This window comes from Notolepis coatsorum, assembly GCF_963971535.1.
Source record: "Notolepis coatsorum genome assembly, chromosome: 17".
Taxonomy (NCBI): domain Eukaryota; kingdom Metazoa; phylum Chordata; class Actinopteri; order Aulopiformes; family Paralepididae; genus Notolepis; species Notolepis coatsorum.
This window is the reverse complement of record NC_140181.1, coordinates 85,608,573-85,680,661: the sequence shown is the minus strand read 5'-3', so window position 1 is coordinate 85,680,661 and position 72,089 is coordinate 85,608,573. Positions and strand designations below refer to the sequence as shown.

At 46.1% G+C, this 72,089-nt stretch overlaps 1 protein-coding gene across 3 annotated transcripts; it reads left to right on the top strand.

Annotated features, from left to right (window-relative positions):
* The first annotated feature begins 21,316 nt into the window (after positions 1-21,316).
* LOC311243828 (protein TASOR-like) lies at positions 21,317-59,889 on the top strand. 3 transcript variants are annotated; one of them, XM_084333195.1, is made up of 24 exons: positions 21,317-21,728; positions 23,521-23,666; positions 23,862-23,954; positions 24,066-24,138; positions 25,471-25,562; positions 25,688-25,822; positions 26,282-26,406; positions 27,258-27,289; positions 29,679-29,784; positions 30,073-30,176; positions 30,540-30,649; positions 35,892-35,964; positions 36,085-36,159; positions 36,634-37,458; positions 40,065-40,372; positions 40,861-40,966; positions 44,549-45,405; positions 45,966-46,072; positions 46,599-46,614; positions 48,748-48,907; positions 51,725-51,833; positions 51,958-52,136; positions 56,333-56,467; positions 57,751-59,889. In XM_084333195.1, the coding sequence occupies exons 1-24, from the start codon at positions 21,404-21,406 to the stop codon at positions 59,322-59,324; spliced, it is 5,865 nt and encodes a 1,954-aa protein (XP_084189321.1). In that variant the 5' UTR covers positions 21,317-21,403; the 3' UTR covers positions 59,325-59,889. The 3 variants fall into 3 exon arrangements, with proteins under 3 accessions (XP_084189321.1, XP_084189322.1, XP_084189320.1); XM_084333196.1 differs by lacking the exon at positions 46,599-46,614 and adding an exon at positions 46,128-46,143 and having other exon boundaries at positions 57,754-59,889; XM_084333194.1 differs by lacking the exon at positions 46,599-46,614 and adding an exon at positions 46,128-46,143.
* Positions 59,890-72,089: the final 12,200 nt, after the last annotated feature.

Genomic DNA, 72,089 nt, shown 5'->3' with positions numbered 1-72,089 from the left:
AGCATGTGTCTGGATGGCAGAATTCAGTACTGTATCTACAAATCCTTCTGTTTAATCATCTTCCCTTTATTCATTTTTTGTACACGTGATCTCAAGAAGGTGCTGAATGAGCTCAGTGGCAATTGTTCATGTCTGGTCAATTTTAGCATGGTGTTATTCACCGTCAAAGATGAAAAGAGAAAATAAAAAATAAATTTGATATTCTCCTTTGGTTCATTACAATTTACTCAAGCCTAGACACAATATTTCGGACACTGGATTACCGGGCCGATCGGGTTTAACAGGTTAAGAGCTCCTATCAGTATGGAATTAAGACGCCACATTCCTTTTTATATTATGTTGATGATCTGTGTTTTCCATGAGTTATAATTCCAATTTTAAAGGGGCACCGATGCTGATTTATATTGCACATAATCTCACACACATTCAAAAACTCTAAACGGTTTTGCACACATTCATTTAGTTTGACAATTATTGAGAGTAATTGAGTTTCAATATGGCCACCACCCACCAGTGATGTCATTGGGGACATTGGATACCAATATTGGTGTTTTTTCATCTACACTTCATTGAGCTGTAATTAACACAACACAAGGATTCAATCACTGGTGGACATATTCAAACTGATTTACTCTCAATAACTGTAAAACAAAATTAATGTGTGCAAAACTGTTTAGAGTGTTTGGATGTGTGCACTGTGATATTATGTGCAGAATAAATCTGCATTGTTTTTTGGTGAAGTGTCCCTTTAAATTCATGGTGATCAATGAGGCAGTCTAATTTAAATATAATAATAATATAATAAAAAAAATGTACTTAGTTTATATCACAATGTTAGAAATAGGCCTAGCAATTATTAAAATAACTCAAATAAATGTTTATCTTAACTAAACAAGATGTGGCGACCATGGTAGAGCAGTCGTCTGCTAATCCCGAGGTTCCCGGTTCGATTCCCACTCCTCCCGGGCAGCTTGTCGAAGTGTCCTTGAGCAAGACACTTAACGCCTAACTGCTCCTGATGAGCAGGTTGGCACCTTGCATGGTTGCCTCTGCCGTCAGTGTGTGAATGTGTGAGTGAATGGGTCAAATGTGAGGAACAAATTGTAAAGCGCTTTGGATAAAAGCTGCTATATAAATGCACCATTTACAATTTAATTTAAAAGACTATCTACCGGTACCTTGTTTTATGCAATGTGTTAGTATCACTGGTACATTAATAAGTACTATGCCTGGTCAAGACGTTAGTATGATTCTCCTCCCTGCAGGTCCTCCCTGTTGAAGACTCGGACACAGCACCTGAAGATGGTGTTTACATCAATGGGCTGTTTCTAGATGGAGCTCGCTGGGACAAGAAAAGGTAGATGTTTATTTTGGTTTTGTTTAGGGATGGACTCTTGGCGTTGGTATTCGACAACAGCTGACAGTTGTGTTTGTGTCAAACTGCGCTGATTGCTTGAAGCCTTTTTACAACGCATCCGCGTTTCCGGGTTCCTGTTTTGCGCTCTGATTGGCCAGGTCATGTGACATGAGCGCCAATCGTGGGACTGCAAGTTTCTACACTGGTTAAGCTTAGGCGCTCTTCGAAGTTGGTTAAGGTTAGAGTTTGTCTTAGAGCGTGACGGCAAGTTCTTTCGCTGGTTAAGCTTAGGCACTCTTTCGAAGTTGGTTATGGTTAGAGTTTGTCTTAGACGAGCATGGCGATAGAACGCCAGGTAGTTTGCAGGCTGTTCGACGCGGAAATGGGCAAACACGCTATTGGGCGCACATGTCACATGACCTGGCCAATCAGAGCGCCCGGAAACACGGATGCGTTGTAAAAAGGCTACACGCGCACTGATTCCGCCTCCTGAATGATGATTATTTTTTTAGTGAAGGATCACAGAATTACATTTTGGATGCGCTGCACACTTTATCTTATTCAAAACTTTTTTTTGGGAGGGGTAGTTTGGTTAACTGATTAACCAATTCCTTTTAATAGAATATTAAAATATTGATTTGATAATATGCCTTCAAATGCCCATCCCTAATCTTGTTGTAGGATTGTTTTTATGGGAGTTGAGCGAGCTGTGATTTGCCTCTTGTTCCCAGTGGCGTCCTGGCTGAGCAGTTCCCCAAAGTCCTGTTTGACACTGTACCCATCATCTGGATCAAACCCAGTAGGCATTAACATCTACCATTTCTCTGTAGATACACACCAGTAGCTAAACAGCAGGGGGATGGATCAGACTTTTAATTCACCAGTAGCTAAACAGCAGGGGGATGGATCAGACTTTTAATTCACCAGTAGCTAAACAGCAGGGGGATGGATCAGACTTTTAATTCACCAGTAGCTAAACAGCAGGGGGATGAATCAGACTTTTAATTCACCAGTAGCTAAACAGCAGGGGGATGGATCAAGTTTCAAGTTCAAGTTTCTTTAATAGTTGTCATACAGAAGTACAGAATACTTCTTACTGTTACGCTCCAGAGACTGTGCTAGACAAGATAGTATCAAATAACATAGTATAGCATGTAATTTAGAAGAAGAAAATGAGGTCACAGTGTTCGGTATAGACATATGTACAATGTTCGATGCAGAATAGACGTAACTGAGTTACCATATAATATACAATACTATGCAGTGTACTAATGTACAGTACTATATAGTGCAAAGCAGAAATGGGATGAGGTACAATTTAGGTACAATTTACAGTAAGGTGTACGAGTTGTAGTGCAATCCTTCATCAATAAATATAAAGTGTGGGGAGTGGGTGCTACAGTGTGTTTGTTTAAAGTGGGTGTGTGCTATAAAGTGTGTGGAGTGGGTGCTACAGTGTGTTTGTTTAAAGTGAGTGTGTGCGTGTGGATGTGTGTGCTATGTGCGTTTGGTGGTTGTTGTTGTGTAGTGTTCATTGTTCGTTTAGCAGCCTGATGGCCTGGGGATAGAAGCTTCTTCTGAGTCTTTCTGTGCTCGCCTTGAGACTCCGGTATCGCTTGCCTGACCGCAGCAGTTCAAAGAGGCAGTTGTTCGGGTGACTGGAGTCTTTAATGATTCTCTTAGCCTTGCCCTTGCAACGCTTGTTGTAAATGTTCTGGAGGGTGGGGACTTTTAATTCACCAGTAGCTAAACAGCAGGGAGATGGATCAGACTTTTAATTCACCAGTAGCTAAACAGCAGGGGAATGGATTAGACCGTTAATTCACCAGTAGCTAAACAGCAGGGGGATGGATTGGGCCGTTAATTCACCAGTAGCTAAACAGCAGGGGGATGGATTGGGCCGTTAATTCACCAGTAGCTAAACAGCAGGGGGGTGGATTGGGCCGTTAATTCACCAGTAGTTAAACAGCAGGGGAATGAATCAGACATTTCATTCACCAGTAGATAAACATCAGGGGGATAGATCAGATATTTAATTCACCGGTAGATAAACATCAGGGGGATAGATCAGACATTTATTTCACCAGTAGCTAAACAGCAGGGGAATGGATCAGACATTTAATTAAGTTTTTTAATTGAATTTTTCTTCTGTATTCTCCTTATCTGCTTCTTCCTTCTCTCCCCTCCGTCCAGCTGAGAAGAAGGAGGCAGATCAGCCTAAGTCTCTGTATCTCTGCCCGGTCTACAAGACCAGTGAGAGGAAGGGCACCCTGTCCACCACAGGCCACTCCACCAATTTCCTCATCTCCATGATGTTGCCCACCAGCAAGAGCCCACAGCACTGGATCAAGTGTGGTGTGGCCCTGCTGTGTCAACTGGACGACTAACAGACAAGACATTATTTAACACTCAAACTTCAAAAGAAGAAAAATCTATTTGATAAATTATTTTTATTTTATCATTTTTGTCACTTTGTTTAGTGAGTGAAATGCAATGTGCAGTTTGGCATGAAATACCTCTAACCAAATATTTATAAGAATTTAAATTACTTATAATTATTACATTTGATTAAATCAACACAAATACAATAAAGACAGATCTATAAACAATAACCCATGTGCGTCCCATGTTGCAACTTCCTTTCATAAATCAATTAATCTGGAGCATGTGAACTAATGGATGAACGAGTTAATGGGTTAGTGAGTGACTGGATACATGGATGAGTTAATGGTTGTGTAATTGGTTAGTGAGTGACTGGATACATGGATGAGTGAATATATGAATGAAGCCATTGGTTATTGAACAAAGTGTGCGTGTGAGTGAGTGAATGAATGAGTTCTTTGTCTGCATCTCTTTTTGATATCTATTTTACAAATGTCCATGTACTGTATGTGTGTATAGAAGCTATGCTATATATGCAGGGCCGCCTCAGGGGGTGTGCGAGCAGTGCGGTCGCACAGGGCCTCGCGGGAAGGGGGGCCTCGCAAAAAAAATATATATATATATATTTTTTTTTTATTTATTATTTTTTTTATTTTTTTTTTATTTCTTTTTTTATTTTTATTTTATTTTTTTGCGAGGCCCCCCTTCCCGCGAGGCCCTTTTTCATCACAGACCTCAAATTTAGTTTTGCTTATATGCTTATATATTTCACATTAGACACGTTCCTGGCTCTGAGGCTCTGCAGGCAGCAGAATTGGTTTCAATGAGGGGAGGAGTTACAGGTAAGGTAGCGTCTGTTGAGTTCATTGTGTGTGTCTGTGTGCGTGCCGGGGGGGGGGGGGGGGGGGGGGGCGTGAACCGACTCATTGCCAGACGTGAGCGATTCGACTCACGCTCACGGCAATGAATCGGCTCTTATGAACGAGTCGCTCATGACCGACCCATCACTAGCGTCTGACTATTTCGCGCATGCAGCATTGGAGGTTATGCCAGCCAAGATGAAGAGGACATCGTTCGGCAGATGGACTGAAGATGAAAGTTGTTGCATGTTAGACAGTTCAGTCAGGCTAGCCATCCCGGCTAAAGACGGGGACAGCTAGTTAGCTTTAGCTACGTTATAATATTAAGTGTGGTTCAGTCGGGAATCAGCCATGATGATGTCGGCTAGTAGCTAGCTTAGCTAAAGGCTAACTAGTGTTAGCTAACCTAGAGACAGCGCATGCAGCATTGTTATGCCAAGATGAAGAGGATGGTCGTTCGGCAGATGAACTTCGTCAATCCACGCGGTTGTCTCCATCCTCTTGGACGTTTGGTGAGTTTTTAATGCACTCTATTCTATTCCCGCCGTGGATATCTCTCTCTCTCTCTCTCTCTCTCTGGAGCCAAACTGGCCGACTAGCTGTTGTAGTACTAGTAGCTAACGGTGTGTGGCCTGGTGTCAGCACCTGTATTGCTTTTCTCACGTTGTACAGTTTTTCAGTGGTAGCCGCATAGCTTGCTTCTGCGTTAGCTAATGGTTAGCGATAGCCGGGTTGAGCTAACTGTTAGCCAGTTAGCTGTTTAGCTACGACGTTAGCTGCCGGCTGCGCTCGGCTGGGAACGTTAGTTTGATGCTATCAGTTAGCCTAGAGTTAGCTGTTAGCTTGTGCTACGACCATTGACATTAGCCGTGAGAATAGCAGGGGGTTCTGGCACTCTGACTACGACATCATCTTTGACAGAAGATGTAGTCGGGCCTGCACCATGACAAGGCTCCGGCCATAGCGCTTAAATCTCGCACAGGGCCTCGCATTTCTCCCAGGCGGCCCTGTATATATGCATATATATCCCCAGTCCCCTGCTGTCCTAGTAATCACGCAGGGACTGCATAAATCTTAGGACATTCCAGCATGATGCACACACAGGATATAAATACAATGGACAATTCAGTGTCACAGATGCGTAGAGGAGTGGTTGTGTGTGTATTGTTTTGTATCGTATCGCAGACCATCTATCAGCATTGAATCGTCTGAGAGGGAATGAAACACATTCCATATCAACATAAGCCAAACCATTAATGGCAAAGTGGGGAAACTGTTGACAGAAGTCTACACTCTACTGAATCTTTAGATGCAATGTAAACACGAATTAATGCTCCTACAGAGCTAATTGATTGCATGACTCTTGTGTTCATTTTTGCTGCAAATCTCAAAGTAACGGCCTGATTGCCATGAAATTGCAATGACCTTTACTCTAGTCTAGTGGCAATTGGCCAAACAATTTGTTGTGCACATTCATGTCCGAAGAGGGAGAATTCTCCTCTAGCGCCCCCATCAGGCCAAACCTTCCATTTGACCCGTTAGTCACAAAGTCATACAAGTTGCTTTATCATGACTAATCTCACAGATAATATTGTAAAAACGTATAAATCAAGTTGAGAGTTATTGAGAATTTGTTTAAATGTGTCCCCCAGGTCACACTTATCCCATGTAATGTTAAATACAGATTAGTGGAGTTAATGATGAAAGTGGACATAAATCACATGGCTTAAAGCCTCACAGAGTGTGGGCAGAGGGCCTACATTGTGGAATGGGGCAGAATGGAGGTCAGATGTATTATGGATGAAATGCCTACGTTAATGGACACAAACGTGGACCATGCTGTTGATCTGTCGATGTCCATCTGTTTATACCTGTTTACTAAATAGTATGAGTGTGTGGTGCCCATCTGTGTCCATAGGGTGGCCTGCCTGCGTCATGAGTGAATTTGTACGTGAGTTGTAACTGTGGGGGGGGGGGGGGGGGGGGCGTTCCGGTGGGTCAAAGCCAGGTGCCGGCTGGGATGGCCCCGTGACCAGATATTTATAGTAGGCCAGATATAAATAGATCTGTTTGGGAGCCGGGACGCGTGAATACTTTACCCAAGGCAGTTGCCCTTCCGCGTTCGGTTTGCGCACCCTGATTGGCCGCTCAGCGCCCAATCGCGTGCCCATTCAACCTACTGTTGTGAGGACCAATGACGGCACACAGCCCTTTGACTAAAGGTAAACACAAGAATTAATTCTCCTACTGGTTGAGCGATGCGGGGCATGACTGTTAATTTCTGCTGCAATTCAGGTGACTGTACTTTTGCATTTTGATTATGATGTGTTGCTGTCAGTTCCCATGTCCAAAACATAACTTTATTTTGCTGCCTTTTGGATTGGTGTTAGAGAGAGATTTATCTTTATTAATCCCCTCAGGGGAATTTAGGGGTCATAGCAGCACAGGAGTATTGACAGCATTCCATGATAATATGTCTACATGATTACATTGTTACTGTATATGATAATCAGTAATGCCCTAGTAGTTATGTGTTTACAGAGGCATCCATGCCTTTGATTCAGCCATGCTGGTGGTAGAGAGCCTATATAAAGGCCCTGCAATTGGCCGTCTCTAACCGAAGAGGAACTGGAGCAGATATTTCAAGCTAACAGTAATTGTACAGCTATAAAGAATAGTTATGACTGCCGAGCGAATGGGTATAATCCTCACTCAGTTTACTATCATTTGCATGGATTTTATACATCAAATTCAATCATAAACGTTTACTGTGGAAGGTAGCCACTGCTTACCACAGCGGATTCTGGTTTTACTGTTGGCATTTAGAGCTGCAAGTGTGTCATGCGTGCACCGGGATGAAGATGAGGCCACACAGTATATAATAGTCTGATTGAATACAGAAAACTCAAGGGCTTGAATCCCAGGTTGGTTTTCTTTTTCTTCTTCCCTTGTGGTGAAATATCTTGCTTTCATTGTAGAGCGCAGGCTCATCACTTTATCAATACAATGATCTACATAATGTGTTTCTACAGTGATCTGAAACCCAGTGAGCGATAAGGGAAGGTATGAGTTCATATCTTTCCCAGAAAGCTCATGTTGAGACTTTTTGTTTTTATTTAATTTTTTTTTTTATACATGCACAGTCTAAGAGGGCAGGGGGGGGCATTGCACTTCCATTGTACATAATGTATACAAATTTATAACGTGTATGTGACAAATAAATTGCTCTCGATGAGCAGTTTGGCACCTTGCATGGTTGCCGCTGAATGTGTGAGTGAATGGGTGAATGTGAGGAACAAAATTGTAAAGCGCTTTGCATAAAAGCTGCTATATAAATGCACCATTTACTTCCAGGAGCCCATGTGGGGGTGAGAATCAGAGGAATCTGCCGCCATCTTGTTTGATGCTGTATAGCCTCAGGGAATCCTGACATCATCTCTCTGCTGCTAGACTACGGACGTACCAGGCACATGGACTGTGAGGAATCAGCCAGTTACTGTCTCCTTTACACTCACTGTAGATATCCCCGACTGTATGGTATATTATCTAGAGCATGTGATCACACTGTAGATCTCTCCTCTCGTCTGTGACAGGGCACTGGAGTATCTGATCCCAGTGACCCAGATGGTGGTGGCCCGGGGGACATGCCCAGTGTCTAAAAGCACTATCAAAGATCACTCGAAGATTTCTGATGGAGGAGCGGATATTTGAGCCCAGAGGACCTAGGGCATCGACAGTAGGGTCAACAGAAGCGTTTCCAAATAAAATAATTTCAGTTTTGCTCTCATTTAGGTTGAGAAAATTGCCACTCATCCATGTTTTAATATCGGCCAAGCAGCGTGGGCGGCTACGTGGTGTAGTGGGCAAGGCGCTCGCCACGAAATCTGGAGACGCTGGGCTTGCCTGTTCGAGCCCAGCGCTCCACATTTGCTTTCAGTTTAGCTGGTCGTCCGTACTAATACACATTGGCCGTATTAGGGGGTGGGAAACTGATGGGTGGGGATCGGGCTTTGTGGACAGCGACTCCTACAGGTCGGTTGGTGCGCCTGCGCAGTAGAATCAGGAAGTGTCGGGGGCAGGTATAATTAGGAAGGTGTGTTCATTGATAAATAGAAGTTGTTTTTTAATCCTGTATTATAGTCTTATTTTTCCTTACATATCTTATTGTAACATAATTTGAGCTAGCACTCATTCATCTCATCTTCAAAAAATAATTTTACTTCAAAAAAGATTTGTTAGACTGGCAACCCTCTCAGATCAATTTGAACCATCTGCTCCTCTTTTCAAGAAACTAAACATTCTGACTGTGTCTGAGGTTAATTCTTTACAGATATGTATATTTGTGTACAAATGCATTCATGATCACAATCTACCAAATGGTTTTAATAGTTTTTTTTCTTTTAATTCAGATGTTCATTCATATGCTACACGTCAGTCCAGGGACCTGCATATACCTTATTGTGGTACTTCACTTAGGCAGTTCTCAGTGAGGTATAGAGGGTCCAATCTTTGGAATGCAGCTGATCCTATGCTGAGGAAATCTCCATCTCTGTTTATTTTTAAAGCAAACTACAAAAAAATTCTCATCCAAAAGTAGTAGATAGATAACAGGTCATACATGTAGGTATGCATTTGGTTATGTGGGTGGGTAGGTTTATAGGCAGGTGGGTGGGTTGTTATATATTATTATGTACACAGTATATCCATGTATGTACTGTGTGTATGTATGTTTGTATTAACACAAATCTTTTAATGTATTCTGGTATTTTAGAATATGCATATTTTTGTATTTTTGTATGTTTGATTTTATAAAACAGGGGACGTTCTTGATAAGCCTCTAGGCTTCTAACTTCTCCTTCACAATCGTTATAACTTATTATGTATTGTTTTTACTTCTGTTTAACTGTGTTAATAAACAAACAAACAAAACAAACAAACTGGTATAGCTTCTCTCTCCATAGAAATCGGGTTGTTGTTTACATGTGTAAAAATGATCTGGTTAGTTGTGATGAGAACATGTGTGTTCATGTAATGTGAACTCACAACTAAGAGGGTTAATTAACCTATGAAGCTATGCTTAGTGACATGTGATTGAGGAATGAATTCTTTTCTCAGCCTGTAATGACAATGAACAGTGTGTTCACATATTAACAGGGTTACCTGTTCAACTTGGTCGTATCAAGGGTAAGGAAGGAGGGGTGATCCCCCCGGTTTCCCTGGGGCTTCCCCCCCTCCTTTCAGACATGTTGTTTACAATATATTGTGTCACTGTGTTTGTGGGGATACGATGTAACCCTCAGCTTAATTGCTGGGGTTGTGCTTTCCGCTTGAGAAACGATTTTTTCCTAAAGAAAAGATTGTTTGGTCACTTATCATGTGTGCTTAGCAAGGCCTGTGGCCAATACGTAATCGAGGATTCTGTATTCTCTCGTTATGAAAAATGGCGTTCCTCTGTAGCAAGAGTGTACTTTGCCATTTTTTGTTGTGATGAAGGGTTGTTTACTAGGTTGTCTCGATGAATTCTCGTTCATATCTGGGGGATGTTAACGGAATAGATCAGAACATAGGTAGAGGGGTCTCACGCCCTTGGGGTGGGCCACTGAGCGCGGTCCAAATGGGACCGTCTGGGTGGCGCCCTCTTTTCATGTTTTAGATCGACACGCATACCTACCCCCTCTTCTGGAGTGGGCATGTCGGCGTGGTTAGGGCACAGGACTGGTCTGGTCGCGCTGGTCCAGGTCAGTTAACCTGTTGTCCGCCGGGGATGCAGATCTGCTGTTCTGGTACCCTGAGGGACTTGTGCTTTTTTCGGGTGGTTAAATGCTGGGTCGGCCCGGGTGTCACAGGGTTAGGCGTTATGGAGACCCTTTGTTGGGTACATGTTGTACGCTGCACTATCGTAATGGCTTACGGCCATACCAACCTGTACACGCCCGATCTCGTCCGATCTCGGAAGCTAAGCAGGTTCGGTCCTGGTTAGTACTTGGTTGGGAGACCGCCTGGGAATACCAAGTACGGTGAGCTTAGGGCTGGTTCTCCATTCCTTTCGCTCCTCTCTCACACGTGGCGAAGAGGGGGCTGTTGGGGTGGTCTTTTGGACCTCCTCTGGTAAGCCTGTGTGCTTCCCGAGCCGCCGGGCCCGGTCCGAAGTAATGTTTCGTCGACCCGTAGGCCTGGAATAACCCTTTTTTGAAAACTGAAACACTTGTACTGCGGTATAGCCAGTGTATACCCGCAGGTGTGCTTTGGAGTTTTTTTCTTGAGGGGTTATAGGAACAACCACCGCATGTGGTACCAAGAGGGTGGTTGATTCCCTGGTGTGTTGGAGCAGAGTCAACTCCCGGGTTACCCGGTTGAGTGTGCCCCTGCACGTTCATGACGCCTGCCAATCATGTCAGCCTTCTCTGCCTCGACCCCTCTGGGTGGTTTTTTTTTAATGGAGGCTTTGTCATGGTGATCAACAACGCCAGCATACGCCCCTTCCGCCAAGGGGGCTGTTTTCAGCTGACTCCTTTGGTGCCTGTCTCGTCCGCAGTGCTCCAGGCTCAGGTTACAGCCTGCTGCCTGGTTTCCCCGGTGCGCTGCCTGCTTCCGTTGGTTAACCTTTTTTGAGTGCTTACGGCCATGCTGATTGCCTGTTCTGCAGGGTCAGTGTGCCAGGCGGTGTGCTATTGGGGGGAAAGGGCCCGCTCTTGGTGGGGCCTTATCCGAATACGCTGGCGATGTGGGGGGCGGTGTCACTAAGTGACCACCTGGTGGGGTCTTGATGCCTGGCGTCATTGACCTCTCCGGGCCCCCTTTTTCCAGGGGATCCAGTCCCTTCAGTGGGTCTGGGTCTTCCTTCGCGCTCCGCTGCTACAGCCTTGCCACAGGGTTGGGTTTGCTCTTGACCCCGTGATTTTGGGGGCAGTAACGAGGTTTGTTCCTTCCGTTCGTTCCCTGGTGGCATGCGGGTTGTGCGTGTGTGTAGTCATGGGGTCAAGCCACGGTCTGCTCACCCTGTGCGTTGAGTTGCTTGAGTTCTTCTTCGCACGGTCGGATCCGTCTCCCTCCCGTAAGCCTCCAATAGGGGGGGTATCCTCCATTAGGGAGGGTCGGGGGGCTCGGTCCTCCCCAGTCTGATGGTTGTGGGGGGCCTCAGCGGGGTACATTTGTCGAGCTATGGCTCCCGCTCAGCTCCTGTTATGCAACTGATGCTGAGCGAAAGCCATAATGAAATAGAACGTAAGGTTATGTATATAACCAAGTTCTATGAATTATGGCGACGCTCAGCATCAGGACGCCGCTGCGGCCCTTGATCTTTCATTGTGGTGAAATTTGTTGGGAAGGAGATGAGTGTGTGGCCCCACCCCTGCTTATGTAGGCAGCAGATGGGGGTGTGGTCAGATGGATGATGGTATGTAAAGGTACATTTTGAAATTTATTCAGTGCATATCCACTGAAGCGAGATATTATGCAACTGATGCTGAGCGTCGCCATAATTCATAGAACTTGGTTATACATAACCTTACGTTAGCGATAAGCCACGCCTAAATTTTCAAACTGAAAACTAACTGTTTGTGGATTGGAGGAAAACCTGTTATGATGTCACTAGCTGTGATGTCATCAGCTGGACCCCTGCCTGCTATAAATACAGGGCCATCAAGACACTAGAGGAGAGTTGAAAGAGAAGATGATGAAGAAGAAGAAGATTACGTCGGACGGACTCCCCCATCGGTGAAGAATAAGCTATATCCACGTTGCCAATGACGGGATACGATCAGCGGACATTTTTGTTAGATTAGTTTGGAGAACGCCGATTCAAACCTTGAATTATTGTATACATCCAGTGTTTTTGAGCGACAGCAAGTGTTTTTAAGAAGCAGTCATTGTGTGCTTTTGTTAATAAACTTGCAAGAAAGTCAGGAGCGCCTGTCTGGACATCCCATTCTTAACAAGAGTATATTGCTGGTCTGACAACAACGCGGGTACCTAATATCATTATCAGATGCAACATTACACACAGTCATCATATCCCTCCTAGTTATACATACACACAGTCATCATATCTCTCCTAGTTATACATACATACAGTCCTCATATCCCTAGTTACACGTACACACAGCCCTCATATAGTTACACATACACACAGTCCGCATATCCCTCCTAGTTACACATACACACAGCCCTCATATCCCTCCTAGCTACACATACATACAGTCCTCATATACCTCCTAGCTACACATACATACAGTCCTCATATCCCTCCTAGTTACACATACAGGTTCCATCCTAGAGGCAAATCTTTCCTGTGACAAAATGGCATCCAATGTAATAAAAAAAAAAGTCCTCCCACCTCACCCCTGCCCACTTTGACAACCTAGGATGGCTTAGAGTGTTACGTTCTGGTTCGCTGACTGCTGTCTGAGAACCACCCACCATTCTGACACCTGTCACTTGGCTCCTGTCACTTGTCTCCCCTGTCACTTAGTGTATGGGTCTCCTGATTGGCTGTCACGGGGGTGTGTGTGGTATGTCGGAATGTGGTCTCTATTTAACCCTTCTCTCTTTGTTTGCTCTTCGTCAGGTCTTCATAATAACGTTCGGAGATAACGTGGGCGCTTTTCTGGACCCCATTAAGCTTCATATAAATTCCCTCTATCTATCTTGCCACTCGGCGAATGTATCCTAGTATTACTCTTTGTGTTCTTTACTATTAAACTGAACCTACTTAAGAGTACACCTTCTCCGTCTCCTTGATTGCATACCACAACTGGAACTCACCTACCTCCATTCCATAGTGATAATAGGCACATTCTATCCAATGATATTGTGGTAGTTATCAAGTCAAGTGTTCCATTATTAATTAATCCTCTTGAGGACATTCACTATGCCAAGCATCATCCATCTTTACATTACTGTACCTACTGTGAACGGCTAAACACTTGAAGAGCTGTGATTTGATGCCCTTTTGATGGATTTGCATGACATTTGATGTCATGCTGCTGCAGCCAGCAGCAGCTAAGTTTCATAGTGATCCTGCAAAACCACTCTTCCCACAAGCACCAATCACAACCAACGCATTTCACAATGTGTTGTAAATCACAACCAACAGCATTTCACAATGTGTTGTCAATCAGGGTCAAATCTATTTATTTTGTACTGTGTACTGTGGTGCCCCTCCCCCCTAACCTCGCATGGCAGCTGGCTTCCCGAGATCACTCAAGAATCCATCTAGTCAGACTTCAAGTTACAGTATGCACTGCACTTGTGCCTGAACCACAGTGGTTCAGACCAACCAGCGTCATTTGAGGAACTACTGGTGGCTACGGGCAAAGATACCATCCCAATATATATATATTTTTGTATATATATGTGCCAACCCTATTCCGCCCCACCCGTTCCCTCCGGTCCTCCTCCACTGCCTCCCTCACTGTCCCGACATCCAAGCTTAAAAACTTCGGAGATCGGGCCTTCTCTCGTACTGCACCCCGACTCTGGAACTCCCTCCCCCAGTCCATCAGAGACTCCCCTACACTCTCCACCTTCAAAGCTCGCCTCAAAACCCACCTGTTCTCCCTTGCCTCTAACCCCCCCACCCTTAACCCCCCCCCCCCTCCCCTCCAACCTGATTGATGTCTGTCTCCAGTCTTTTTTGTGCTATCATGTTGTCTCCCCTGTTCCCCCCATGGTCTCATGTTCCTTTTGTTTTTGTTTCTTTGCTTTCGTTTCTTTGTTTGTACTCTTGCTCCCGACTACTGTCAGCGACTTCGGCTTATTGAGAAGCGCTATATAAATTAAATTAATTATTATTATTATTCCTAACTGTTTCAAAGGACGACTTCCCAGATGGTTCTGTGTAACAAGACTATCTGGTGGGTCAGGTCACCTCCCCCCCTGCCTTTACACACATAGTTATTGAGCCCCTTGAACATGATGTAGCAACAGACAAAATGTCCTGTTGACATACTTGAAAAAGACCGGAAGGATCGAAACGTCATATATCTGCTTTTTGTCACAAATAAACACCTTTGGAGCATTGAAAAGTGAGTTGCAAGCCCAGTTTTGTTCATCGACTACTTAAAGGGGCACTTCAGATTATTTTGTACATAATAATGTTAATTACAGCTCAATGAAAGGATGTAGATGAAAAAATAGCAGTCCCGAATGCAATCTTTATCTCTATTTTTCATCTACGTGAATGAGCTGGAATTAACACAACACAAGGATTCAGTGTCCTCTGATGACATCACATTATGCATTAAGGAAACATGGCCTCCACTTCCACTCCTACGCAGATGACACACAGCTTTACCTCCACACCAAACCCTCTGCTCCCCTCCCTCACTGCCTGCCTCCAGGACATAAAAACATGGATGACCACCAACTTCCTTCAACTCAACAGCAAGAAGACCGAATTAATAGTTGTAGCTTCCCCAGCCCTCCTCCAAAAGATTGACCACCTTGTTCTCTCCGTGGATGGCTACTCCATCTGCCCCTCCACGGAGGTAAGGAACCTGGGCGTAATACTGGACTCAACCCTCTCATTTCACCCTCACGTCAAGTCTGTCACCAGGTTCGCCTTTTTCCACCTCAGAACCATTTCCCGCCTCCGCCCCTCACTCTCTGACACCTCAGCGGAAACACTCATTCATGCCATCATCACTTCCCGCCTCGACTACTGTAACGGAAACCTTCTTGGTGCTCCCACGAAGGTTCTGGATCGCTTACAGTACGTCCAAAACTCAGCTGTGAGGGTCCTCACGCGCACCAAACCCTGGCAGCACATCACCCCCACCCTGCAAAAACTCCACTGGCTCCCCATCAACTACCGAATCTCCTACAAGATCCTCCTCCTCACCTACAAATCCCTGCATGGGTTGGCCCCTTCCTACCTGACCAACCTACTCCACCCCTACACTCCAGCACGAGGCCTCCGCTCCTCCAACTCCGACCTCCTCACCATCCCCCGCACGAGGCGTTCCACACTGGGAGACTGAGCTTTCTCTGTAGCTGCTCCCAGGCTGTGGAACTCCCTCTCCCCCTCCATCCGAGGCTCTGACACCATCAACCTCTTCAAAACCCACCTAAAAACCCACCTGTTTACACTTGCCTTCACGCAACACGGCCCTGCTCCCAAGTAGCCCACCCCCTGACTCTTTTCTTTTAAGCCGCCGATCCCATTGTTTTGGTTAATTTTCTTGTTACTGTTTCGTCCAATTGGACAGCACCTTGCTTCCTTTTTTATGTTATTTGTTTAAATTTTTTTCCTGTTGTTACTATACATATATATTCATATTTCTTTCCCTTTCTTTTATATAGCTTCTCTCTCTTTGTACAGTGTCCTTGCGTCTGAGAAAGGCGCTTCTCTCTTTAAATCCAATTTATTATTATTATTAACTCTCAATAACTGTTAAACTAAATGAATGTGTGCAAAACAGTTTAGAGCCTTGGGTTATGTGTGAGATGTGCAAAATAAATTAACTGTGGCCATGCTGTTTATCCAACTGGACCAATTATACACTATGTTCTATCTCTGTTAACCAATCATACTGTTTTGCACTGATTGGTCAAAGTGGATATGGAGCATAAATAAGATTGACATCCCTTTGATGGTCCAAGAGGTACATTTGTAGAGTAATAATGGCTGGATATATGTGGTAAACAAACTTTTAGAGTAGGCCTGATCTTGGGAGAACTCATGTTACGACATTCCACATGGCTCGCTGTAAACAGCCATTGAAAGCAAATCTGAGGATAAACAACTCCGGTAATAACCTCAACAAATGTTCATATTGTAAAATGTGTGAGGTTCGCCTCTTCCCTGGGCCTTTAATTCCTGTTCCCTGGATCTGTCTGTATGCTGTTCCATCTCCGGCGTGAGACGAGGTGGAAGCCTTCGCCACCTGTCGCCGTTTGCCTGGAGTGGGACACAGTACTGCGCTCTCTAATTCTCTACGGGAGGTATTCCAGTGTTCCACTCCAGACCCCGCGCCAGATGCGCTCTCCGAACCGGCGCGTTCTCCAAGCAGACGCGCACCACTCCAGACCCCGCGCCAGATGCGCTCTCCGAACCGGCGTGTTCTCCAAGCAGACGCGCACCACTCCAGACCCTGCGCCAGATGCGCTCTCCGAACCGGCGCGTTCTCCAAGCAGACGCGCACCACTCCAGACCCCGCGCCAGATGCGCTCTCCGAACCGGCGCGTTCTCCAAGCAGACGCGCACCACTCCAGACCCCGCAACAGATGCGCTCTCCGAACCGGCGCGTTCTCCAAGCAGACGCGCACCACTCCAGACCCCGCGCCAGATGCGCTCTCCGAACCGGCGCGTTCTCCAAGCAGACGCGCACCACTCCAGACCCCGCGCCAGATGCGCTCTCCGAACCGGCGCGTTCTCCAAGCAGACGCGCACCACTCCAGACCCCGCGCCAGATGCGCTCTCCGAACCGGCGCGTTCTCCAAGCAGACGCGCACCACTCCAGACCCCGCGCCAGAGGCGCTCTCCGAACCGGCGCGTTCTCCAAGCAGACGCGCACCTCTCCAGACCCCGCGCCAGATGCGCTCTCCGAACCGGCGCGTTCTCCAAGCCGACGCGCCCCACTCCAGACGTCTAGCCTGCGCCCTCCTACTCCATCCCTGTAAGCAGCTCTGGCCCTAGTCTCCCCTGTTGGCTTCTTTGTTAGCTCCCCTGTTAGCTTCCCTGTTAGCTCCCCTGTTAGCCTGCTAGTCTCCCCTGTTAGCTCCCTTGTTAGCCTTGTTAGTTCCCCTGTTGACTCCCCTGTTAGCTTCCCTGTTAGCTCCCCTGTTAGCCTGTTGACTCCCCTGTAGCTTCCTTGTTAGCCTCGTTAGCTCCCCTGCAGCTTGCTAGGCCTCTACTACCAGCATGGCCCAGTCTGCTAGCTTAGCCCCGGCTGCTAGCACAGCCTCTATGTTAATGTAGCAGTACAGCTAGCATAGGCCCTGTAGCTATCAGTGCCCTGGCAGCTACCCTTTCCCTCTGCTAGCCCCTTCCCTGTTTCCCCTCTCCAGTGCCCCTGTCCCTCGCCCTGTCCAAGGCCTTAACCCTGTTTTCTCTGTCCCTGTCTCCAGCCCGCCCCCGCGGGCCTCTGTTCCTGTTCCCCTCTCCAGTGCCCCTGTTCCTGCCCTGTCCCTTGCCCTGGCCCTGTTCCTTTAGCCTTAGCCCCTTAGCTTGCTCGCCTCTTAAAGGCACTTTGCCCTTTTCCCTGTTCCAGTATATTTTGTGTTCTCCCTTAAAGGGACAGTGCCGCTTTTTCTGTTGTATTCAATAAATGCCCAGTTCTTGGCTTACTCTCATACCTGTCTTGTGTTGTGCGATTGGGGTCGGTTACAAACCATAACAAAATGTGTCAAAACAAATGACAAAAAGTTGAATGGCCATTAATGTAGGGACATTACACAGGGCTGTATGTTAACTTTTCTTGCACATAGCACTGGTGCTACAGAGGTTGATAGTTTTGTAGCACAGACCAAAATCTTGTAGCACGAGTATAAAATCTCTCTAAAATCTCTAAAAACAACCACAAGTAGTGCAGTTCATCACTTAAATAGGTGTGACTGGCAAGGGACATGAATCTTGCATACAGGGCACACACAATTCAAACCTTAACAAGAAATGTTTTCAGACAAACAGTTTTTCTTTAATTCTAATGATTACAGCTTAAACTGTGTGGGGATATAAACACTTACCTTGATCAAGTAAAGTCTTATATGTCCCTTTTGTTTTTCATCAGTTCTAAGCGTCATCAGCTTTGATCAACATACGACTTAGATAAAAAATGTAGACAACAACAAACTTGGCGGGTTTCATGATGCATTTTCATCAAACAGTTGTATCAAAGATAGCAGATCATCCATCATTTTCAACAGTTTTGAGGCTATTTCTGCCACTTTACTGGCTCCTGGTGGTAATCGTTTGTATTACAATGGTCATGGTCATCTTGAATAGCATTTTCTAAGTGAGATAATCAGTTTTATGTGCATGAGTTGGTGACAAAATCTTAACTGATTGGGAAATGGAGGCAAGGTGTCCATTGCTTGTGGGATGAAACTTGTCAGTTTATAGACGGGGTGACTTGAGGGTGTATAGTATATGATTATGATGGCACATCTGAATGTTTAACCTTTTTAATCCCTCGTCCTCATACAGTCACTGTATATGTATGTTCCCTTAATCTTTAAAGGAGAGCTTGTTGTTAGTATGCTTTCCTATGTAAATAATGTTTTAATTGAATAAAGGTCCTGATGCCAAATCAGTTCAGAGACAGTTTCATGTTGCATGTTGAGCAAGTCTTGTTGTTGTTGTTGTTCTTTCTCACGCCTATATTTGTCCTTTAAATATTTGTTTCAAGTGACATTGATTTAAAATGGGGTGATGAGATATTTGTTTATAAATAATGTTTGGGTGGGGGGGGGACACTGTACAACTGTACAAGCAAAACTGTACATTGGAATATTGACAACCATACTTGGTCATTTACTGTACATTGGAGGGGGTTGGGTTAGGACATTTACAGGGGCCAGTTTCGAATTGCAGCCTCCCGTAGGTGTTCTTTGAGAGTGGTTTTGAAAGTGGGTAGTGATTCACATTCCTTTACAGCTGTGGGTAGGGCGTTCCACATTGATGTGGCATAATTGCGAAACGTGTTTAGTCCCTTGTTTGAGCCGAATCTGGGTTTAACATGATTTGTGGAGCTCCCTCTGGTGTTGTGATCGTGGTATTCACTGACCTTTGGGAAGTATTTTGACATGTACATGGGTACCTTGGTCGTGTAGTGTATCTTGTAGACCAGTTTCTGTACTCTGTCGTTTACTCTAAGCCATCCTAGGTTGTCAAAGTGGGCAGGGGTGAGGTGGGTTCTAGGAGTAAGGTCAAGCAGTAGTCTGACCAGTTTGTTTTGAGATGTTTGTAATTTTGTTTTTAGCGCCTTTGAGGTGCTTTGGTACCATGAGGTGCAAGCATAGTCGTAGTACCCTTGAATGAGTGCTCCTGCCAGAGTCTTCAGGGTATTCTTGTTTACCAGAGAGGAGATCCGGTACAAGAATCGAGTTCGTTGGTTGACTTTTTTTATTACATTGGATGCCATTTTGTCACAGGAAAGATTTGCCTCTAGGATGGAACCCAGGTAGGTAATTTCATCTTTCCTTGTGACAATATTGTCACCCACTGTAACTGAGAAGCCGTCGGTCTTGCTGAGTTTGTTATTTGAACCGAAGAGAATGGACTCTGTTTTGCCCATGTGTAATGATAGTTTGTTATCAGCGAGCCATATGCAGATTTTGCCTAGTTCCGAGCTGAGGGTTTTTTCAACCTGTAACTTGTTCTTGTCAGAGACCAGCAGGGCTGAGTCATCCGCAAACAGGAACAAGTTGCAGTCACAAGCTGACGATATGTCATTTGCATAAATTAGGAACAGTAGCGGTCCTAGTATGCTTCCTTGTGGAACACCACAGCTCACTGTGAGGGAGGGGGGGGGGGGGGGGGGTAGAGTACCGTTTACCTCCACCATCTGTTCTCTCCCCTCCCTAATAGGGGAATTGTATCCAGCTCACTGATAGTTCATTAAAGCCACTTCCAACAATGATTGCTTCATATCACCACAATATCACCATATCACATACTTACTGTAACCTGGCCTACAAGATACACTACACAACCAAGGTACCCATGTACATGTCAAAATACTTCCCAAAGGTCAGTGAATACCACGATCACAACACCAGAGGGAGCTCCACAAATCATGTTAAACCCAGATTCGGCTCAAACAAGGTACTAAACACGTTTCGCAATTTTTCCACATCAATGTGGAACGCCCTACCCAAAGCTGTAAAGGAATGTGAATCACTACCCACTTTCAAAACCACTCTCAAAGAACACCTACGGAAGACTGCAATTCGAAACTGGCCCCTGTAAATGTCCCAACCCAACCCCCTCCAATGTACAGTAAATGACGAAGTATGGTTTTGTCAATAGTCCAATGTAAAGTTTTGCTTGTACAGTAGTACAGTGTCCCCCACCCACCCACCGAACCCCCCCCCCCCCACCTCCAATGTACAGTTTCTACGTCAAATGTATATACTCTCTTTTCTGGACTCTTTTTGTATCACAAACACTACTGTATTTGCAAATCTGGTATGTCATAAATGTATAGATGTAGCAGTACTGTCTATCTGTGTCGTGTACGTCATGTTATGATGAATTGAAAATGGGGGACCCTGATGTAAACAAGACGAAAGTCTTTCTCTGGTCTGCATCCCCTTAACAATTGTATGTATTGAGCTGTACTGTACTGTACCCATTCTGCAATCTGTTAATAACGTTTTCAATCAATCAATCAATCAATCAACCTACGTTGTTCTATGGTTCCTAGTGTGTGGTTGTTAACGTCGGACAATATGTGTAACACTAACACACGATTCCAAATGGATTCCGTAAGGGCACTGCGTTCTATGATTCCAATCCCAACCATTAGAAATAAATAATTGATAAAAAGCAGACGTTTACTGAAAAAAGATCCGTGCTGCAGCACAATTTCAATTTAAGATTGTCTTTCGAGGAAATAGTTTGCGGATACAAACACGACACTTGTTCTGCTCCGGCTCCAGCTGCACTGCTGCTAGTAGGCTGCCGCTGGGGGCTGTAGTCTTTCTGCCTCCGCGGGGCTGTAGTTCTGCAGCGCTAGAGAAGAACGCGTACGTCATATTCACAATGGCGGAGCTCGGGTGAGGAGGAGAGTGTGTCAGTGAAGCTGCGCTGTATCCAACGAGCTACATTGCCCGCCGTGGTAGGTGCACGGTGCACGGAAAAATGGCCCTGAACCCCAACGTGGAGGGGAAAAGGGACACGGGGTGTACCGAGACGGGCGATCTCCGCTCGGAGGAGGGGGGCGAATGCATGAAGACTTCGTCGTCAATCGCCACCTCCTCGGCCACAAGCAACCAAAATGGCGATCAGACTGGATGTGGAGACCGTGTAATGCCCGAACAAGAAGCCCCCGATCGGCGGAGGAGCGGGCAGGCGGACGCCCGGATGATCTCCAGCAGCGGCTCGTCCTTGCCAGGAGGCCCGAAACCTGGCGAAGAGTTGCCACGAAGAAATTTTCAAATCCCGAGGAAGATTAAGGAACGGAAAGGTTGTTGTGTCCTTTCGCTACTATTTTGAACAGAGGGCTGCCCTGTCTTTCATAATTCTGCCGCTGCGTGTAGTTAGCTGTAGCTAGGAGAGTTAGCCGGCCCGGGTAGGCAGGTTGCTATAGCTAATGTTAGCAGAATACCACACTATCATCACTAACACGGTTTAGTCCCAGATTGTCCCGCTGGGTCTGATGAGATGGATGGTGGATGTGAGCGGCCGGTCCCCCGGCGGTGTGGCCGGGGCAGGGTGACGTTCCGCGGCGTGCTAACACGCAGCCACCCCGGTGGCTCTGCAGGCGCGTGAACACTGTCCCACAGACGGCCTTGTTGTTGATGCTGAAGATTATATTGTGTTATGGTTGAGTTGTAATGATGGTGTAATAAGTGAGTTGAAAAAACACTCAACCAAAGGGATCTGTGTGACTGACTGACTGGCCATGTTGAAGTTCACAACAGTGTCCACCACCACCACACCCATCTTGCAGTAGGCCTACAAAACACTTTTTTAAAGAATGACCTTTTGTAGAAATCTAAAGCCCCCCCCCCCCCATTTATCACGCAGCATCCCCTACAACCATGGCACAGATTATAGACCTGGTGTCCTGGCCAATAATGTCGCTTAATTTTAATAGGCAGAGAGGGTTGAACCACATCTCTTTATCCCTGTGCAGTCCATTGCGATGCCAGTGAAATAGGTCCATTTATTAAGCTCCAGGGATAGGAGTACCCAGACCAAAGCAGCAGTACGTGGTTTGCAAGGCCCTGGCAGGAACATCTCTTGTTTGTTTGTATGCAAAGTTGAGCAGAGCCCAGCTAGGCCTACTGTTGGGCATCTTGCCAGCCAATTACCCATTATGCTTTCATTGTTTGGTAATCTTTCAACTGGCTGCATGCCATGAGTTATGTGGGCCAAGTTGAGAAGATGCACACAAATATTTGTCAAAGCTGTTATGACGACATCAACAACAGGATAAAGCACTTGACCTCGGTGACTCGGAGGGTCTGACTGGATGGTGGAGACAAGATCCCATGCAGATGGCATCGCTTTCTAGTGGTAGTCTAGCTTTTTAATTTCCTTGTGGATTGAAATGACCTAACCTATTTAGACGATCGCAAGACGGGTAGCCTGCAGGTGGTGGTTTAACTAGTTCTCTCTAATTGATACAGGTGATATTGGTGTTTTTTTTTATTTTTATTTTTTTTATTATTATTTTGAGAAGTCTAATATGAATACGGACACCTTCCTGAAGCGCACGTTTCGGTAGATTCTGCCACATATTTGTTGAGTTTACAACAAGAACTCCACAGCAAGAGCTACCTTACATAAACAATGTATGTCCTCAAGCACTCACTCACACAGTTCCCCACAATCACAAGACTTTGTAGTTGCTGGCTAAATACAATGCATAGAGTATAATAACACATGTCCCCCCTTTTCCATGTCAAAAGGAACCCCATGTTATACATTTTATAATGTTGCACATATCCCCAAATAAGTGTCTTGTGTGTGTAATACAGGCCTGCCAGCATATTCAGAGAGGCTGCTTATCTGACATAGAAAGTGTGAAACAAAAGGGGCCAACTTGTCTGCCCTACTTCTGCATTTAGGGAATCCTAATGTAAAACATTTAGGGAATCCTAATGTAAAACCTATGATTCCAGACCAGTGACGAACTCCTCTAAATTAACATGAGCTTGTCACGTGATAAACGCATTGAAACATAACCCTCCGCGTACACATTTCAATGTTCTGTTCTAATCTATCGCTTCCCCCTCTGTGTGTGTGTGCAGGCCTGTACCAGTTCTTGCCTCAGGATAGCAGGGAGTTTGAGGATCTTGCAAAGATCCTCTCCTCCTTCTACCTTGACTCTTCTTCACGAGCGACCTTCTCCTACTGCAAGGCCAGGCTCATTCACAACGAGCTGCTGGAGAAGGAGGTAAAGTACCGTTGTCCGACTCTCCACACTGTGACCGATAGGAAGTCGGTCCCTATTCGAGTAACACCGCGTTGGACGCTTGGTGGCGTTGACATCGCGACAGCCTTTAATATTTGTTAGGACCGAGCCGTTTGTAATGTACAGATTGCAGGCGGACGATGATCCCATCTTCTGTTCTACCTGTGTGTGTGTCAGTTCATTGAGAAGCGGAGGGAGATGAAGCAGGAGGGTCGCACGGAGCAGGAGTTGGCCGAGTCTTACTGCTTCCTGTTCCCAGACAAATCCAAGGTTAGCCTCCGAGTCTCTCGCTCCTCACGATAAAAAAGAGCCCACAGATAAGTTGTACTCTACGATAGGCCTCGCAGGCGATTCTGAGATTCTCCTTGTGTGTGTTTTCAGCTCCAGTGGATCTGCGAGAAGGGCTTGTCCTTTGGTCACTCCCGGATCGCTTCACTAGGGAATCCAGCAATGGGTGAGTCGGGCGTCGCTCCGTGCTCTCAGCTGTTGCTTTTTATTTTAAATATAAAGTACAGACCATGATAAAAGTTGAAGAGGAAATCAACTGTTGATGCACTACTACTACTACATACGTTGCAGGCAGAACAGGTCCTAATTGAAGGGTGGGTACCTGAAATAAAAAATTACTGGCTTTGGGTGCCTGATGCGCATCCGGCAGCTAAAGCCGTTTTGACCAGTGTTGACCAGTTTATAAAAATTATTTAAAATGTTTATTAGCAACCCAGAGCTTTCAAACCCTAGCGTCTGTCTGTACGAAACCCTTGTGCAACTGTGAGTACTTTTGAAATTTCTCTGCCATACTTCCATACTTGTACAACGAGTGTTTTGATAGAGAAAAGCAAGACAGAGTTAATTATGGCATTTTTCTATGAAGGTATAAGGGACGGTGTATTCACTCTGTGCATCAGGAAGGGGCTACGTTCCCTCACGAGGAGACTCTGAAGCTTAACGAGATGGTTCTGGAATCCTATCCCTATTTCTTACTAGCCAATGACCTTGGAACGGTGGAGCCCTTTCTCGACACAATCCACGCTGTTCCTCGTCCTCGCTGGCCGAAGCTCAATGAGATGTACTCTGAAGTCGCAGAGCCCCAAAGTAGATTTGAGTGAGCTTCAGTCAGCCCTGTGCAGCCGAGAGATTATCTCCTATTGACTCTGTGTTGGTTTGTGGCTAACTAGCTGGAGCTACGTAGTATGAGAAATGGCACGGATTGTGCTGAGAAAGGGACTCTACCGATCAACATCACCCTTGGTAAATAAGAAATGGGGCTAGGGTTTAAAAAAAACACAGCTATCCCTTCTAGTGTCTTAACTAAGTGCAGAGTGTTTGACTATTTGAGTCTTAGGTTTTTCGGGTCGGAGATGTCCTTCCCACGGCTCTGCTTGTGAGGATGTTTGATTGAGTCACAGTATAGTTTAGGATTTACTCTGAGCTGCCACTCCTTATCCCTTGGCAAGTTTGTTGGCATTTTGACCTTACACATCGGAGGATATCTAATACACGGCTTAGCAACAGCTGAGCATGGCCCCTGTATTTATGACAATACACACACACTTAAGTGTTGGCACACAACTTAGAGGTGGGGGAGGATCAAACATAAACGGCTATCAACTTTGGCTGTGTTTTTATTTTTTTCATGCTGTCTGGAAGCATCAACAAGTGCTTAATTAACAGTGACCTTCTGAGTGCAATTAGGGTTCGTCTCTCAGTGTGGTCTTGATGGTAGTATGAATATATGGTGCTGTTAATTTCAAACATGCATTTTCTTTTGTTGTTGTCGTTTCAGGTGTTTATCTCTCCAAATTCTCTGACTTGCTACAAATAAACCCGTTTGAAGTGGGCACCTCCGGAGACATGATTGTTTTTAAAGTCATGAGGGTACGCTGACTGTTTCCTCTGCTTCCAGATAAGAGCACTCTGTAATTATGACTCAGGAGTGGCCGCTGATGGCGCTGGGTCTTGTGGTGGAACAACCCGCGATCTAAGTCTGTTTTGTCTCTCAGGGCCGACTGAAGCAAATCTTCGAGAACATGCCTAAGAATGCGATGGAACCCACGCCTAAGTTTGACTGTCACGTGTCAAAGAACGCCAACCGGGTCACATCTCTGCTGTCGTACCGGGGTTTTGAGCTCACACAGGTGAATACAGACCATGTCTTGTCATATGCACAGTTAAACAGACGGCATACAATGAAAATCTTTCTTGGCTAGTCCACCCTAAAATCACAAAATATAGACTAAAACTCAAATTAAAAGAGTGTTTAATGCTAAAATAAAGAATCTTAAAAAGTTGAATAAAGTAGAAAAATAAGGCACGAGTGACAGTAACAGTATTGTACATTCAGTGTAGTGGTAGAAGGATATAACGTGCACTAGGCATTGTTGCAAATATTAGTGGAGGTGACAGTGAAGTCACAGCAGCAATCAGAGTGTCTGTAGCGTTCACAGTTCAGTCAGTGATGTGAAGCTACAGCAGCAGTCAGAGTCTGTAAGAAACCAGCAATCGTGTGTTTTTATTTTATTTTAAATGTGATTTATCAAAGGAAGGTTTTGCCCTGTCTTTCTGGCAGTCATTTTATTTTGTATTTTGTCTTTCAGCAATATTTTTTTGAGTTTGCGTTTGATGAAATCAAAGCACGACCCAGACACGCGCTTCCGTACGCTGTGGTGTCCTTCCAGTACAAAGGCAAGGACGCCGCGTTGGCTCCTATGACCGCTCACAGGTACGTCTACCTGCCCCTTGTAACATTTTTGAATATTTATAAAATTGGTAAACCTGAGTCTTTGTGGTCAGAACTACAACCCACCAATACTAGACATGGCTATGTCACCAGATACGCCATGGGTCTTCATTTTACTCTACCTCTACCAAGAACAAATGCACTTAAGAGAACCGTAATGTATAGAGCTGCTGCATACTGGAATTGTATACCTGTTTGTTTGTTTAACCTTTATTTACCCAGGGTAGGTTCGCTGAGCACAGATGCTCTTTTGCAGCTACGCCCTGCTTCACATTCACACAGTTCCATTCATACCTGGGAGCTGCCCAGTACAACCACAGTCTGACACCATTGGCCACTGAGCAACTCCACTGGAGCAGTTGGGGGTTAAGTGCCTTGCTCAAGGGCACTTCAGCGGCAGATTTTTCCTGCCGGTCCCGGGGATCGAACCGGCGACCTTCCGGTCACAAACCCGCTTCTCTAGCCATTAGGCCACCGCTGCCCCCTAATAATGATGATCAGCAACACATTTACTTTTAAGAAAAAGTTGAAAAACGCTGTTGTGAATAATGAAATACAGTTGAGGTATTGATTTATTTAGTTAGTATTGTATTTGTGGTTGGAGCCTTTTTGTGTTGCGATTTTGAAGATATTGAGAATGTACTAAAGTGTTTCTTATGTTTTTATTGTTTTTTTATTACTCCAATGTTGTAAGTTATGTGTTCGGACCCCAGGAACAATAGTCTTTCACCCATGGGTGTAGACTAATGGGGATCCATATAATAAACACTGACCCCTGTCCACTGTTTTCACAAGAGGATTGTAATAGTCTCGTCTCTTCCTTCCATTGACAGGTTCAACTCTATTACCCCTGAAGGAAGTAGAGGTACGTCCTTACTAGGGGTGGGGGAAAAATCGATACAGGGACGCCAAGTATCGATATTTAATTATTCATTAAAATTTTTTACAGTACAGTAGTCCACACACACACACACACACATGTGCATTCAGTTAAGTTGGAATATGACTGTAATACAAACAGTTCAGTTTGTCAGGTACATGCAACACAGATTACAGTGTTTACATCTGTCTGCTTGAGAAAATACCATGTTCTGCAATAAAAATTATTGAAGTGAGATGAACAGACTGAACTTTATTTTATTAGATAAAACATGTTGACAAAGTTTTACTTTGCAGTTGAAAAAAGGTAATTTAATTTGATTTAAAAAAATCGCAATACTCAGCGTATCGCGATATATTTAGTATCGCGATCGTATCGTGACGCAAGTATCGCATCGTGAGGTCTCTGGCGATTCCCACCCCTAGTCCTTACTTGTATAGTTATATCCCTCTCACTGCAACTGATGGTTAATTGTTACGCAATTAATAATGAAAGCATATCCCCGTCGACGGTACTAGCTCAACCCTAGTCAGGAGTTTCAGAAAATGTCATTTGGATACGGCAAGTCTTAAATATTGTATGGGCGGCAGGGCGGCACGCTGGCTCCCTGGGTCGAGGCAAAGTGCCATCCTCATTCATACATATGCATTTGAGGGACGAGCATGTAAGAAGCAGGGGGAGATAATAGTGCGGTTGGTTATATTTCCCACTGAATTCACCAAAGCTCACTCAGTTTGCAGTAGTGGCCAGTTGTGCCCCAGACTCCTCTGCCTCTGAACAACAGGTGCAGATTTCCCCGCGGCTTTTAGGGGAGGGGGTGGGGTCGCTCCGACAGGTTTCTCCATTTCTTCCATCCCCCTGACGGCTAATGCTGGATGTTTACAGCCAGATTACCGTGCGGCATATCATCGGTGTATCCTTTTCGTCAACGGTGATCTATTGGTGTAATGACCAGCCATTACGGGAAATGACTAGTAGAGTAGGCTATATGCCCGGCCAGTTAACTTAACTACTTCAAGAGATTTCAGCTGAATGAAGATATAAGTATAATACTATAATATTAGTGTAGCCTAATCTTTATCTGCAACTGTGAAGAAAAACCCCATTGGATTAAACAATGAATAGACGCAGAAGAAATATATGAAAAAAAAATATTTTTTTTTTAAATAAAAAATGTGAATGTTGATTTAGAATTTGAATGCCAACGAACGAAGGTCCGAACGTTTGGGCTCAGCCCCTGTATACTCTGTTTGGGGTACACACAAATCTCTATTAATCACAAAGTTGATTGGTAGCTCAAAAGTGTAGCATAGCAAAGCTAATGCTAACCGTTTCATGCAAGTCGATGGGAAATGCTAAAACAGAGCTTTCTAAACTGAGGTATAGTAAAATAAAAAGTAGTGCTGTCGGGCGATTAAAGGATTTGTAATTAATTAATCGCATAACCATTTTAGGCCTGATATTCTATATTCTATAATCATATTTCAAATTGCATGTGTCCGGATGGCAGAATTCAGTACTGTATCTACAAAACCTTCTGTTTAATCATCCATTTATTCATTTGCTTAGATTTTTCAGGTCTGGTAAATTTGAGCATGGTGTTATACACAGTCAAAGATAAAAAAAAATTTATTGATATTCTCATTTGGTTCATTACAATTTACTCAAGCCTAGTAACAGACAGTGTTTCTGACACTGGGAATACATTCCCTGAGATCCATAGATGTCCCTAGAATCAGATACCAAGAACATGCAAATGGACCATATTAAAAAAAAAAAAATTAAATGTGTAAATTCTTTTTTAAATAAATTTAGTTAATATTTATAACGCGATAATTTGCTGTGTAATTAATTAATCTAATTAACGCGATAAACTGACAGCCCTAATAAAAACAGATATGGTTGGTCTACCCTAGTCTGCTAGTTAGTCGATTATTCAAGCCTCTCTTACGTATGGTCCATTTGGTAGTTTATTCTGTGGCAGCAAAATGTTTCATTGTGATTGAATGGAAAATAAAATGCTACTTGAGCTTGAGCTAAAAGGGTGCTGTCAATCAAGCGTGATCTCGCCACAAGTGAAACATATGTATACTCTTATCAATAATATAAACATGTGCATAATATGTACAACCCATCCTGGTATAAATATACAGATGTAAGTATCCTAAGTCTACCCTGGTATGATTATGCTCAGGCATCTGACAAATAGGCTCTATTATTATTAATTGCGTAATCTTTTTATATATTATTATATTAATATTATATTAATCGTCTAATCGAAAGAATAATCATTAGATTAATAGATTTAAAAACTAAATAAATAATAATAATTGCTGCGGCCCTGTCATGTCTGATTGTCCTGTGTTGCTTGTAGGGAAGAGCTGCTATACCGTGTGGAGTGGGCCACTGTTGAACAAGGGCCATGAGCTGTTCCACGTCTGCCTGCGGTCCTCCACGCGACCCTACCTTCCTTTCAAACTGTGAGTGACCCTTCGCCCCCCTGTACCTACATCTCAGCTGCTATTCAGTTCTAAAGCACATCCTTTATTGTGTGTTAATCATTGACGACTCCTGCTAAACATTCCTTCCAAGTGTGTCGCCACTACATTCATTACATATGTGGGAAGTGTGTAATCGCTTCCTATCTATTGCTACGTATAGACCTCAAGTTTTCTTTTTGAGAAGTGTAATATCACACCGGTCATGTGTTCATAATGGCGACGTGCGTTATCATGAACCATGTTGACCGACGTGTGCTTCTCCTGCAGACCGTACAGTCTGGAGGTGAGCCGGGGCATGCAGCTGGACCAGGTGAAGAGGAAGATCCCCTCTGTGCTCTTCTCCTGGGACACCTACAGCGTCTCGCGGGAAGGTCAGGACCCCACACACACACACACACACACACACACACACACCTCATGCAGCACCCTGTAGAAATCGTGACACATTTTAATATGCACTTTAGAGTGCATATAGTAGAAGACGGTTATTTGTTTCCAGTGTGATGTGTCTGTAATTATTATTATGTCCACCAAAGTGATATGTTTCTTTATGTCCGGATATCTTATGCTGCCGGTCAAAACAGTCATGTGCATGCGTTCTATGAAAACAAACACCTTTTATCAAAATAAAACGAGACGGAGACAACATCCACATCACATGTGTGTGTCCATCAGCTGGTGAATGCATTAGCAGCTGTGCTGCTTGTCCTAACATGCTCCTCCCTCGTCCCCAGTGATGAAGTGCGGGATGTCCTGCAGTCTTTTCGAGGTGGCGGACGGGAAGGGCAAGCCGACCAAAGGCAGCCTGTCGGCTCTGGTCCACAAGCTGGAGAGGGACAGGATGGTGAGTCCAGACTGGAACACTGTTCTGATGAGCCCTGCCAGGAGTAACCAGGGGAGGGAGAACGTTAATGTATAGATGAGCCCTGCCAGGACTAACCAGGGGGAGGGAGAACGTTAATGTATAGATGAGCCCTGCCAGGACTAACCAGGGGGAGGGAGAACGTTAATGTATAGATGAGCCCTGCCAGGACTAACCAGGGGGAGGGAGAACGTTAATGTATAGATGAGCCCTGCCAGGACTAACCAGGGGGAGGGAGAACGTTAATGTATAGATGAGCCCTGCCAGGACTAACCAGGGGGAGGGAGAACGTTAATGTATAGATGAGCCCTGCCAGGACTAACCAGGGGGAGGGAGAACATTACTCCCTACCAGGACTAACCAGAGGGAGGGAGAGCGTTACTCCCTACCAGGACTAACCAGAGGGAGGGAGAACATTACTCCCTACCAGGACTAACCAGAGGGAGGGAGAACATTACTCCCTACCAGGACTAACCAGAGAGAGGGAGAACGTTAATGTATAGATGAGCCCTGCCAGGACTAACCAGAGGGAGGGAGAGTGTTAAACGCTACTTTATACAACAGGTAGGTCCGACCAAATATCCACCAAAGCTCCAAATTAGACCTGGCACCCGCGGTGGAACAGATATCGCCCCGGGGGAATGTTACGTTAGAATACCCGGTATATTGTCCACACCGCTCCGGTGTGTTCAACCCCCGAAGACGGGAGGCTTCGGAAGACATCGCTGACCCCCGACTTCGTTTTCTAAATTCAGGGGGCACCGTGCACGTAGTAGTGTGGACGGGCGGAGACGGATGGTGAAAACGATGACGCAGTCGCCCACTCTCTTCCAAAACAGACGACACCACACACAGAGCATCCATAGAAAATATTGACTGGAGCCACGTAAACACTATATGCCAAACTCATTTCACCACAACGCACAAACGCCCACTAGCTGTGGGCACTAGGTGATATGCTTGTTGATGTCAATCATCCTTATCGATCATCAACACTACTCAGAGAATGGCAATAAAAAATGTGCATATCATTTTGTTAATTTATCTGAAACGGCCCACAAAACAGCCATGGAACCACCATCCTCTTTCTGCTTCATAGCGTTATTCCCAGGGTCTTTCTTGGGCAGTATTGTATGTCCTTTGATAATCCATGACCAGCCAGTCTTTTGATAATCGCCACCCTGCTAATCCTTCCGACTCGTTTGGAAAGCTCAACAAATACGACCCTCTACTTCATGTGCGCTCAATTAATCTTCCCCATTGATACTTTACACAGGCATGCGCTGTTAGTACTACACCCTGAGGCTGTTTCAAGTACTACAGTACACATTGAGGCTATTGGGACTCAAGTACTACACACTGAGGCTATTGGGACTCAAGTACTACACACTGAGGCTGTTTCAAGTACTACACACTGAGGCTGTTTCAAGTACTACACACTGAGGCTGTTTCAAGTACTACACTACACACTGAGGCTATTGGGACTCAAGTACTACACACTGAGGCTGTTTCAAGTACTACACACTGAGGCTGTTTCAAGTACTACACTACACACTGAGGCTATTGGGACTCAAGTACTACACACTGAGGCTATTGGGACTCAAATACTACACACTGAGGCTGTTTCAAGTACTACACACTGAGGCTGTTTCAAGTACTACACTACACACTGAGGCTATTGGGACTCAAGTACTACACACTGAGGCTATTGGGACTCAAGTACTACACACTGAGGCTGTTTCAAGTACTACAGTACACAGGCATTAAAGCGCTCCGTCTTGAGACGGATATCCGTCAATTTGATTCCGAGTTCCGTCATTTGATTCGGAGTCGTGACTGATTTTAACCTGAGCCAATCCGAGGCGTCAAATATCATGAAAAAGGGATTTTTTTTCCTACCGCGGCTGCGCCAAGCATAGTCATTTGCGAGCAATCGGCAGGACGCAGCGACTTGAGAGACCGGATTGTGCTAATAGTTCGTCGTCGGAAATGTATAATAATCGCAAGATGCATTCAGACAGTGTTGGATGAGATCTAACTAAATGGATTTATGGACACATTTATGCCCGGACCACAAAGCTTATCGAAGGGTTAGCAGCGGCTCTACCGGTGAGTCTCAGCCTGTTGTTATGATATGAAAATGTAATTGTGGTGCTGTCAGACCCTGATACGGGTTGTCTTTCTTTTTCTTTTAGCTAACGCTATTAAATATAAATATACAGTGGAGGTTAAAATAAGAATGACTTTGCCTGGAAAAAAAAGCATTATGCCTCCTCCACTCTGGAGTCGGAGCCACTACACCTGCTACAGCCTCAAAATCCTCCACTCTGGAGTCAGAGCCACTACACCTGCTACAGCCTCAAAATCCTCCACTCCTGGAGTCAGAGCCACTACACCTGCTACAGCCTCAAAATCCTCCACTCCTGGAGTCAGAGCCACTACACCTGCTACAGCCTCAAAATCCTCCACTCCTGGAGTCAGAGCCACTACACCTGCTACAGCCTCAAAATCCTCCACTCCTGGAGTCAGAGCCACTACACCTGCTACAGCCTCAAAATCCTCCACTCCTGGAGTCGGAGCCACTACACCTGCTACATTTGAACTATATACACAATACATAATTTGCATTCAACACCTTAGCCAAGTCCTTGCCAAATGCAGTGAAATCTGAGGAGCTTGGTCAACTGAATGAAGAGGTGCGAGCCTACCAGATTTAGAAGCACAGGCCAAACAATTTGAGGAGAATACTGAACAAATTGATGTTGACTGGTGGAGTAAGATCTTGGCCATGAAGACGCCAGAAGGAGGGATGATATTCCCCATCTTAGGGAAGTTGGTAAAGGCCCTTCTGTCATTGTTCACTGGCCCTCTTGTCGAAGGATCATTTAACATCATGGATGACATCATTGAAAAAGACAGGGCCAGGCTGAACATTGAGACATAATTATGAAGGCTTAGCCATTATCAAGTCCCACATGAAGGCAACAGAGAAAAAACGCCTCCAAAATGGAAATCAGCCGTGCACTGAGGAGCATGTGCCTGTCTTATGAGAGATACCAAAGTCATCTGTAGAAGGGAATCGACTTTACCATAAATCATAGGCTGATATATGCTACATTCTCTTTAAACATATAAAATGTTACAGGACAGAGTTTTAAAATGCTATCGTTTTACTGTATTTGCCCTATACACGATACATAATTTGAACTATACATAATTTTAACTATAGACAATACTGAATTTGAACTATACACGATACTGAATTTTAACTACACAATACATAACTTGAACTATACACAATACTGAATTTGAGCTATAGACGATACACAATTTGAACTATACAGAAAAGTTACAGTATGTAGATTTGTTTATTTGTATGACAAAGTCAGTCAACCCTTGCAATCAGTTTCATTTAATGAATTGAAAACGGCATTGATATTACGTAAAAGCAAACTGGCAATGGAAAAGATGTTCAAAATGATCTAGTTCCCTTAAAACGCTAACGCTATTAAATAAATATATATAGTGGAGGTTAAAATAAGAATATGACTTTGGCCTGAAAAAAAGTTCAGTCAGGAGATTTTTTTTTGCTTTAATCCCTGAGTACACACTGAGGCTATTGGGACTCCAGCACTACACACTGAGGCTGCTGGGACTCCAGTACTACACACTGAGGCTGTTGGGACTCCAGTACTACACACTGAGGCTGCTGGGACTCCAGTACTACACACTGAGGCTGCTGGGACTCCAGTACTACACACTGAGGCTATTGGGACTCCAGTACTACACACTGAGGCTATTGGGACTCCAGTACTACACACTGAGGCTATTGGGACTCCAGTACTACACACTGAGGCTATTGGGACTCCAGTACTACACACTGAGGCTATTGGGACTCCAGTACTACACACTGAGGCTGCTGGGACTCCAGTACTACACACTGAGGCTGCTGGGACTCCAGTACTACACACTGAGGCTGCTGGGACTCCAGTACTACACACTGAGGCTATTGGGACTCCAGTACTACACACTGAGGCTGCTGGGACTCCAGTACTACACACTGAGGCTGTTTCAAGTACTAGTAGATCCGTTGTAGTGAAAGGTCTTGAGATATGTGTTTAGACGGAAATCATCACTAAATCGATACATTTTCATCTAAATGTAGCCTTAGAAGGTTAGCCACCTTTCTGTGAACGAACGTCTAGGAAAAAAAACAAAAACGTGTCTCAATCTGGTGGAGCTATGGACATTATGAAAAAGTAACTGTACTTACAGTAGATTTAATTCACGGACATTGCTGCCCTGTAACGGGCGCCTGGTGGTACTAAATCCAGATTCCGACTCTGCCATTGGAAAGAGGAGATTTGGCTTGATCCATAGATGTATGACTTGGCCATAATAAGGTAATTTATAGGCCTGCTATTATATATTCTATATTCATATTTTAAATTGCATGGGTCCGGATGGCAGAATTCATTACTGTTATCTACATATCCTTCTGTTTAATCATCTTCCCTTTATTCATTTGCTTAGCATTTTTCACGTCTGGTTAATGTTAGCACATTGTTATTCACCATCAAAGATGGAATTTCCCCCCCCCCCTTTAGTTCATTACAATTTACTCGAGCATAGTAACAGACACAATATTGTGATTAACAATTTTGCCTCAACGGCCGACGGGAAGGAAGTCGGCCATATTAGATTAAGTCTTTTGAGAAACAGTTTATTCCAAATATTCCAATTTGAACCAAACCGCAGCATCTTTAGGGGACCGGCGTGAGTAGAGGCTGCTGGCATCTGTTTATTTTTAATGGTGAGAGTAAACAGTTGAGCGATAGCTATGATTTTAAAACGGCCTCTTTTACACATGAATAATGAATAATGTCAAGTGCTATTGATTGAAATAACGGTCAAATGAACGGTTTCACTGGGTGCCGGTCTTAAAACTAATCCATGGTGGTTTCCAGGCCCCACCTGTAGCGGAAAAGATTATCGTGTTTAATCACCCGAGTGGCCTTAATTAGATGGTGAATATCATTTCCTAATACGACTGGGGCTGCCTGTTTTTTTTTAATAATTGTTTTCTAAAGGAAATGTGTGTAGTGTTAATGAGCCATCCAGACTATATAAAGGCTCCTGCTGTAGCCAGTTCTCCCCACGGCTGCCGCCTGGGTCAGTGGTGGTGTGTGGGTGTATTCAACTGCTGTGTCTCCTCTCTCTGCAGGTATTGGTGAAGCCCTTGACCGACAAAGGCTTTCTCTTCCTGCTGTCCTCTACTCAGATGACCAATCCCAATGGTGCGCTGGTCTTTCTTCCACTGTGAATCGTTTCTCTTGTCTCTGAGTGCGACACCTTTCTGCCGTCGGGTCTGTGAGGGTGATGCACTGAGAGACACTCTGCCGTGTTTTGTTTTCCAGATCGACGGGTGCGGATTGAGAAGGGCCTGCAGGCGCTGTTCATCTTTCAGGAGGCGAGGGTCGTCGTCAAGCATGGTGCGTATTTATTTAATATCCCCGTCACATCTTTTTTCGGAATCGGAAAGTTCTTTATTGCCAAGTAGTCTACACATATAAGGAATTTGATTTGGTCATTTGGTGCAACATTAACGGACAGACAATTACGGTAGAATAAAATTAAATGGAATATTAAAATAGAGGTAGAATTAAAATAGAGGTAGAATTCGAAAATAAGCCAGGGCTGTACAAATGTGCACAGTGTGGTCCAGTATATACACTAATTAGAATAAAAATAACAATACAGTGGGATGGAATATTTAACAGGGCTGTGCAATTGAGCAGTAATGTGCAAAAAGTATGAACTTCTCATATATTCTTGCTTTGGTACTTAATGAACAACCCCCATTTTTCTCTGGTGGTGGGAATAGGGTGGGAAAGAATCCCAACCTGAGCATGACATAAGAACAAAACGGCCACTAACACTGTGTGTGTTCGTGTGTTCCCTCCCAGCATCCACATACGAGCCAGATCCCCTCTCCCTGGAGCCTCAGCCCGCCCTCCTGTCCTCCCTGGAGCCCTTTGTCCCGGCTCTCCACTATGCCCTGCTCAAGCTGCGGCCCAACCCGGGACCGGACCTGAGCGCGGGGGCGGAGAGGCAGGCCCACGACTACCTGACGCGCAGGGAGAACGGCACGGTCCGGCCCTTCATCCCGCCGGAGTACAAACAGAACCTGGACGAGCGGGGCAACCTGCACCCGGCTCCCCGACCCAAACCCAACCTGGAGGGGCTGCTGCGCTCCTATGTCCAGAACCCCGCGGCCCACATCCTGCCTCTGGCCAAGGCCAGGGCCATGATGGACAAGATACAGAACCCCCCGCCTCCGCCTCCTCCCCCGCTGGAATACAGCCCCGTGTCCGACTGGGGCGGCTCGGACCGGGGCTCGGACAGGCCGGAGAGGCCCCCTCCCGAGAGGCCGGCCCACCAAGGGACGGCCCACCAGGCGCCACCCCACCAGGGGATGCCGGCGGACAGCAGCAGACGGAGGCCAGGGGTGTCTCACTCCAACGGGGCTCAGCCCCAGCAGCAGCAGCAGCACCAGGCGGCGAGACAGTCTCAGAGCGAGTACGACAAGGACAAGGTGAAGCAGCTGCTGAAGCTCATCCAGCTCCGGAAGAAAACCCTGAAGGAGCCGGGGCAGGACAGGGGGGAGGGGGGGCCGGAGGACGCAGCCTGGGACCCTCACAGCCTGAAGAGGAAGCTGGAGGGAGAGTACGGGGGAGCTGTGGCCAAGCACCTACGCACAGATCCCCTGACCAACGGAGAGCCGAGCAGAGGTGAGGAGGTTCTGTCACGGTGCAGGGAGTGTGTAGTGAACACTAGAGTTGGGTACCGTTCACATTTGAACCGATGCCGGTACCAGTGCCAGTTCCTGGAATTCTGTATTGGTACCCAACGGTACCTTTTTTCCTCGCTACTTAACTCTGTAATAACAAAGAATAACATTTCTAAACTTCTCAATTTCAACATTGTTATTAATTTAGAATGCTTTGTTATATATTGTTGTAACGCACCACACAAAATAAATCGCATGACCATGTTTTTAAAGGTTTTAAATATCAACATTATCTAGCCATCCTCAGTAAATACTATCAAACGCATTTAATGTAAATGTACAAACATTTGATACCAATTGATCTAGGGTGAATCGGTACTCGGTAGTACCAATGCAATCCGGTCGGTGCCCTTAAAAGTACAGAGTTCGGTACCCGACCCTAGTGAAGACTGGGAGGACTGTGCCGCTCCAGGGCCTGTGGGAGTCTGGTCTGCTGTGACAGTGGGCAGAACCAACTCAGGGGAGGGGGTGGAGGTTTGGGCATGTTTTTTTAATGTTTTTATTTTTTTTAAGTGCAGCATAATCTAGAGACCCAAATTCACCACAGTCACTCACACACACACACACCACACACTCGCACTCACACTCGCACACTCACACACTCACACTCACACTCTCACACTCACACACACTAGTTCAAGTTCAAGTTTTGTTTTATTTGTCACATATAAGGTACATGTACATTACATTGAAATGTTTGGTTCTGTATGAGAAGATTGTGCTTCATACAGTAACAAATAAATAAAGACCAAACACCATACAAAATATACAATATACAAAATTAAAGTACAAAATGCAAAGATTACCGGTAGATTAAAATGTATTGTCATTATACAGCACAAGTACACTACAACGAAAAGAGGTTTGGCATCCAACCAGAGTGCAACTGTAACAGTAAAGTGCAACAGCAATATACAATGTACAGGTATATTATTATATTACTAGTAACTAGTAATATATTTATATGTACAGATTCAGATTTCTTTATTCACCATTTTGTACAGGTACAAAATGGAACGTGATTTGACATTACAGTGCATGATTGATTTGTTCACAAATAATAATAATAGATTGAATTTTAAGAGAGAAGCGCCTTTCTCAGACTCAAGGACACTGTACAAGGAAAGGATGGAAAAAAATAAAAGTAAGTAATAAAATTGAAAAAATATATATAATAAAATACATAAAAGATCTGTGTATAGTAACAACAAGAAAAAACAAATAAGATAAGAGATAAAAATAAATAAAAAAAAGGAGGCAAGTTCTGTCCAATTGGATGAAGTGGTTAAAATTAACAAACAAACAAACAACAAAACAAAACAAAACAACGGAATCTGTGGCTTAAAAAGAGTCAGGGGTGGGCTACTTGGGAGCGGGGCCGTGTTGCGTGAAGGCAAGTGTGAACAGGTGGGTTTTTAGCTTGGTTTTGAAGAGGTTGATGGTGTCAGAGCCTCGGATGGAGGGGGAGAGGGAGTTCCACAGTCTGGGGGCTGCTGCAGCGAAAGCTCGGTCTCCCAGTGTGGAACGCCTGGTGCGGGGGATGGTGAGGAGGTCGGAGTTGGAGGATCGGAGGCCTCGTGCTGGAGTGTAGGGGTGGAGTAGGTTGGTCAGGTAGGAAGGGGCCAACCCGTGCAGGGATTTGTAGGTGAGGAGGATCTTGTAGGGGATTCGATAGTTGATGGGGAGCCAGTGGAGTTTTTGCAGGGTGGGGGTGATGTGCTGCCAGGGTTTGGTGCGCGTGAGGACCCTCGCAGCAGAGTTTTGGACGTACTGTAAACGATCCAGAACCTTCTTGGAGGCACAAATAGGAACAACATAATAATAATGATGATAAATAAATAAGTAAGTGCAAAACGGGACAGAACAGTGAGACAACAATAAGACGGTAAAGTGCAGTGGTAGGGGACATGGATACAGTGCAGCACAGTTTCAAGTCCAGAGGTCCAGCCCTAGCAGCTCGCCATAGAGGGGGGGAGGGGGGCGAGCAGGGGATATACAGATATAGATATAGTAAGGGAAGGTAAGTACAGACATGTAGGGCTGTACCGAATGCTTCGAAGCTTCGATCATAATATTGACATTGTAATTCAACATTCTAATTTTTTAATTTTTTATTTAATTTTTAATTTTTTCAATCTGTTTAAACCAATTGGCTACACTAATATTATAATATTATACATAAGACGTCACCATCACTTTCATACCAACCGTGCCCTTATTGGATTATTTATGTTGACGAAACTGATGAGTTATATTCATTAAAGAAAGTTGATTTAATAAAAGAAAAAGACAAATTTAATCAGATTAATCACTTTATTAAAATTGAGGATTTAGTTTGAGAAAAAAATAAACGTTTAATAAAAAAAAAATTGAAGTAATTCTTTTTATAGACATTCGAAGCTTCGTTCGAATACTTCAATCGAAGCTTCGAATGTTAAAAAATGCCATTGGGTCCAGCCCTACAGACATGTGAGGATAGGTATACATGAGGTAGAGATGTAGTGCAGCTCTCCTGAGCCCAGCGTGTGTGTCTGTGTGTCCGGCTAGGCGCCCAGGCGGACGAGGCCTCGCTGGAGGGGGTTCAGGGCGACAATCTGACGGCGGTGATGGAGAGCATGGGCATCTACGACACCGACCTGAGGGCGCCGCGCAGCGGTGCTCACAGCTCCTCCGTCAACGAGACCCAGCGGCTGCTGAAGATTCTTCTGGCCACCCTCAACAAGGCCATGTCCCAGGGGGTCGGCGAGCAGCCGGACCACGGCGGGGAGCCCTCCGCGGGCGCGGTCAAGACTGAGCCCGGTGCCCCCGACCCAACCCTCAGGAAGCCGGAGGAGCCGCCGACCAACTACACAGAGGTGAGACGTGTGTCTCCAGCACATGGTGCTTCTATTTAACAGCTTTTATCAAACATTTTACTATTTTGTTCCTCACATTCACCCATTCACTCACACATTCGCACACCGAACTCGGAGGCGACCGTGCAAGGAGCCAAGCTGCTCATCGGGAGCAGTTGGGGTTAAGTGTCTTGCTCAAGGACACTTCGACACTGCTCTACCTCCCGAGCCACTGTCGCCCCCACATGGTGTCAACGGTTCTGGAGTCAGCCTCCAGCCATAGGGGGCGACAGTTAGAGCACTCGTCTCCCGATTCCCTCTCCTCCCGGGTAGCGTGTCAAAGTGTCCTTGAGCAAGATCCTGACTCCTGATGAGAAGGTTGGCTCCTTGCATGGTTTCCTCTGCCGTCGGTGTGTTAATATGAGGAACAAAATTATAAAGCGCTTTGGATATAAGTGCTATATAAATGCATTACTAAGACTAACAATGATGTATTATTATGTTCTCAGGAGGACATGGACTGTAGCCCTGGTAGTCCGTGCAGTCTGGGTTCCCCAGCAAACAAGCCCCACAGCTCAGACAACCCTCCCTGGAGCAAACCCCCCACAAAGACAGGTACTGTAGCCTCAGACAACCCTCCCTGGAGCAAACCTCCCACACAGACCGGTACCACACTGTAGCCCCAGATCAGCCATCCCTGGAGCAAACCCCCCACACAGACAGGTACTGTAGCCTCAGCTCAGCCCTCCCTGGAGCAAACCCCCCACACAGACAGGTACTGTAGCCTCAGCTCAGCCCTCCCTGGAGCAAACCCCCCACACAGACAGGTACTGTAGCCCCAGATCAGCCCTCCCTGGAGCAAACCCCCCACACAGACAGGTACTGTAGCCTCAGCTCAGCCCTCCCTGGAGCAAACCCCCCACACAGACAGGTACTGTAGCCTCAGCTCAGCCCTCCCTGGAGCAAACCCCCCACACAGACGGGTACTGTAGCCTCAGCTCAGCCATCCCTGGAGCAAACCCCCCACACAGACAGGTACTGTAGCCTCAGCTCAGCTCAGCCCTCCCTGGAGCAAACCCCCCACACAGACAGGTACCACACTGTAGCCACCTGGGGGTGATGTTACCCTGTGAGCGCTCTCACATTAGACCGCGACTGTGTTCGCTTCCAGGTAAAAGGCATTCTTGTTGTCACTGTCTTTCGACCGAGGGGGAAATTCCCCCAAATTCCTGGATGAGAAATATTTGTAATACTAGGCTATATTTCCCCCCAAGGGGATCAATAAAGCAATATCTTATCTTATTTTTAATCTTCTTTAATTTGGCACACAGCCCACAGATTTTTACATTAAGTCCCTTGGTTCTCATTGTCAAAAGCTTTGGGCAGCCCTGGTTTAGACCAAGTACACAAGGCTTCAAGTCCAAATGTAACTGTGTGGCAACATTTGACCGGCTCTATCATTAACGGCTGTTGCTGCTTGAAGCCTATCAAAATATTGTGACACAGTGCAGTGCTTGTGTTGCATGTCCTGTCAGCTAGAAGCACATGGCAAAATTAATGTTTGCAATCATAGCTGAGATATATTATGCCTGCTGCTGGCTAAAGCTACTCCTGACAACCTAATGGATAACAACAAATACAGAGAAACTGTACCAGTGTCTAACTTATTGGCTACAACACTCCTTGTAATTATTATGAAAATGAATTTGTTGTTTCATCTGGCTGGTTACCATGCCAGCTCGTTTAGTATGAGAGCAGTGTTTCAGTATGTAGTAAAGTACGAGAGCAGTGTTTCAGTATGTAGTAAGGCTGAGCCCAAACCCTGTTTTTAGGGTTCGAACGTTCGCCAGGGTTTATCGAACGAACGTTCGAACGTTCGTTTTTTAAAATTGTTTAATAATTTTTTTTTTAATACATTTTTTTGTTTCATTTTTTTAATAATACATTTTCTTTTTATTGTATTATTATAGATCCTACGGAGGGCGGCATTGCATAGTCTATTGGTGAAAAACATGTTTACAGTGGTGGCTGTTCATGTAAACATGTAATTAAACAAAGCACTCAGAAGAAAATAAACAAGCTACTGAATCAAAGTTACTATGATAAACAATAGCCCTTGCAGTCACGTAAGGGGCTAGATAAACAACGGCATTAGTTTTGTGGCATTAACGTTATATAGTTAGTGTTACACGTTCAATAACAGGTATTCACTCTTGGTCGACGGGGAGGGGAGCCGGGAGGAGAGGCGCACGCTCCTCAACAGACCCGTCCACCGTCTACCTCGGAACGGCCGGGCTCCCAACACGCCTGCCGCCCGTCCGCCCTACCACCGTTCCGAGGTAGACGGTGGACAGACCCGTCCACCGTGCGCCTGCTGTTGTTTCCAACGCAACCACCTCCCGCCATGAAGCTCGCGCTCCGTGGCCGAAAAAGGCTGGTATTCATTAATGATCCTTCTGCAGGTTCACCTACGGAAACCTTGTTACCGATTACTTCCTCGGCGGGGAGCTAACTACGGCTCCCCGGTACGGTAAGTCTGTTGAGCGAATAAACGCTTGCCGATTGGTGGTAACAGCAGAGGCGGGTGCAAGCGGTGTGACGTAATTGGCAGAATCGCCTGTCAATCAAAATAGAGCTCTGGTTGAGAAATAGTATCCCGCTGCAGCCCGGCAGACCATACTGGTTGAGCCGAGCGCCTGACGCGCCGCTTCACATCACCTCAACCCCGTGCGCATCCTTTATTTATTTTTTTCACCGAACGTTCAAACCTATTAATTAAAGTCCGAATGTCAGCGTAACGAACGAACGTTCGAACGTTCGGGCTCAGCCTTAGTATGTAGTAAAGTATGAGAGCAGTGTTTCAGTATGTACGGTAGTTTATGTAGTTGGTATTGAGGGACATCTATGGACCTCAGGGAATGTATTCCTAGTGTTAGAAATATTGTGTCTGTTACTATGCTTGAGCAAATTGTAATGAACCAAAGGAGAATATAATTTTTTTTTAAATTTTTCCCCATCTTTGACGATGAATAACACCATGCTAACATTGACCAGACATGGTTACTCAAAAACTTAGCTCATTCAGCACCTTCTTGAGATAAAGTTTACAAAAGATCTAAGCAAATGAATAAAGGGCAGATGATTTACAGGGGTTTTGTAGATGCAGTACAGAATTCTGCCATCCGTACACATGCAATTTGAAATATGAATATAGAATATCAAGGCCCATCCATAAATTACCTTATTATGGCCAAGTCATACATCTATGGATCGGGCCAAATCTCCTCTTTCCAATGGCAGAGTTAAATCTGGATTTAATACCACCAGTACCTCTCTCTTAGGATTACAGCGGTTTCATGATGGCTTCCTTTTATTTCCGTCTAATTCATCCGGTTTCCGATCCAACGCGCTGAGATTTCTATAAACTCATATTCCGCTAATAACACTTAAAATCATTGGTAAACAAACGTAGTGCTGAAATTATACACTTTGACTGCCGTTTTGATTTAGGGTCTTTAGGGCTACATTTGAAAAAGAAACGCAACATTAATTAATACGGACTGTATTCATCTATTTATGACGTGAAATAAATATCGGCCCGGTACCGGGCCGGTCGGGCTTAAGGGGTTAATACAGTATCAAAGACGAGACGGAGGACATGACGGAAGGGGCTTTAGCGTTTCTCCAACAATCTCTTCTTTTTATTTTTATTCTTTTTAATATTTCCCCCCCTCCTTTTTCCTCAGTTTTTCTCCCATCCCAATGTTAGTCGTTATGCCAATCCCCTTCCTGGTCGCTGTGCACCTACCCCCTACGGTCGGTCTGGGAGAGTGGAGGCTATCACATGCTTCCTCCGACACATGTGTAGCCAATCAACCGCTTCTTTTCACCTGGCAGCGCGGACTCTCACTGAGAGGGTGTAACGTGTGGAAGGATCACACTACCCCCCTTAGATCCTTTCCTCGCTGAGCAGGCGCCCCGACCGAACTGTAGGAGTCACTGTTTACAACGACCAGGAACCACTCACCAGCTTTCCCACCCCTAACACTGCCAATTGTGTTAGTATGAACGACCAGCCAAGCTGGTAGCAATGCCGAGAGCTGGGCTCGAACCCAGCATCTCCTGCACTAGTGGCGAGCGCCTTTCCCACTACGCCACTTAGCCGCCCTCCAACAATCTCTTCTGTTCTTCCCTCAGAAAAAGCTCAGCCCATCCCAGAGCCTGTGGCGGACGTTAAGCCAGTGGTGAAGAAGGAGGTGCCTCCGGTGGCCGTGGAGGTGAAGAAGGCCCCGGCGCCCCGGCTGGCCGTGGTGGAAGAGTCTCCTCAGAGACCCTCCATCAGCCTGGACACCATCCTCAACCAGGAGGTCCACAGCCTCACCTCCGACATCAAGAGCATCATGCACAGCCACCACATCTACTACAACTCCGTGCTGCCCCCCCGGCTGCCCCGGCGGCAGGACTCCTCCTGGCGCCCCTGCAGCTCCTTCTCGGAGTTTGTGGTTCCCTACGTCACCTCGGTCAACGTCCAGGGCCACGTCAAAGCACTGTGCGCGAAGATGGACCGGCTGATCCCGTCTCGTCCCGCCCCCAAGGCTCCCAAGCCTCCCAAGCCTCCCAAGTTTCCCGCTTCCTCCATCATCTCCAGCCTCCCGCTCCCCCCCGCCCTCGCATCCGCTCCCAAAACCAAAGGACAGCCCTCCCAGTCGAAGAGCTCCTCCTCCTCCTCTTCCTCTCACGGCACTAAACTGGGCACGGTCAAGGCGTCCACGAGGAAGATGTCCAAGGCGGCCTCGGGGGAGACGGGGGGCGGGAGGTACTCTCCCTCGCACGTCACCATGGATTCTCCGGAGTCTAACTCCACCCAGAACCCCCTCGCCACCGCCCCCACCGACGGCCCCACCCTGCTGGCCAGCAGCCTGATCAGCCAGCTGAAGCCGGAGGTGTTCAGCAGCCTGGTGGAGATCTTCAAAGACGTCACCAAGAACACCGTGAAGTTCTACATTTACTCCGGGGAAGATGGGGAAGGGAGCAGCATCTGCAAGGAGATCAAGGTGCGTGAGGCCTGGGTGATCCAGCCACAACACCACCACGGCATGGTTTCTAGTGTTCGCGGTGTGACATCCTTTTGATGTTTTTTCTTGCTATGGGTCTTTTCTCATCAAACCCTTATATATATAGAAGACTGGTATTATTCATATATGGAGTCTGTCTGTGGCGTGTCGGCAGAACACTGACTCGGCCAGTCCCTGCAGACCGCGGGTTATTATGTTATGGGCTGTATTGGCGTGGGGGGTTATCGATGATTACCGGACGGGTCCATTGTTCCCACGAGGAGCCAGTCCCTGCAGACCGCTGGTTATTATGGGCTGTATTGGCATGGGGGGTTATCGATGATGACGGGACGGGACAGTTCCACTGTTCCCACCGGGGAGCTCCACTGCTGTCGGCAGTAATAAATCACACAGCCGTACAGCAGTGAAGGGAGCCAAGTGTACAATAGCTCTCCTCCTCATTGTATATCTTGCCGTCAGTGCTCAGCTTGTCAAGTGTGTGTGTGTGCGAGACACATTCATCCCTAACATCTGTTTCTCGCCGTCTCCCTCTCACCCAGGCGTACCTCATGAGTCTGGGGAACACGGAGTGCAACCCGCAGAGCTTCCTGGAAAACAGCAGCAGTATGGACAAGCTCCTCATCATCATCCAGAACGAGGACATCGCAAAACAGCAGCAGTATGGACAAGCTCCTCATCATCATCCAGAACGAGGACATCGCCGCTCACGTCCACAAGGTAGCGTCTCTACTCCTCTCCTCTCCTGCGCGGTTACATCGCCGCTCACGTCCACAAGGTAGCGTCTCTCTACTCCTCTCCTCTCTCCTGCGCGATTAGTCGCCGCTCACGTCCACAAGGTAGCGTCTCTACTCCTCTCCTCTCCCCGGCGCGGTTACATCGCCGCTCACGTCCACAAGGTAGCGTCTCTACTCCTCTCCTCTCCCCGGCGCGGTTACATCGCCGCTCACGTCCACAAGGTAGCGTCTCTACTCCTCTCCTCTCCCCGGCGCGGTTACATCGCCGCTCACGTCCACAAGGTAGCGTCTCTACTCCTCTCCCCGGCGCGGTTACATCGCCGCTCACGTCCACAAGGTAGCGTCTCTACTCCTCTCCTCTCCCCGGCGCGGTTACATCGCCGCTCACGTCCACAAGGTAGCCTCTCTCTACTCCTCTCCCCGGCGCGGTTACATCGCCGCTCACGTCCACAAGGTAGCCTCTCTACTCCTCTCCTCTCTCCTGCGCGGTTAGTCGCCGCTCACGTCCACAAGGTAGCGTCTCTCTACTCCTCTCCTCTCTCCTGCGCGGTTAGTCGCCACACCTCCTCCAGTCCATAGCCGGGATGACTCACAGGCCAGCTGAGCCGGTGGAACACACACCTGCCCCCAGAGGTCACACGGAATAATGGAATCCTAATTGAATGTTCCGCCTGTCGCAATAAATCAGTGTTTATCCAGCTGTTGGAAGAAGAAAAAACATTATTAGACTGTTATTTTACACGGGGCCATTGGGGGGTAATTTTCTATTTGCTTATATGGAGGTAATAGATTCTGAATATCTATTATTGCGCATCTTGTCCAGATTGAGATCGGGCATTATGTCCAGATTGAGAACGGGCATCATGTCCAGATTGAGAACGGGCATCATGTCCAGATTGAGAACGGGCATTATGTCCAGATTGAGAACTGGCTCTCGGACCGAGATCAAATGAATGAACGAATGAATGAAATAGAACGGACATTCATACACACAGCAATGCACCTCAGAGCAAGGTGTGATAAACATGGAACAATGTATTTTCCTTGACATGAAACGGGAAATTATAATGAAACCATTATGGACCTGCGTGACCCTGCGTCCCTGACCGCCAAGAACCTTGGTGTTGTCCTCGACGACCAGTTGAACTTCTCTGCTCACATCGCAGCGACAACCAGAACCTGCAGATTCCTCCTGAGCAACGTCAGAAGGATCCGCTCCTTCCTGACAAAAGAAGCCACCCAACTCCTCGTCCAATCAACAGTCATCTCCCGCCTCGACTACTGCAACGCACTGCTCGCTGGCCTCCCGGCCACTGCCACCAAGCCTCTTCAACTCATTCAGAACGCAGCGGCCCGCCTGATCTCAAACCAGCCTCTCAAAGTCAGCCCATGTCACCCCACTTCTCAGGGACCTGCACTGGCTCCCCATTGCTGCACGTATCCGCTTCAAGGCCCTCGACCTAGCATACCGTGCAGCAAAGGGAACCGCTCCCGCCTACCTCCGGTCAATGGTCTCTAACTACACACCCTCAAGACCCCTACGCTCTGAATCTTCTGGCCGCCTCAGACCTACTCCTATCCAAGCTCCGGGAGGGTCATCAAAGAGAAGCCGCCTATTCTCAGTCCTTGCCCCACAATGGTGGAATGAACTACCCACCCCAGTTAGGACAGCCGAATCCCGTCCAATATTTCGCCGTCGACTAAAGACTCACTTCTTCAACCATTATCTGAAATAATGGGGAGGGGGGAAATATATATATATATATCTAACCCTAACTAACCTTACTGTCATGCACTTGTCCTAATAAACGAACCTACACTGTAACACGCAACACTTTGATGAACATTGCTACTCAGCTGATAGAGTTGTACCCTTCCTGATGACTTGTCGTACAGAACTTGTAAGTCGCTTTGGATAAAAGCGTCAGCTAAATGACTAAATGTAAATCTAACCAGATTTATCATGACATGAGCGTTACTACTATGAACAAAACAAAGCCAAGAGAACAGTTTTGACTCTTCAAATAAAGTGACTATTTATTTTTCCAAATAAATATAATTTGAGTCGATCACAAAATTCACAATCCGTCAATATCATTAACAATGTGTTTCCCTGAACAATGGGTGAACTAAAAACCAACAGGTATTGTGCTTTGTCAGTAGGGATGGGTACCGTACACATTTGAACCGATACGGTACCGGTACCTGTGAATCGATACCGGTACCCAACGGTACCTTTTTTTGGTACTTTAGTCTCAAAAGATTTAATCTACCTACCTCAGTTGTGATAAAAAAAAAAAAAATCCAAACTTCAAATAACTACATTTTCGACCGTTTACGGCTTGCCATTGCCCCGACTGCTTTGTTGTTGAATCAAGTCAAATCCTAAGTAAGCATATATTGTGCGTGTGAATGTTGACATGAAAAGAAAAAAAGTTAAAAAAGAAAAATAATAATAATATTATCGGAGCTATCAATACTTTTATCGGGTGACGTCATAATTGCTGATATCGACCCGATAATTATCGTGCATCCCGAATTTTTATATATTTTTTTAAAGTGAAGATCCTTTTGTTTTCCCCTGCAGATCCCAGCCCTGGTGTCGTTGAAGAAGCTGCCGTCGGTGAGCTTCGCCGGAGTGGACAGTCTGGACGACGTCAAGAATCACACCTACAACGAGCTGTTTGTGTCGGGCGGCTTCATCGTGTCTGACGAGTTCGTCCTCAACCCGGACCTCATCACACAAGGTGAGTTTTCTTTTCCGTCCAACTCTGGAGCGTCGTGGAAGTGTTTCAGCTAACGGTACAAGTCAACTATCCAATTCGTTTTTATAGTGGAACTTTTAGCTACTTCATTGATCATCATCATCATTGAACATACAGAGAAAGAGGGAGAGACGGGCTCAGCCCCCCCCCCCCCCTCCTCTCCTGTGCCTGTAGCTTAGTTACCGTTAGCAGTGTGGGCATACAGGAATGTTAGAGACATTTATTGGCCCCGTTGCTTGCGTTTACATAGAAACAGCGCGACTCGCAAGAGGAGTTGTCACAGGCTGTATAACGCAGGACTGAAGAGCTAGATGTCATAGCTTCTAAAAGGTGGGGGGTATCGGGCTCAGCCCCTCCCTTCCAGCTGGAGTTGACTGAAACACGGAAGTTATCAAATGCAAGCGAAAACGTGCACTGTTGAGTCCTGGCTCTAGGCGGAATCACGAATAGTGGTTTAAGAGAAGTTATTTATATTTCAAACGTTGTGCACTAGTTAGATTACACGTTGCGAATGTTATGACTTTGAACGTCTGCCATTTCCATGAGAGACATACAAGTAACAATACGATGCGTCGATCATGAATATGCAAATCGACTACATTTCATGGTCGACGAATTGTGACAGCCCTACCTGACACACGAGATGAGCCAGACCAGGCGGCTGGGTGGCGCAGCGGAGATTGCGAATCCGGGTGTCAGCATTGCCTCTGGCTTGGGCCGGCCGTCATACTAACTCATTGGCAGAGTTAGCGGGTGGAAGTCAATGGGTGGTAATCTGGACGTTGTGGACAGCGACTCTTACAGGTCGGTTGGGGGACGCCTGCACAGCAGAGACAGGAAATGGCGGGGGTAGTGTGAGCCATAGATATCTATATAGAACACTAGATAGCTTACCCGCGCTGCCGGCCAATGTAGAGCGACGTCGTCGTAGGGCGGCCATCTTGCTCGAGGCAGCTCAGCTACTGATAACATTCATGTCTACTTTTTTACTTAGAGGCATTTTTTTTTTTAATTACAAACCGCTTGAATCATAGCCACGTTAATAATGCTTGTAATAAACCAACCCGTTTGTAAATCCGTCAATATTTCAGCGAGTTATGAGTATTTTTGTCTGTGCAGCTCACTCACCCTCACTCAAGGCTGACTCGAGCAAGATGGCGGCGGTTCAGTGACGCTGGTGACTCCGCCTTAAGCTATCTAGTGTTCTATATAGATATCTATGGTGTGAGCCTCCCACACGTTACACCTCGCCAATGAGAGTCCGCGCTGGCAGGTGAAAAGATGTGACATGCTGCCTCCTCGTGTACCGGAGGGGACGCGTGTATCCTTTCGGCAACTGGCTTGTTCTTCCGCGTTGCTCTGATTGGCCAGCGATCTACGCTAGTTTCGCCCCTACGCCGGTATGAGCGTGCGCATGAGCCTAGATAATGCCCTCGCACACACGCAGGTTTTTGTTTTTGCCCCCACACGCTTGCACACACGCAGGTTAATAATAATAATAATGCGAAAGCCCTCGCACACACGCAGGTTTTGCCCGCACGCCGGTAGATAATAATAATAATAATAATACTTAGAATAATAATACTTAGACAAACGCACGCAATTGGCACAAGTGTAAATTATGCATTTGTCACTCAGTTTTAACATCGACGCACTTAGCTCAACGTTTGTCAGCTCGCTGTGGAGCCTATGGCCACAAGTTCAAATCACTCTTAGTTCAATTATATTTTTATTTTTTACGTTTAATTAATTTATCATCTCTATATTAACGTAACTAGCTATTCATATCAATCGAAATAACGTTCATCTCTATATATTAACGTAACTAGCTATTCATATCAATTGAAATAACGTATTGTATTGTTTTCATCTCTCTATATTAACATGATTCCATCAACACTGGCTGAATAGTGAAGCCCAAAGTCGCGTCACGCGCAAGAGCATATTACCTATGTGTTGATGGAATCACGTTAATATAGAGATGAAAACGATACAATACGTTATTTCAATTGATATGAATAGCTAGTTACGTTAATATAGAGAGATGAACGTTATTTCGATTGATATGAATAGCTAGTTACGTTAATATAGAGAGATGATAAGTTAATTAAACGTATAAAAAAATTGAACTAAGAGTGATTTGAACTTGTGACCATAGGCTCCACAGCGAGCTGACGAACAAGCTGAGCTAGGCGTTGCAGTATATAGTGCAGCGTATATTGATGCAGGCAGGTATTATCATGCTAATATGGCGTGTTCTGCGATACCCATTTCAGCGTGTGTGCGAGGGCTCTTGCATTATTATTATTATTAACCTGCGAGTGTGTGGGGGCAAAAACAAAAACCTGCGTGTGTGCGAGGGCTCTCGCATTATTATTATTATTAACCTGCGTGTGTGCAAGTGTATTATCTAGGCTCATGCGCACGCTCATACCGGCGTAGGGGCGAAACTAGCGTAGATCGCTGGCCAATCGGAGCAACGCGGAAGGACAAGCCAGTTGCCGAAAGGATACACGCGGAGGGGACACGTGATGCAAGGCTTCTATCCTCCCTACAGCCGACCTGTGGGAGGCATATGCGAGCAACGTTCAAGACAGGGGAGGGGAGAATTGGAAACACGAAATTGGGATGGGAGAAAAATAGAAAATAAGGAGAAAAAGTGGATAAAAAAAAAAGATGAGCCAGACCAATGAGGACAGACATATTTCACCTACAATTCAAACTCTTAAAAAAACCGATTTGTATCTTTAAACATGAATTCATTGGTGAATAATGTGTGTTTTTTTTTCTATTGTGCAGAACGGCTGCAGCGGCTGCTGATGTTCCTCGAGGAGCAGAACAGTCCTGAGCAGCCCTGGCAGTGGAAGGTGCACTGCAAGTCCCAGAAGAAGCTCAAAGAGCTGTGCAGGTCAGTGTCTTGTTATTGGCAGGGGGCGGGGGGTTGTAGTAATAGTCATATCACCACATGAATCATAGTGGAGCCCTGGACTGGAGCGATTGACACGTGTGTCTGTAACTGGTCATCTTTCCAGGTTGAACACCAACGCCATGGGTCTGCTGAACCTCCTCACCGTCTACCAGAAGAAGCACTTGGTGGAGTTCCTGCCGTATCACGATTGTGACGCCCAATCACGCCAGGCTCCCGACCTCGACTGTCTGATCAAGCTCCAGGCCCACCACACCCAGCAGCGCCACCTGATCTTCCTCACAGGTATCATCATCATCATCACCTTCACCTGTACCTTTTTATAGCCACCGTCTCTGTGCAGGACTGGGCACTCACCGCACGCACACTGACTCACTCACTCATACAGGAGACAGACGTCTCACGAGGTACGTTTTGTTAGGACACATGCACGTGTCACGTAGGTGCTCCTAGCGACGTTTTGTTAGGACACATGCACGTGTCACGTAGGTGCTCCTAGCGACGTTTTGTTAGGACACATGCACGTGTCACGTAGGTGCTCCTAGCGACGTTTTGTTAGGACACATGCACGTGTCACATAGGTGCTCCTAGCGACGTTTTGTTAGGACGCATGTACGTGTCACGTAGGTGCTCCTAGCGACGTTTTGTTAGGACACATGCACGTGTCACGTAGGTGCTCCTAGCGGCGCCTTTCTCTACATCACCCAAAATCATCCCCTCCAACGGCGTCATCCACATCATCCTGCTTTCAATTGCAACACAAAAGCCGCTAGGCTGCCGTTAGCAATCGTTCAGTGACGCTGCTTTTTTCTTTTGTCTAGCTAAATTCTTACAGGATAAATCGGCTTGAACAGAACACAAAATACCAGAGTTCTCACTGAATGCTTCTGATAATAACAGACACAGCCACCGATAGGGATGTCCCGATCCGATCACGTGATTTTCCGAAGATCGGGATCGGCAAAAAAAAATAATAAGAATCGGCAATTTAAATTTTATTTTTTTATTTTTTTAACTTTATTTTTTGGTATTCAACAAACATGACCATGTTCACGTCTTAAACTCATACTGAGGCCTTAGTTTTGGTTTTAAATTGCATATCATCATTCATTTATTTATTGTCACACAGAGCAGAAGAATTTGACCAAAACAAACCAATAGTATCCAGCTGCAGAACGGCAGACCAGCCACACTTTCAGACCAAAAAAATAATAATAATAATAATAATAATAAAAAAAAAAGTAATCCCAATTTCTCACATTACATTCACCCTGAATGTTGACGTTATCCAGGTGAAAAGTTAACTTCATTCAAGCGAAGCATTGCAATCCTTGACATAAATCATTTGATGTATCATTAAATCAAAGGAAATGCGTTTGGGTCTGAGAGTGTGGCTGGTCTGCCGTTCTGCAGCTGGATACTATTGGTTTGTTTTGGCAAAATTCTTCTGCTCTGTGTGACAATAAATAAATGAATGATGATATGCAATTTAAAACCAAAACTAAGGCCTCAGTATGAGTTTAAGACGTGAACATGGTCATGTTTGTTGAATACAAAAAAAAAAGTAAAAAAATTAAATAATAATTAACACTTTGGCTGCCAGGAGCCGTGTTAAAGCGTCATTCCCGGCCATGCTCAAGTTGCCGAGGACGCTTTACAGCGTCTTTAATATCAATATTTCAAAAATCTGGAATCGGATTAATTTTTCCCCTCCGCTGGCCTGAGATCCACCAGGGCCCCGTTCCATGTACGTGGTTCAACTAAGTCGATCAACATGTCCATTATCCAGCTTCAGTTAACCCGATGTTCAAAGCCGGGATTTTCCTGTTTCACAAAGGAGGATTCAGTCTCGTTAACTCAAGCCAGACTTGAGAGTCAGGCTCAAGTCAGGCTAGATGCGCGCTCCCGTTTTAGGTGGAAAGCCAGCACGTATCGATGGCAGAGACCCTGATTCTCAACGGCATTGATTGATTAATTGATTTAAGACTTTATTGACAGATTGCAATAGGCTCAATCGCCTCGCCGACAAGTTAAATGCGTTATCTATAGGCTAATTCTAAGTCCCTCATTACCTCAATCAATCAGATTATATTTCTTTAAACTTGCCTGCTGGATTGAATAATCAAATGAGATCTTGCTAGCGAAAATTATTAGTTAACTGTTATACAGAATTACGATACGGCTCTCTTACCCATTGATTGATGTATAGTCAATCTTTTACTTATCTTCTCTGTGGTGTAACGGGTTCTTCTTTTGACTTTCACACGGACGACCGGGGTTCAAGGCCCTAGTCTTTTCCTTCTTTTTGCAATATAGGAATAATTCAATTTGGTGCACGTTGAGAGCTATATAAAGAATGACATCCTCAATGCATGTAGATTTATAATATTTTAACTTAAAACCAGGCTACTTTGGCGTATAATCATTAATATTATATTCAAAAAAATCATATTGGAAACACGGGGATTTGAACCCCGGTCGCTGAACTGGCAGGGATGAGCACTACCGCTGGGCCACTGGGCCAGATGGGATAAATTCATTGTTTATACATTAATGAACGAGAGACCCGTGTTTAGAATATCCGTTGTTTTGAATGAAGTTTATCTCTTTATCCTCATTCATTAATGTGACGTCAACGGCTCATTCAATTTCTCAAATCCGTCAAACAGCGCATCTCATCAGACATCTTAATCCCAGTTACAATTAAAATAACCACATCATGTGTACATCGCACGAGCGAGCGCCACCGTCGCCACGGTATATATAACGTGCATTATTTAGGACAAAGTGAATTTAATATCAGCATTTTGGGTCTATTTTACATTTCAAAAGCCCCCTCTGGAAGAATGGAGCACAAAAACGTAATTCAGAATGGTATAATGCAGATCGTAGACTGTGGGAATAGTTTCAGGAAACGGGCTGTCACTTCTTTGCGGGGGCGTGGCGATAGTTCAGGCTAACTTGAACTTGAACTCTGCTTTCGAGCAGGCTCAAACTTTTGGATATGTTGTCATGGTGATTTGGGAAATCCAGGTACATGAAATCGGAAAGTCAGGCTAACACAGTTAGCCTGATAAAGTTATCCGGCTAACTCGGTTATCCCGGTACATGGAACGGGGCCCAGGAGGACCCACTGAGCTCTCTGGCGGTTCAGGAGCGCCATCTGGTGGCCGATCGGCGCAATCGCTTAACAGGAAGCGCAATAGAGGTTTTGCTGGACGGCCGTATTACTTCCGGGCACTCGGTACATGTCCCGGGACTCTGGCTCGTCACACTACATGGCGATCGATTGCCAATAACTCGATAAACAACATGATTTGGACGTATATACCATTATACAAGCTGGAGATGGACCGGGTAAATCGCCATCCCATAATGATAAAATGTCTACTCTACGATGATCGCCCAACGGCGCGCGGAGACTGGGGTGAGTTTTAGCGTGTAACGTTACCGTCTTCGATACTAACTGCTATTATCAACATTTGACCCACATTAGATGATTGGTATAACGCTGCCCACGGAATTATAAACGCCCCCTCGCCCATCCGGTCAACATCAGATGACGTGTAGTAACTTCTAGAAGTACGTCTAGTTGGAATTTTTTATATCGCGCTGATTGCCATCAAACTGTATTTCATCATCAATATAATGCATTTTGGGCTATATATCACGTTCTGGAGAAAGCTGCAGAAAGAGATGAAAACATACTTATACATTAGACCATACTTTACTATGAATATGTGAATGAAAAAGTTTAACGTTGCTACACAATGAACAATACATATAGGACTTTGAATGGGCCCTAATAATGGCAATGTAGCAATAGAATTTAAAAAGTTATAGCCCTGCAAAGAAGGGGACTTTCTCCATAGACAAATAGAGCTGGCAATCTATGGTATATCATGAATTTAACCCATGGCAGCCAAAGTGTTAACTTTTTTTTTTTTTTTTTTTTTTTTTTTTTTTTTGATCGGATCGGGAAAGATCGGTATCGGTAGATACTCAAAATCACATGATCGTGATCGGGACATCCCTAGCCACGACTGACTATGCCTACATGTAGTTGTTAAGGCAGGTCCGGGCGGCTTTCTACTGTTTATCTGACACCAGCGAAGGTTGTGCAACTGTCAATACTTCCATGATGAAAGACGAATTTGTATGTCACTGAAAATGTGTTTTCCTCTATTCTTCCATGATGAGTGAGCAATATTGCCATTTCAAGTTTTGACATTGTAGAAGTTAGAAGCTGCGCTTCAGCTGTTCTCCCATCTTTGACCTGTACCACCTCTCTCATGCTCGTCCTGTACCACCTCTCTCATGCTCGTCCTGTACAACCTCTCTCATGCTCGTCCTGTACCACCTCTCATGCTCGTCCTGTACCACCTCTCTCATGCTCGTCCTGTACCACCTCTCTCATGCTCGTCCTGTACAACCTCTCTCATGCTCGTCCTGTACCACCTCTCTCATGCTCGTCCTTGCAGAGAGGCCGTTTGAGATGTTCCTGCAGTATTCCAGAAACGGCATTGTGATCGCGAGCATCGACGACATCATGAGCGGCTTTCACGGCCTAATCGGCTCCATCAATCAGAATGATCTGCCTACTCCGCCCTCTACTGGTGAGTAGCGTCAATATCTTCAACATTTGACACACTTCCATTGCTCCGTGCTGTGGCGTCATTTCATGTACAGTAAACGTTCTCGTTCAGAGGTGAGTCTTCTACCTAAAGTTTTTTCAACTAATTCGTTCTGAATCCATCAGCAGGTTAATTTCCCACCGTCTTTCCCTCTCCACCTGTCGTCCTCCTCTCTCTGTCCTCCTCCCTTTGTCCACCTCTCTCTCTGTCCACCTCTCTCTCTGTCCTCTCTCTGTGGTCCTCTCTCTGTGGTCCTCTCTCTCTGTCCTCTCTCTGTGGTCCTCTCTCTGTGGTCCTCTCTCTGTGGTGCGCTCTCTGTGGTCCTCTCTCTGTGGTCCTCTCTCTGTCCTCTCTCTGTGGTCCTCCCTCTGTGGTGCTCTCTCTGTGGTCCTCCCTCTGTGGTCCTCTCTCTGTGGTCCTCTCTCTGTGGTCCTCTCTCTGTGGTCCTCCCTCTGTGGTGCTCTCTCTGTCATCCTCCCTCTGTGGTCCTCCTCTCTGTCCTCTCTCTGTGGTGCTCTCTCTGTCGTCCTCCCTCTGTGGTCCTCTCTGTCTTCTCTCTGTGGTGTTCTCTCTGTCGTCCTCCCTCTGTCCTCTCTGTGGTCCTCTCTCTCTGTCCTCTCTCTGTGGTGCTCTCTCTCTGTCCTCTCTCTCTGTCCTCTCTCTGTGGTGCTCTCTCTCTGTCCTCTCTCTCTGTCCTCTCTCTGTCGTCCTCCCTCTGTCCTCCTGTCCTCTCTCTCTGTCCTCCTCCTGTCCTCTCTCTGTGGTCCTCTCTCTGTGGTCCTCTCTCTGTCCTCTCTCTGTGGTCCTCTCTCTGTGGTCCTCCTCCTGTCCTCTCTCTGTGGTCCTCTCTCTGTCCTCTCTCTGTGTCCTCTCTGTCCTCCTCCTGTCCTCTCTCTCTGTCCTCCTCCTGTCCTCTCTCTGTGGTCCTCTCTCTGTCCTCTCTCTGTGGTCCTCTCTCTGTCCTCTCTCTGTGGTCCTCTCTCTGTGGTCCTCTCTCTGTCCTCTCTGTGGTCCTCTCTCTGTCCTCTCTCTGTGGTCCTCTCTCTGTCCTCTCTCTGTGGTCCTCTCTCTCTGTGGTCCTCTCTCTGTGGTCCTCTCTGTCATCCTCTCTCTGTGCTCCTCTCTCTGTGGTCCTCTCTGTCATCCTCTCTCTGTCCTCCTCTCTCTGTGGTCCTCTCTTTGTCCTCTATTCTCTCTGTCCTCCTCTCTTTGTCCTCTATTCTCTCTGTCCTCCTCTCTCTGTTATCTCTGCCGTCCTCTCCCAGTAGTGAATGACGAGTGCGTGGAGGCCGAGGACATGTCATTAGACTCTGACGACGGCGAGGACCCAGTCGCCCCGGAGCCCCCGGACCAGAACCGGGTGGCGGCCCAGGAGAACCCCCCGCAGCCTCCCCCACCCGAGGCAGAGGAGTTCCGTCCGCCACTCCCCGAGCAGCAGGCCGCGGCCGGTGCCACCCCCAACCTGCCCGACTACGCGGCTCTGAAGACTGCCATCTCTCAGTTCAAAGCTACCAACCAGTTGGGACCGGGCTCCCTTGACCTCGGCGGCATGTCCCCTGGAGGCTTCGCTGTCAACCCCCACCAGAGCTTCCTGTGTCCTTCGGCCTCATGGGCTTCCTTCACTGGTTCCTCTGGCTACTCTGCCTCCCCGGCCTACCCCGCCTCGCCTTGCAGCACCCAGGAGCAGGACTACCGGGCCGCACCTCCCACCTCCGCCCCGGTTCCCACGCTCTTGACGCCGGCTTTCCCGCAGACCACCCCGCCTCCTCCACTCCCGACGGCCACCTCGGTCCCCTCTCTCCCTGGAACCCCTCCTCTCCCTACAGTCCCCGGCCCCCCAGCCCCTACGACTCTGGCCCCTCCGCTCCCCATGACGACAGCGGGGCCCTTGGCCAAACTGGCATCCTTCCCTCTGGCGGTCAAACCTCCCCCTCCACCTCACCTCATGATGCTGGGTCACATGTACGGCTCCCAAGTCGGGGGAGGTGGTACCACCGCGCTGCCCGGCAAGGCCGTGGGGGCCTCTCCCCTCACCCACACAGAGACCTCTGGGGCCTCCGCGGCTCCCACTGGCCTGGCCTCCCTCCCTCTGGAGGTCAAACCTCCCCCTCCGCCTCACCTTATGATGCTGGGTCACATGTACGGCTCCCACGTCGGGGGAGGTGGTACCACCGCGCTGCCCGGCAAGGCCGTGGGGGCCTCTCCCCTCACCTACACAGAGACCTCTGGGGCCTCCGCGGCTCCCACTGGCCTGGGCTTTTCCCAGAGCGACGTGACCCAGCACAGCTACATGACCGGGGTCACCGCCACTGGCACTAGTGGGTCAGCGGGGGGGGGTCTGTGGGCGGCGATGGGGAACAACAGCACCTGTGAGGCCTCTAGCAGCCAGGGAGGGGCCACGCCCGGCTCAGGTGCCCAGGGCGGGGACAGGGACTGGAGCGAACCCCCCGGCAACGGCACCCCCGGCAGCCAGGGGGGCAGGACTCCGGTGAACTGCACGGACCGCCTCGGAGCCGGCGTCCTCCCCGATCTGACCACCAGGGGGGGCTCTGTGACCAGACCCAATCTGCCGATGCACTCGCTGGGCAGTGGGAGCTACGGCTCCGTCGGTGGCGGTCCCGGACAGATGGATCACGGGGGCGCGCGCGGATCTCCGGGAGGTCCCGGGTCTTTAGGGGCCTACCGAGGGAGGGGCGCCCCGCCGGGGGGGCCGTGGCCCAGGCCGGGACGAGGGCACGAGAGGGGCGAAGGGACCGGCGGGGGTCCCCCCTGGGGCTACCCGTTGGGGAGGGGCAGGGGGAAGCAGCCGTACTACTCAGACTACACATCTCACACATGATGCTACTCCCCCTGAGACAATCATGACCACCTGCAGGGGAGATCCAACACGTACTCCAGAGACTAATAGAGCTGGCTGAATGTACATATTTACTTGTCATAATCATAAACACATTGATTTAAACCATTAAAGAAGGAATCCTGGTTTTCTACATTAATAAAGATTGATACAGGCAGTGCCGAGTGTCCTACTGTCGTGTATGCTGTATCATGTACGCTCTTTCCATGTGAGCTGTTTGAGACCCTGTCCAAACCACTATATTTATATTTGCCACGACATGTTTTATGGCCTTCCAGCTTCTCGGAAATGTGTCATGTGATAATAATTTGTTTGTCCCGATTTTGAAACGGTTTGTGAACAAGGGCGTAAGGCTGATATTTTTTTAAAGAAAAAAAAACACAAAAAAAAGTGAATGACACTTCACTGTTGGTTTTCTTTTTTTACATCCTTGGTTGTTCGAGAAAAAAACAAACAGATCTATTAAAATAAAATAATGTTTCAAATCTTTATTTGTGTGACGGGTTTGATCATGATGACTATGTCAAGCAAGCTATTAAAAGTTTAAACCACAGATGAAGTTGTCTTCTCACTTATGCTCCAGCCTGTAGTGTCTTGATGCTCGTTGGCACCTGTATGGAGCCCCTCCCTCATAGTTCCTTTAGTCCATGTTCCAATATTCTGTTAGTACTTTTTTTTTTTTTTTTTTTTTTTTGGTTTTTTTTCCCACACTGAATGAGTTATTTCCTGAAAAATTATAAGTACACCTCTGGTAAGCACTATATAGCGGCCTTTCTGCATCATTGCATATTGTGGGAAACAAAATGTTAAAGATGAAATCAGTTAGTGGACAAATTATCTGACTATTAGTAAAACACTTGATAAGCATATCGCTGCCCATATGTAACTTGTCTACAAGAGCCAGTAATGAGACGCCAATTTATTTGATTTTTTATTCCGCCGTCGGAACTTTTTCAACCAATATCTGAAATGGGGGAGAGAAACGACTCTCCTTCGTACTGTCTTACTATTATGCACTCTGCTACAAAATAATTGTCCTTGCCTATATTACTACTACTATGCCAATATGTTTATACAGTACTACTATGCACTCAAGTTCGACACTGTAGACGAACAATATCACTTACCCTGAGCTGCCAGAGTTGTACCCTTCCTCCTGATTTGTTCAGAACGTGTAAGTCGCTTTGGATAAAACCGTCAGCATAATGACTAAATGTAAAATGTCTAACAATTACTTAGACGGAGTTTCGTTCCAGAGGTGATGAATTGAACGATTTACTACGTCACGTAACGTCACATGTAGTCAGAAGGGCTTGTATCATTGTTGGTGTTTATCAGCAGAGGGCGCTGTTTCCTTCTGGATTGTGAGGCTGAAGTGAGAGGGCCTCGATGCGACTGACATAACCACATGAAGCTGTGCTGCAGGTATGTTGGCATGAATTACGCTATTTTTATTTGTTTAATTTATTTAGCCTTTATTTAACCAGGTAAGTAAATTGAGAACCAGTTCTCATTTTACAATAATGAGCTCGGCCACATGGTGAGAACATTACAACATAATAAAATAAACAAACGTGCAGCGAGGTGCAGTGCAACTGCAAGGTCAATAAAAGCACAACAAACAGTAACAGGACAGACGCACATGGGCAGAGATAAACCAAACAATGACAGACTATAAGGAGCAGACATCGTTTATAAGATATCATTTTGTAAGGCCGCTGGATGGCGCCTTCCGGCTGTCAGCGTTGCCTCCGGCTTGGCGGGCCGTCAGTCAGCGGGAGGGAAGCCGGTGGGGTGGTATTCTGGTTGTTGTAAACAGCGCAAAGAAGGGATATGTTGAAGGTAGTGTGACCTCCCACGCGTTACACTTCACCAATGAGAGAGTCCTCGCTGGCAGGTGGAAAGAGGTTGCCTGCTGTCTCCTATGTGACGGCTGACGGAGGAAGATCTGATAGACTTCAGGGCTCCCTAGACCGACCAGTGGGGGGCACATGCGAGCAACGACCAGGAAGGGGAGGGGGGATATTGGCATAATGACGAAATTGGGATGGGAGAAAAAGTGGATACAAAAAAATATATATAATTTTGTCCCGGAGGGATGGACACAACACAAGGGCAATTTTTGTGATTTTTGCAGCTCATTCCAATCAGGCAGCAGTGCAAGATGACCTGTTTTGACTTCTATCAAGGATAGACAATCACCCTAAACTGGTGTATTTTTTGCTTCTACTCATCTACTATGGTCAGACCTGGGCAAATGTTAGGCTACCTATCTCTCAACTACCTTTTCTGTCAAAAGTCCTGGAGCAAGCAGTATACCTCCTGTTTTTAGATGCACACAAAATCCATGAAGAATTCCAGTCTGGCTAAACTGCGCCATAGCACCTCCTGAGAGTTCTTAATGGTCTAATTTTAGCTGCTGATTCTGGCAATCCCGCCATTCTCGTGCTTTTAGAGCTCACAGCCGCGTTTGACACCATAGACCACACTGTCCTACTGTCGCGGCTTGAACAATATGTTGGCATCACAGGCATCACCCTAAGCTGGGTCAAGTCCTACCTGACTGGCTGGAGCTTCTCAGTCCAGCTAGCTAGGATAATTCTTCTCATCAGCGGCCCCTCTTACTTGTGGGGTGCCCCAGGGGTACATAATGGGCCCCATCCTTTTTCTATTATACATGTTGCCCTTAGGCTCAAGCCTTGCGAAGCACAACATGTCCTTCCACTGCTTTGCAGATGATGTGCAGATCTATCTACCCTTAAAGGCAAAAGGCAAGGTCACACTACAGCCACTGTTAAATTGCCTGGCCGACATAAAAACATGGATGAATGCTAATTTTCTCAACCTAAATGAGCGCTAAATGGAAATCATTTTATTTGGAAACGCTTCGTTTGACCCTACTGTCAATGCCCCAGGGGCCAGGGCCCTCTCTGGGCTCAAATATCCGCTCCTCTGTCAGAAACCTTTGAGTAATCTTCGACAGTACTTTTAAATTAAAAATGAAATAGGTTAGCTCGGTGGTTAAAACCATTTTATTTCCATCTCAGACTCCTGGCTAAGACCAAAGCATACTTCTCTTAGAAGGATCTGGTCATCTGGAGAGGGTTGATTGATTGATTGATTGATTGATTGATTGAAAAGTTTATTAACAGATTGCAGAATGGGTACAGTACAGTACAGCTCAATACATACAATTGTTAAGAGGATGCAGACCTGAGAAAGACTTTCGTCTTGTTTCCATCAGGGTCCCCCATTTTCAATTCATCATATGACACACACGACATACAGATAGACAGTACTGCTACATCTATACATTTATGACATACCAGATTTGCAAATACAGTACTGTTTGTGATCAGGGGCGGACCTAGCCCATTTGGCGCCCTAGGCGAGATTTTTTTTTTTTTTTTAGTGGCTTTTTTCTTCATAGTTCTCTAACGTTAGTCTTTCTTTCCTCAACGTTCAATTCTATAAACACTTGACCGATACCCATCAATGCACAGCGCTCTAGCATGTTCTGACTGTGAACACCTAAAGCTGAGGCTCAGACCGACCGACCGTTTTAGATTTTTGGCTCATTTTCCCTTATGTTAGAATTTTTTTAATGTAAAAATAATGGTTGCAGATATAGAGGGGGGCGCCAAAACTGCACAGAAATTTTTTTTTAAAAAATTTAAAAAAATTAAAATAATTTTTTTTTTGTTTTTTTTGGCGCCCCCCTCTGGGTGGCGCTCTAGGCGACCGCCTATATCGCCTGTAGGAAGGTCCGCCCCTGTTTGTGATACTAAAAAAATCCAGAAAAAGAGTGTATATACATTTGACATAGAAACTGTGCATTGGAGGAGGTTGGGTAGGTGGGATGGGGCTGTACATTGGAGGTGGGGGGGGGTTGGGTAGGGGGGGAGGGCACTGTACATTGGAATACTGACATACATTTGACATAGAAACTGTACATTGGAGGAGGTTGGGTGGGGCTGTACATTGGATGTGGGGGGGGGGGGGGGGGGTTGGGTAGGGGGGGGGGGCACTGTACATTGGAATACTGACAAAGCCATGCTTGGTCTTTATTGTACAACTGGGTTAGGACATTTGTAGGGGCCAGTTTCGAGTTTGTAGGTGTTCTTTGAGAGTGTTTTTGAAGGTGGGTAGTAGTGATTCACATTCCTTTACAGCTTTGGGTAGGGCGTTCCACATTGATGTGGCATAATTGCGAAACGTGTCTGGGTTTTACATGATTTGTGCTCCCTCTGGTGTTGTGATCGTGGTATTCACTGACCTTTGGGAAGTATTTTGACATGTACATGGGTACCTTGGTCGTGTAGTGTATCTTGTAGACCAGGCCCATTGCAAGTTGCTGTACTCTGTCTTCTACTCTAAGCCATCCTAGGTTGGCAAAGTGTGCAGGGGTGAGGTGGGTTCTAGGAGTCAGGTCAAGCAGTAGTCTGACTAGTTTGTTTTGAGATGTTTGTAATTTGGTTTTTAGTGCCTTTGAGGTGCTTTGGTACCATGAGGTGCAAGCAGGGAACAAAATTAACTTTTTGGCTTACCAGCCAAGGTGGCTGGTAGATTAAAAAACTACCAGCCAGGCAGATTTTTTACCAGCCAAAAATTTGAAATTGCTTTTTAGTATATCGCCATGTGCAATTATTATTACTATATACAGGACTCTACGCTAACCTTTTTCCCAGGGAGCACATGTGCTCCTAAATTAAAAAGAATTAGGAGCACAAAGAAATTTTTTAAGCACAGTGAAAATCTTTCAAGTAACAGTTTATTAACAAAATATTTATTACATGCATATTATACTGTGCGTGTGCATACTAAGGGACAAACATCTGTGCAAATAGCACATACCACCAAAATCACACATTAGCCGTAAAGGATATCGGTTGTCAAGCTGCTTTTGTATGTTGTAGTGTTGTCACGATACCAACATTTAGACTTTGATACAGATAGGAAAGGTAATGGAATATATTATTAAATGACATAACATGGAAAATTCTTTATATAATTATTTAATTCATTATAATTTAAACGCTATTGAATAATAGTTAATTAATAGTCATTAATACAATTATTCTGTTACAGCTACTGAGCTATATACTATAGCTACTGTCCATCAATATCTTCCTTTTGAATGAAATAGGAGAGAGAGTGAGACACACACACACACACTCTTAGCTGTCCATCGTGTTCGATGATGACGCTTGCTCCAGGGATGGGGAGAGGGGGGGGTGGGGGGGGAAAAAACACACACACACACACACACACACACACACACACACACACACACACACACACACACACACACACACACACACACAGAGAGAGACAGAGATTCTCAGCCCCCCCTTCCCTCACTATGCCTTTGAGCGTTCCCAGTGATTAGCGTTAGCAGTAGTTAGCGTTAGCAGGTTAGCTTAGTTGAAGTACTCAGTTAGCAGATAACATTATAGTAGTTAATGTTTTTAGCGCAACATGGGTATACAGGACTGGCGAGGATGCAAAGCATGTTAGACAATTGGAACCGCTGCTCGCAGAGTTTTCGTTGCACATAGAAGCAGACTCGAGATGAGTTGTTACAGAGCTGATCCACGCTGCTCCGTGTCTATTATGAAATGACAATTGCGCAGTTGACACGCCCACTACGCAAGACGATTACTCGCACACTGTGCTCCTAAATGATTTTTTCGCACAAATCTATTTTTAGGGATAAATGCGAGTGAAATGCTCGCACTGTATAGCCCTGATAGAATACTCTAATATGCTCATATGGCTCCCAATTTTTTTTTACACGCCAGAGTGGCTGAGTAGCCTCTGTAATTTACCAGCCAAAGAGTAAATCTACACGCCATTGGCGTTTGGCTGGTGCTTATTTTGTTCCCTGGGTGCAAGCATAGTCGTAGTACCCTTGAATGAGTGCTCCTGCCAGAGTCTTCAGGGTATTCTTGTTTACCAGAGAGGAGATCCGGTACAAGAATCGAGTTCGTTGGTTGACTTTTTTTATTACATTGGATGCCATTTTGTCACAGGAAAGATTAGCCTCTAGGATGGAACCCAGGTAGGTAATTTCATCTTTCCTTGTGACAATATTGTCACCCACTGTAACTGAGAAGCCGTCGGTCTTGCTGAGTTTGTTATTTGTACCGAAGAGAATGGACTCTGTTTTGCCCATGTGTAATGATAGTTTGTTGTCGGCGAGCCATATGCAGATTTTGCCTAGTTCCGAGCTGAGGGTTTTTTCAACCTGTAACTTGTTCTTGTCAGAGACCAGCAGGGCTGAGTCGTCCGCAAACAGGAACAAGTTGCAGTCACAAGCTGACGACATGTCATTTGCATAAATTAGGAACAGTAGTGGTCCTAGTATGCTTCCTTGTGGAACACCACAGTTCACTGTGAGGGGGGGTGGATAGGGTACCGTTTACCTCCACCATCTGTTCTCTCCCCTCCAGGTAGGATTGTATCCAGCTCACTGATAAACTATCAAAACCAATTCCTTTTAGCTTGTCAATCAGAATGGTGTGATTGACAGTGTCGAAGGCCTTTTGTAGGTCTAGCATGACCATGCCGCAGTAATCCATGCCTTTATTTCAACCTGGCTAGATTACTGTAATGTGCTGTATGTTGGCATTGACCGGTTGCTACTCCGTCGCCTACAATTAGTCCAAAATGCGGCTGCCCGTCTTCTCACTCACTGGTACCAAAAAACTTGACCACATTACACCAGTCCTGGCTTCACTCCACTGGCTCCCCGTCCGTTTCCACATTGATTTTAAATGACTGCTGACTGTTTTTAAAGCACTACACAGGCTGGCTCCATTGTACCTGGCTGAGCTCCTGCGCCACCACACCCCATCCAGAGCCCTAAGGTCTGCTGACCAGCTGCTGCTGGAGGTGCCCAGGACCAGACTTAAAACCAGGGAAGACAGAGCCTTTGCTGCTGCTGCCCCCTGGCTCTGGAACAGCCTCCCCCACATAAGATCTGCCCAGAGCCTAGAGGCTTTTAAATCGCTGCTTAAAACGCACCTCTTTTCCCTGGCCTTTGACCAGAGTTAGCCTGCCACTTGTACACTACGTTTGCTATTACTCTGGACTTTTTATCTATTTTCCTGTCTCTTTTATATTGCACCTTGCTCTTGTTTTCTTAAGTGTACTATACATTTTTCTGTAATTCTAGTGTATTTGACCTGTTACTGCATTGTATGTTTTTTTTTTATCATGTCCTATCTGTAAAGCACTTTGGTTGGCTTTTAGTCATTGTAAATGTGCTATATAAATAAAGCTGACTTGACTTGACCTGTATACAAGAACCTTAAAGAGAAAGAGATGGTTGTGATGGAACCCTAGCCCTGTTTCCTACTTAACAATGATGTTGTCATGGGTAGAATCCTTTCTCAGCACAATCCGTTCCTCAAACTAGCTCCGGATAGTCAGTATCATGTAGTGTCTGTACAAGTTGACTGAAGCTAACTGAAATGTACTCCACAATGCATGTAATGTAGATTTCAGTCAACTTGTACAGACTGGAGCTTGACCCCATTGACTTGGCATTGTTTTGTAGCTAACTAGCTGGAGCTAGAAATACATTTGTGCTGAGAAAGGACTACCAAACACACATCATCATTAGTACGTATGAAATAGGGCATGATAATTAGAGATTGAAATAAAGGCCCGATCTATGATCCTAATGAAAACAAATGGCCCCACCAAAACAAAACAAAAAAATATATTTTCGTACTCGAGGACAGATGTGTTTTACATTTCTTTCCTGTTTCCTATTTCAGTGTTTACATTAATAAGGCTTGATTCTAAATATATTTTCCATTTGCAAATCGAACTCCCTTCAGAACGTATGTGAATAATATATCACCTTGATTTATGGTCTAACAATCCGGATTGGGCCTTTAAAGTGACGATGAACTGAATTTCCTGACTGAGCCTGTTTTAGGATTATGAGTGGGTCCTTTGGGGTACTCCTGGGGTACTGTATTTGCAAATCTGGTATGTCATAAATGTATAGATGTAGCAGTACTGTCTATCTGTATGTCATGTATGTCATATTATATGTTATGATGAATTGAAAATGGGGGACCCTGATGTAAACAAGACAAAAGTCTTTCTCTGGTCTGCATCCCCTTAACAATTGTATGTTTTGAGCTGTACTGTACTGTACCCATTCTGCAATCTGTTAATAAAGTTTTCAATCAATCAATCAAAACTCCTGATCTGAGGTGCTTGACTGCCTGTCATTGTACAGATCATGGGTTGTTTCCTCTCTGCTGTATTTAATGGCATCAGACACAACTTATCCCACAACCCATAGCTCTGTATGATAGCGTGTACAATAATGCTGTGTAGGGCTGTACCAAATAGTTCGAAGCTTCGTTCATAATGTTGACATTAGAATTCTAAATCAACATTCGAATTTTGTATTTTTAATAAAAAAATGTAATATATATATTTATTTTCTTTTTTCTATCAAATAATATGCTTAGTTGTGCGTCATGTGTGTTAGTGTCTACAGTTTAGTCTAGTACGTGTTATTTGTATTATATGTCCCGAATCAAGTCCCAATTTCCCCAACTAATGTGTTTACCTTATTCCCAGTGGTCTGTGTGTTGTCTGCAGTGTGTCTCGAATCATAACCTCCATTCACTATCAAATTATATATGCATATGTGGTATTGAATCTTGGTCGGTGTGTATGACCTCAGTGCTCGAGTTCTGCTTGGTGTGTGAGACTTCGTTATTTGAGTTCTGTCTGGTCCGGTTGATCTCGGTGCTCGGATCCCGGTTGGTGTGTGTGACCCCCGTGTTCGCATCTTGGCCGGCCCGGGCGACCTCCGCGCCTGCAACTCGTGTGCGGATGGTCCGGCCGACCTCGGTGCCCAAGTCCTGGTTGATCCGGTTGTATCCAGCGCCACGCTGTCCGTCCGCGTGCGTGGATGGGCTTTCAGGTGGAGGGAGAGGCATGCATGTACATAATTTCACCATAATCAAATACAGACATAATTGTGGATTATTGTACAATGGTCTTCTTACTGGCAGCAGAAAAGCATGATTTGTTGGCGGCAGGGTCCATCGCGAGTTAGTTAGTTAGTTAGTTAGTTAGTTATGGCGTTAAGTGATGCGGCGATATGGCATTAACCAACAACACAACGGGGCATTAACCAACAACGCAACAACAACACAACGAGGCATTAACCAACGAGCACCTCTCAGAGCACCTGGGGGAGCCTCATGCGCATGCGCGGCCGCGGTCACTCTCTGCCGCGTCACTCTCTGCCGCGTAACAACACACAGAGCGGCGCGGCGCGGATAAGGGCGTGTGCTAGGGCGGTCACGTGGCCGTGTGGCCAATCAGAGAAACGCTGAACGAAAAGCTGAACACAAGTTGGTTGCCTTTAATATTCACGCTCCCCGCGGAGTCCCTCCCCTGGGGGCCGTCCGTTTCACCTCTCCCGAACGCTTCTATACTTTAAGCAAGTGGCTTGTCCTTCCGTGTTCCCGTTTTGCGCTCTGATTGGCCACGCACGTTTCTGGTCATGTGACATGTGCGCCAATCGTGGGACGGCAAGTTTTTGGACGGTTAGGCTTAGGCGCTCTTTCAAAGTTGGTTAAGGTTAGAGTTTGTCTTAGAGCATGGCGATAGAACGCCTGCCCTGATTCCAAACTCTAACCTTAACCAACTGCGAAAGAGTCGCCTAAGCTTAACCAGTGATAAACTAGGCGTTAGGTAGTTTGCAGGCTGTTAGACCCGGAAATAGGTGCAGAACTTGCCGTCCCACGATTGGCGCACATGTCACATGACCAGTGTGGTAAAGCTTAGGTGGTGTTTCATATAAGGACTCAGACAGCGTGGCCATTTCAAGTAACGTCTTTATTAATCTAACACAACTGCGCCTGCGCCACGCCTTACAGCAACAGCTATGGATGCCCGTAAGGGACATCCACTACATCTCCCCTTCTCCCAGGAATAAACCTAACATCCTCAAGTATAAACATCCTCCAGTATATTCAGACATCTACTACAGACATCCATTACATCTCTCCTTCTCCCAGGAATAAACCTAACATCCTCAAGTATGTTGAAATACTGATGTAACATTACATAACATTCCTGCACAGATAATACAGGTAAGTGCCTTCTAGCTGTAAGGTGAAGCACCCCCCTTTTTTTTTTTTTTTTTTTCTTTTTTTACTGAACGTAGTCCTTGAGCCATTCTGGCGGCTTTATCTGCCGTCTCGGAACGTCTCTCACTTTAGTCTCTGTACTCCCTCTCTCTCTAGTCAGGGCGCTTGGCGCTATTTCCTCCTCCGTTGTTTGCTCCTCCTGTGGAGTCGGTGTCTCTTGTGGCTCAGGGAGAGCTTGCAGATGAGCCCTGTTCCTCCTCACCACCACCTCTTCTCCTGCCCGGACCACATAGGAGCAGGGTGCGATCCACGGGGGGAGCTCGGTCCGCTATAGCTCCCCTAGATCAGACATCAGCTCCCTTGGGGGTCTCTAAAGCTCCCCTGGGGGTCTCTAAATTACTGAAAATAAATGCTACTTTTGCCATGCATTTCTCATTTTTCTGTAATTTTCTGTATCATCATCGTGTATAATAATAAACGTATGCTATTTTGGATGTATGATTAATGATTTGCGCACTAATTCACACGTAATATGGCAACATGCATGCTATTCTTGCAATTACCATTCGGAGCGCGGCGGCGCTGCAGCCTGCACGCACGCACGGCACAAATCAAACTTGACCCACTTTGTAACCTGTGCTGTGACTTGTTGACACAGTGATCGTTTTGACAGCCAGTAAATAAGGTCACTCAGGAATGCATAATGTCTAAACGAAAACAAGTAAGCCTAACCAATTTTGGTTTCACGAAGACAGTGAAGCTGACAGAGCAGCAGGAGGCGGGATCACAGGCGACGCCGTTACAATTACACCTGCTGCTGGTGCTGCTCCGGTGGAGACTATTATTAGTATTACAACGCCCGGTGACCGTGCCGGCGCCTGCGGTCGTATCAGAACACAGGATAGGATACTGTAGACAGTGTTGGATGATGATCTATCATCTATCTAACTAAACGGATACTTTTTTTTTATCATGGAATGTGCTGTGGAAGCCCAGACCGTCCAGACGGCCGGACCTCAACAAGTGAGTTGTCTAGTATTATGTGTTCTGTAGTTACTGAAACTGATTGAATATATGACAGGATTCAAGAGGTTTATTTGTCACATACATACATACACAAGGCCTACAGGTTACAGGCAACATTAACGTCTGCGATCACAGTATCCTCCAAAAGTCTGACTCCTCCCTGCCTGAGAGGTGCGCCGCCCCCCCCCCCCCCCCCCCCCCCCCCCCGCGCAAAAAAATATTATTTGGCTCACCCAAAGACCATGCTATGGTTCGCACACTGCATAGGAGCGTGGCGTGTCAGCCTTCCTGAGCACCGTAACTGGCCGTTTTGAGGTGGAGATCCACACCGATTGACCCGGTCTCAGTTCCGGCCTCTGTGTGGCCCGGTGTCTCTCATTAAAGTTCTGCGTCTGTCTCAGTTTCAGTTGGTAGTCCTTTTCCTGAAAGGCCTTCGTTTTGGGCCATTGTGGTTTCAGGTGGGCAGGCGCCTGTGGCAGTGGGGAGCGGAGCTTCCTGCCCATCAGGAGCTCAGCAGGTGATGGTCCATGGTGCAATGGTGTGACTCTGTACGCTAACAGTGCCCTGTGTGGGTCTTCATTCTTACTCAACAGTGACTTAGCCATCTTGACAGCTCTCTCTGCCTCTCCATTGCTCTGGGCAAAGTACGGGCTACTTGTCACATGAGCAAAGTCATAATCTGTGGCAAAGGCGGCAAACTCCGCTGACGCAAACTGTGGACCATTATCACTCCGCAGGACCTCTGGGACCCCGTGTCTGGAGTACATGGCCTTTAACGCCTCGATCACTCCTTTAGTTGTGGTAATGGGGGTTTTCTCTATTTCAATGTACCTTGAATAGTAGTCTACTGCTAACAGGTAGGTGGTGCCCTTTAGGTAAAACATATCCACCCCTACCTTTTGCCATGGCCGCTGAGGCAATGCCGATGGCATCATTGGCTCTGGATGCCGTGTCTGACTCTTCACACATGTTTCACACTGTGTTACTACCTTAGCGATCTGACTACTTAAGCCCATCCACCACACTGACTGCTCTGCTCTCGCTCTGCACTTAGATATCCCCATGTGTCCCTCATGTAAACGTGCCAGCATTTCTGTTTGCAAAGTCTCTGGTACTACTATCCTCCGTCCTTTCATTAAAAGGCCTCCTGCACAGTATAGCTCACTTTGGTAGATCCAGTAGGGCTTTAGCTGCTGTGGCAGTTCCTCCTGTCTTGGCCACCCCTTTTTGCACTGCTGTATAAGCTGTCTGCAGACAGAGTCCTTTTGCTGTTCCTCAGCAATCTGTTGCAGCTTTGCCTTAGACGCTGGTAGGCCCTGCTATACTGCCTCAACAAACACCTGTGCTTCTCCTTCCAGCTCTCTTTCCTCCTCTGTCAGTGTGCGCACGATTGGGGCCCTTGATAATGCATCTGCCGTTATCAACGCTTTCCCTGGGACATATACTATGTGGTATGTATATCTCAGTAGTCTAAGCCTAAAGCGCTGGATTCTTGGGGGTAAGTCTAGTGCCTTCGTACCTAACAGAGCCAACAGTGGCTTGTGGTCGGTCTCTATGGTAAATTGAAGGCCTATTATATACGAGCTGA

Bases quoted from the DNA above. Each gene is read 5' to 3' on its own strand.
- LOC311243828 (XM_084333195.1), top strand. From the start codon at position 21,404: ATGGCCCTGAACCCCAACGTGGAGGGGAAAAGGGACACGGGGTGTACC. The intron at 23,667-23,861 runs GTAAAGTACCGT...TGTGTGTGTCAG, and splicing joins ACGAGCTGCTGGAGAAGGAG to TTCATTGAGAAGCGGAGGGA. The intron at 45,406-45,965 runs GTGCGTGAGGCC...CCTCTCACCCAG, and splicing joins GCATCTGCAAGGAGATCAAG to GCGTACCTCATGAGTCTGGG.